The sequence below is a fragment of the Ceratotherium simum genome, chromosome 6, assembly GCF_057802395.1.
Source record: "Ceratotherium simum simum isolate JZ-2026a chromosome 6, ASM5780239v1, whole genome shotgun sequence".
NCBI classification, from domain to species: domain Eukaryota; kingdom Metazoa; phylum Chordata; class Mammalia; order Perissodactyla; family Rhinocerotidae; genus Ceratotherium; species Ceratotherium simum.
In genome coordinates this window covers 332,845-404,933 of record NC_141905.1, presented here as the reverse complement: position 1 = coordinate 404,933, position 72,089 = coordinate 332,845, and the positions used below count along the sequence as shown (strand labels likewise).

General features: G+C 45.3%; 1 protein-coding gene across 8 annotated transcripts; it reads right to left on the bottom strand.

Annotated features, from left to right (window-relative positions):
• Positions 1-29,304: 29,304 nt before the first annotated feature.
• Positions 29,305-50,833, bottom strand: PRXL2A (peroxiredoxin like 2A). 8 transcript variants are annotated; one of them, XM_087431768.1, is made up of 7 exons: positions 50,773-50,833; positions 48,465-48,574; positions 39,867-40,053; positions 37,703-37,794; positions 34,375-34,515; positions 33,262-33,426; positions 29,305-30,061 (listed from the first exon to the last, which is right to left on the bottom strand). In XM_087431768.1, exons 3-7 carry the CDS (start codon positions 40,042-40,044, stop codon positions 29,948-29,950), a joined length of 690 nt encoding a protein of 229 aa, XP_087287894.1. In that variant the 5' UTR covers positions 40,045-40,053; positions 48,465-48,574; positions 50,773-50,833; the 3' UTR covers positions 29,305-29,947. The 8 variants fall into 8 exon arrangements, with proteins under 8 accessions (XP_087287894.1, XP_087287899.1, XP_087287896.1 ...); XM_087431773.1 differs by having other exon boundaries at positions 39,867-40,029; positions 50,773-50,831; XM_087431770.1 differs by lacking the exon at positions 50,773-50,833 and adding an exon at positions 50,209-50,362.
• Between the last annotated feature and the right edge of the window lie 21,256 nt (positions 50,834-72,089).

Below are 72,089 nucleotides of genomic sequence, written 5' to 3'. Positions count from 1 at the left end.
CATCCCTGTGGTCAGTGGAGCAGCACCCACGCCAAAGAAGGGGTGGCTTGTGCTTGACCAGCATCATAAATCCTGGCAGAATTTTATATGCCTCGTATTCCTTAGGCCCTAAGCAGTCACTGAAAGGCTTTAGGCAGAATAGTAACATTGTTATACATTTGTCCTTCTGGAAGACCCTTAAGGCTGCAGTAGCAAGAGTGGATTGGAGGGAGCAAGATTGGGGTAAAGAACAGTTAGGAAGGAAACTTGTAATGGTTCAGGAAGGAGATGATAAGGAAAAGGAAAGAGGTGAACGGATTCAAGACACATTTAGGACATAGAATCAAGGGGTGAGTAATTGGATGGGAAGATGAGAAATAAAGAGACGTCATATTCTGGCTGCACAGACAGTGATGCTATTCACTGAGACAAGGAATCCGAGTGACCCTGTGTGTGCGTATGTTTGGTGAGAGGTGACAACATGGACCTCCTTCCATTTGAAGTGTCCCTGGACAGAGGAGAGAGGCTCAATTTGTTGTCTGGAGTTCAGGACAGACATCTAAGCAGAAGATATAAATTTGGGAGTTGTATTAATTAGAGATAGTGTTCAACTCCTGTAACAGCCATCCAACTACGTTGCTTTAACCAAATGGGTTTTGTTGCTGTAGTTATTGAAAAACTCTGACATAATGAAAAGTCAAAAGGTAAGCAGAGCAAGGCTGGTCAGCAGCTCCACAGTGTCATTCAGACCCCGGGTCCACTCAGGAGGCCTGCTCCAGCTCTTCTTACTGGGAAGCTTTCATCCCCGGAGTCAGCTTGTGGTCATACAGTGGTTGCTCCAGCTCCAGCTTCCCACCTGCATTCCAGACAGACAGAAGCAAGAGCAAAAAGGATGAAGGAGCAGCACCTGTACAGCCACGCATCACTTAACGACAGGGATACGTCTGAGAAATACGGCATTAGGCAATCTTGTCATTGTGCAAACCTCACAGAGTGTACTTACACAAATCTAGATGGTATAGCCTACTACACACCCAGGCTACATGGTACTCATCTTATGGAACCACTGCCGTATATGCAGTCCGTCATTGACTGAATTGTTGTTATGTGGCACATGACTGTATTAGAAAGCAAAACTTTCCCCCAAATCCCCACAGACTGGCTGCTTATGCCTCATTGGCCAAGTCTGGTCACATGGAAAGCCTTAGCTCCAAGGGAGGCTGTGAAATGTAATTTTAAAAAATTAGGTCTCCAAGCCTATTTGAGAGAAAGAAGAGGAGAATGGATATTGAGAAAGCAGCACATGGATGATAATTAAAACCATGGGAGTAGAGGAAATGATCCTGGGATTGGGAGATGAGAAGGAAGAGGACCAAGGACAGAATCTTAATGAACACAAAATTGGAGAAGATCAGGAAGAGAAAGAGGAGAGGGACCGAGGAGACTGAGAAAGAGCGGCCAGTGAGGAAGGAGCAAAGCCAGAAGGGTGGTGTGTGTGGAAGTCCAGGGAAACGAATGCTTCAGGAAGGAAGGAGTGATCCCTGGTTTTCAGTGCTGCAGAGAGTGTCAGCAAGACTAGGCTGAAGAGTGACCATTGGCGTTGGCAGCTTCAGAGAGCTGTTTCAGTGGAATAGTTGGGTCAAAGCAGTTAACAATGTTCCAAAGAGTAAATGAAGATGAGAGAGAGGTTGTTAACTGGAAGATGATGAGGGGTTAAGGGAGAGAATTTTATTTTTAAGAAAGGAGAGACTTGAATATGTTTAAACGATAAAGGGAAGAGGCAGTAGAAAAGGAGAGATTGAAGAGTCTGGAGGAAAAGAGAGATGACGCTTGCTGAAGAACGTGGGAAGGATTGGGGTTCAGAACAAGAGGGCAGCCGAAGACTGGAGGACAGATGGGCCTCCATGGAGACAAGAGGAAGGAGGAAAAGCTGAGAGTGAAGATGTTTGTGGATTTTGTGGGGGTTCCTGAGTGAAGGCTTCCATTTTTTCTGGAAATAGAAGGAATGGTCACCTGCTGAAGGTAAGTGGGAGTTGGTGGGACCCAAGGATTTCAGAGAAACTTAGGAGACAGTGAAGGAAGCTTCTGAGGAGGACCAAGCAGAAGGGTTTGGGGAAGGATTGAGAGCTTAGCCGAGAATGGACACTCCAAGTCAGAGTAACATCTCAGATTACACAGCCTTCTTCATCAGTACGCAGCAGCTGGGGCATGTACAGGCCAGAGAGCACAAACAGTACAATTGACTGAGGTTTGGAGTTTTGCCAGGAAGGCACGATAAAAAAACAATGGTGCAGAGGATTCAAGAATATTGGAAATAAAGCACTTGAGGTGTTATATCATGAGTCTTGGCCAGTAGGGGAGAGAAGTGACAGCTGGAGAGGCTAGTAGATGGGGAGAAAGTAGAAGAGGGGGGTGGGGGCTGGAAGACCCTCAATGACTTTAGAAGACAGGTATGGTTGCACACGGCTGTTGTCAGACAGAGGGATGTATCCATGAAAGTGGATGTTCGAGATGGAATGAAGGAATCAATGGCCCAAGAGGCCAGTGTGAGGATGAGTAACCATATGAATGTATGGCAGGACTCGGGATGCAGGCGCTGACAATGAGCCAGGTGCCATCTCTGGTAGACCTTTCACTCCAAGCTCAGTTTTGCATTGATTCTGCCTTTCTTGAAAAAGAGGTCAGGGAGCCCTGGGGACAGGTGAACAGAAAAGAAATTGATTCCTTGGCCTGTCACCCAATGCCTGCCCTATTTGTTCCCGAACAATCTATTTTAAAGAATCTGCAAACTTCCAAGGGCCTCTTGCTCTTTGCATCTGCAGCCTCAGCCATGAGACCTCTGCCCTCAGAAGGTGTCTTCTACAAGACTGTAAAGATTTGTGATGGGGCCTGTGTGTGAGCATAAGACACAGTGGAGCACACTTTAATGATGGAGGCTAAGGCTGTGTTAACAGGTGATGGTGGCAAGGAGTCCCCTCATCCCTCACCTCAGCTGTCACATCCGTGAACTGAAGGTGGGAGAGAGAGGAAGGTTGTTCAGTCAGTGACCTCCCAGGGCCCTTGCTTCCCTGACTGTCTCGAGTCTACCATACTGTAGTTACTCCAGATGGGAGAAGATGATTTTGCCAAGGAAGGAAACCCCAGATGTGGCCAGACAAAGCATCAGAAAGAGGGAGCAGATCAGAGAGGTTGAGAGCGAGGACCCATGAGTCAGAATGCCTGGGCTAAACCCCAGGTCTGCCCCTAAAAGCCGTGTCCACTCAGGGAACTATGGGTTACACACAAATGTGAAAGTCACTTGACAGTGTGAAGAGTGTTTCTTCTGGAATGATCTCACGTGACCTAGCCCTCACAAACTCTGCATTGGTGAAATAGATGTGGAAAGGGGGCTCAGAGAGAGGGAGTCCCTCAGCCCATAAGTGACTAAAAGACCAGAACTGTCGGCTTTATGTCCAGACCTGAGTCCCCGTTTGTCTCAATCTCCCACCCAAGACTGTGCCCCGGGAGAGTCAGGAACACAGAAATTTGGGGGTCTGCTAAGTCCCTGGGACCTCTGTGCTTAGGTCCTGCCAAGAAGGACCCTGATAGGACCCCCCAGGGAGGGAGGAGAGCAGAGCTCAGGTGGGTGCTGCAGGCATCACCAAGGCCTCTCCCTGTCCTCACAGTTCTGTGGCTTTTAGCTGGTCTCCTGGGAGAGCCTGGCCATCCCTGGGGAGCTTTCCCGGGCAGCTGCTGCAGCGTGCGCACACTGCCACCTAGGGGCAGTTGGCTGAACTCTGAGCTCATGGAGCCACCGCTGTGTGTGCTGGGGGAGGGGAGGAGGCTTTCTGCCCTTGTCTGACCCAGCGGCTCTCTCCTTCTTCATGGAGCACTGTTCTCTTGGCTCTCCTCTCCTATTTGCCCACTCAGGAAGGACCGCATATGGCAAACCCTACTCCTCTCACAGACTATCCTCCCTATAAGTGTTGCCGCTCTTCCCGGACTCCACACTTAAGCCCCTCTTCACCCCCCTCATCTCCACAGGCTCTCTGAGGCCTCAGCCGCTCCTGCTTCCTTAGATGTTGTCTGTGCACTGGCCATGGAATGTGTTTATCACCAGACTTAGTCTCTCTCGAGCTCCAGCCCCAGTCTAGAATGAAAATCTGATCCCATCATTCCCTCCCCCAAACCCTTAGATGTTCATTTCACAGACAGTTCTACAGAGGCTGACCAGGCCTGGTCATTGCAGCCACATCTCTGACCACAGGCCTCCCTCACATCCGGTGACCAGGCTGTCGCCTCTAGTGTGGTGGTGGCCACACAGACTGCCCTTCAGGACCAGGTGTTGAATTTGATAGCTCAGGAGGGATTGCCCTGGCAGAAGGAAGCTACCTTGCCCAAGGGCCCAAAGCCCCCTTTCCTCATTTCCCAACAACTGATGAATGATATCAGCTCCAGTCTCCCTGTGGGGTCAGTTGAGGCCTCCCTTGGAATGGCCTCATGGTTCAGTTTCTCCCCCGACTCCTGCTTCCCTCAGTTCTTTTTTTTAAATTTTATTTATTTCTTTCTTTTTCCCCAAAGTCCCAGTAGATAGTTGTATGTCATAGTTGCACATCCTTCTAGTTGCTGTATGTGGGACGCGGCCTCAGCATGGCCGGAGAAGCGGTGCGTCGGTGCGCGCCCGGGATCCGAACCCGGGCCGCCAGCAGTGGGGCGCGCGCACTTAACCGCTAAGCCACGGGGCCGGCCCTGCTTCCCTCAGTTCTTGTACACAAATCTCCAGATCAGCTCCTGTCTCCTGGGCACATGGCGTCACCTCGGCTTAGAACATCATTCCCTTTGCCTGTGTGAGGACACGCAGGGAAGTAAAAAACCACCCAGCCTACCCTCTCAGCCAGGCTCTTCTGGAGAACAGGCCTGGAGGTGTCCCCACGTCACTGGCTCCCAGAGCGCCATTCATACTCCAAGACTGGTGTCTCACTGTTTCCACTACTCCATCTGCTTCTGGCCACCTGGGCCCCAGCTTCCCCTTAGGGCTCCCGCCTGGCTTCTGCCCACTGCCTCCTCTGTGGGTCTCTGGCTTTTGCCCCCTGCCCTCTCTGAGAGGCACATCTAGGCGCCCCAAGAGTGAGCTGCTGATGGCTGTGGTCAGCTGTCACCATCCACATTCCTTCTTGGGCAGGACTTTTGTGCAGGCCTTGCAGGTGCCTGACCAGCCCACGAGGTCCTGACTTAGAGTCCCGGACCCAGCCCTGGTCCAGGCACTGTGCCTGGGATGGAGAGTTTGTGGTACAGAGCTCTGGTGAGGGGCCTTCAACAAGAGGTGTAGCATGACCTGCTCTCTGAGGGCCCCAGGAGAGGGCAGTGATGCGTGGGATGCAGACACATGATCTGTATTGTGCCTGCTGACTACAGATAATAAGGAAACAAATTTAGATCCACACATTAGCATTTGTGAGCGGTTTTAGTATGAGTAGGCAGATCTGTTTTGTGATGATTATATTCTTCTTTGTCGATTTTTAAAGGTGTTTGAAACATCTATGAGACTGAATTAGGGCCGGCCTCGTGGCTTAGCGGTTAAGTGCGCACGCTCCGCTACTGGCAGCCTGGGTTTGGATCCCGGGCGCCCACCGACGCACCGCTTCTCTGGCCATGCTGAGGCCGTGTCCCACATACAGTAACTAGAAGGATGTGCAACTATGACATACAACTATCTACTGGGGCTTTGGGGGAAAAAAAAAATAAAGGAGGAGGATTGGCAATAGATGTTAGCTCAGAGCTGGTCTTCCTCAGCAAAAAGAGGAGGATTAGAATGGATGTTAGCTCAGGGCTGATCTTCCTCAAAACAAAACAAAACAAAACAAAACTATGACGAGACTGAATTATTAGAACTGGGAAGAGTATAATTGATTACATTTAATGTTTAAATGTTCAGGGAAATCTACTTTGTTAAAATTATGAAAATTCAATTTATTAATTATAGAAATAGTATGTGAATATTTAGAGAAATGTTAACTGTTTCAGTTTTCGTACCCTACATGTTGAACAAGGTGTGGAACTGGATAAGTTTCTCTGTGCGCACAGAGCCCCTGGGGCACTGAAGAGCAGCTGTGGGGAGCCCCGTGGGATGCTGGGAGCCAGTGGAGGGAGCAGGACCTGTGCTGTCTGTGCACCGGGGGTGGGAGGGCGTCTGTCCTGTGCTCTGCCCCTTGGCCCATCTGGGGCCCCTGGGAGGGGCTGCCCCAGTGCCCTAGGGTGAGGGTTTCACAGGAGGTGGGCCCCAGCCCTCACCCCACACAGGCCCGAAGTTTGCCCCAGGTTCTCTTGAGTCACAAAGGCTAGGGAAGAGATGAGAGCCAGATAAGGGCTGCTGTGGCCTCTGTCTGGCAGAGCTTCAAAGGCTTCCTGCTTCAAAGGGCAAGTAGCCCCGCCCACTGCAGGAGCTAGCTGTGTCTCCAGGCCCAGCTCCCCAGCCACTCCTCCCTGTGTGATGAGCAGTGCTGGGCATGGGCCTGGCAGCAGAATCATCCTTATCTCCCCCTAACCAAGCCTGGCACAGTCACGAAGGGCACAGGAAGCCCCAGGGCCAGCTAGGTCCACTGGCTCAGGAAGAGCGGCTCTCTCAGGCGCTCGTCTGAATTTGCATTCCTCTCCAGGTCTCTGCCCATGCAGGCCCATGGGGCTTCCCTGGCTCCTCAAACGATTTGGGTTTCCTACAGTTTGATGTGGCCTGAGTTTCACACCACTGACAGGGTGAGGGTGAGGGCACAGAAAACGTCTGGTCAGTGAACTAGCTGTGGAGGTTTACTAAGCACATAGGGTGGTGCTATTTTTATTACTTTGTTAAAAATGTTTAATTGGTCAATACGTTCACATGGAACAAATTATAAAGTTCAAAAGGGCATTAAAAGGGACATTGTCCTCCCACTATGTCCACAGACACCAGTGTCCTGTTCCTAGCAGCAAGTACTGTTACTAATTTTTCATGTATTTTCCTATCAATTTGTTGTGGTAGACACTGCTGGTTGAACCCTCAAATCCATTCTGTGTTCTCTTTTTAGGAATAGAATCACCAAAGTTTAGCAGGGTATAAAGCTGTCCATGAGAAAGACTACATTTCCCAGCCACCTTTGCAGTTAAGTACAGCCCTGAGCCCTGGCCAGTAAGATGTGAGCAAAAGTGATGTGTGCTTCTTCCAGGCTATACTCTAAAGGAAAGAAGTACATTTACCATTTGACAAAATTCAACATCTTTTCAATAAAAACTCTCAACAAGTTAGGTATAGAAGGACTATTTCTCAACATAATAAAGGCCATGTATTGACAAGCCCACAGCTAACATCATACTCAATGGTGAAAAGTTAAAAGCCTTTCCTCTAAGATCAGGAACAAGACAAGTGTGCCCACTCTTGCCATTTCTATTCAACATAGTACTGGAAGTCCTACCCAGAGCAATTAGTCAAGAAAAAGAAATAAAAGGCATCCAAATCAGAAAGGAAGAGGTAAAATTATCTCTCTTTGCAGATGACATGATATAGAAAACCCTAAAGATTCTACCAAAAAAACTGCTAGAACTAATAAATGAATTCAATAAAGTGGCAGGGTACAAAATCAACATATAGAAATCAGTTGCATTTCTCTACACTAACAACGAAATATCTGAAAGACAAAGCAATCCTATGAACCAACTAAGGTAACAGACGTCTATATTCCATCCAACAACAGCAGAGTACACATTCTTCTCAAGTGCCTAAGAAACATTTTCCAGTATAGACCGTACGTTAGGCAATCTAATAAGTATTAAAAAATTTAAAAGAATTGAAATCATACAAAGTATGTTCTCTGACCATAATGGAATGAAATTAGAAATCATTAACAGAAGGAAATCTGAGGAATTCACAATTATGTGGACATTAAACAGCATACTCCTAAATAACCAAGAGGTCAAAGAAGAAATCACAGGGGAAATCAGAAAATATTTTGAGATGAATGAAAACAAAGCATGGCATACCAAAACTTATGCAACCAACACAGCGCTTAGATGGAAATTTATATGTGTAAACACCTATATTAAAAAAGAAAGATCTCAGATCAATAACCTAACCTTACACCTTAAGATACCAGAAAAAGAAGAGCAAACTAAACTGAACACAAACAGAAGGAAAGAAATAATAAAGATGAGTGATAAAATGAATGAAATAGAGAGTAGAAAAAATATAGAGAGGAAATTAAAAAAAACAAAAGTCGATTCTGTGAAAAGATCCACAAAATTGACAAATCTGTAGATAGACCAGCCAAAAAAAAAATACTCAAATTATTAAAATTATGAAAAAAGAAGGGCCATTATTATGAACTTTTCAGAAATAAAAAGGATTATAACAGAAAACAAGAAAGCAATTCCATTTACAGTAGCATCAAAAAATGATAAAATACTTGGGAATAAACTTAACCAAGGAGGTGAAAGATCTGTACACTGAAAACCATAAGACATTGATGAAAGAGACTGAAGAAGACAGAAATAAGTGGAAAGATATCCCATGTTCTTGGGTTGGAAGAATTAATATTGTGAAAATGTCAATGGTACTCAAAGAAATCTACAGATTCAATGCAATCCCTATCAAAGTTCCAATGGCATTTTTCACAGATATAGAAAAAACTATCCTAAAATTTGTATGGAACCACAAAAGATCCTGAATAGCCAAAGAAATCCTGTGAAAGAAGAACCAAGCTGGAGGCATCACACCTCCTGATTTCAAGCTATATTACAAAGCTATAGGAATCTAAATAGTATGCTACTGGCATAAAAATATGCACATAGACCAGTGGAAGAGAATAGAGTGCAAATGACATGATTGTCTATGTGTTATTTTTTTTTAAATAGATATTCTTTATCAAGTTGAGGAACTTCCCCTCTAATCCTCTTTAGTGAGAGTTTTTATCAGGACTGGGTTTTGGATTTTGTCAAATGCTGCTTCTGCATTTATTGATATTGTTGATCTTAAACAAATAGCCAGTTATCTCTCCAGCAAAAATGGGCTTATTTGGGATCAACAAAGAATTGCCATTTGGGATCTGCAACCATGGTGAGCTGCATGCAAGTTCACAGCAACAAGGAGAGGAGAAACTCTTTTATCAGGAGAAGAAAAAGTTGGGAGGGCTATTGTAAATAAAGAGTCCATTGGAGGAACTGAGAGTTCGAAGTATAGTGGCTTTTCATCGGCTGGGTTGGGACAGTCTCTCACTGGCTGAGCTCTTGCCTGGCAAGAAGAGGAAGTCTTTCTTCTTACTGTTGGGCTCTGCCATCATCGTAGGACATGAGAGCTCCCTCTTCTGGCTTCCCAACTCCATTTTAAATGGTTTCTGTTTATTAATTTTCACAATATGATCATGTGACTTTTTTTCTTCAGCCTGTTGATGTGATGGATTACATAAATTTATTTTTGAATGTTAAATCAGCCTTACATACCTGGATAAATCCCACTTGGTTGTGATCTATAATTATTTTTATACATTGTTGGATTTGATTTGCTAATATTTTATTGAGGATTTTTTTCATTCTTGCATCTATGGTCACAAAAGATATTTGTCTGTAGTTTTCTTTTCTTGTCATGTCTTTATCTGGTTTTGGTATTAGGGTTATGCTGGCCTTGTAGAATGAGTTAGGAAGTATTCATTTTGCTTCTGTCTTCTGAAAGAGATTGTGGAGAATTGGTATAATTTCTTCCCCAAATGTTTTGTAGAATTAACCAGCTTTCTGTTTTGGATGGTTATTAATTATTGATTCAATTTCTCAAATAGATATAGGCCTCTTCAAATTGTCTAATTCTTCTTGTGTGAGTTTTTGCAGATTATATCTTTCATGGAAATGATCAGTTTTATCTAGATTATCAAATTTGTGGGTATAGAGTTGTTCATAGTATTTCCTTATTATCCTTTTAATGTCCATGGGATCTGTGGTGATGTTCCTTCTTTCATTTCTAATGTTAGTAGTCTGTGTGCTCTCTCTTATTTTCTAAGTTAGTCTGGCTAGAGGCTTATGAGTTTTATTGATCTTTTCCAAGAATCAGCTTTTGGTTTAGTTGATTTTCACTATTGGTTTCCTGTTTTCAATTTCTTTGATTTCTGCTCTAATTTTCATTTCTTTTCTTTTGCTCACTTTGGATTTAATTTGCTCTTTTTCTTCTAGTTTCCTAAGGTAGAAGCTTAGGTTATTGATTTTAGATCTTTCTTCTTCTCTAATATATGCATTCAATGCTATAAATTTCCCTCTAAATGCTGCTTTCACTGTATCCTGTAAATTTTTAAGTTATATTTTCATTTTCATTTAGTTAAAAATATTTTTTAATTTTTCTTGAGATTTCTTGTTTGACACGTGTTATTCAGAAGTGTGTAGTTTAATCTCCAAGTGTTTTGGGATTTCCAGCTGTCTTTGTGTTACTGATTTCTAGTTTAATTCCATAGTGGTCTGAGAGCAGACATTGTATGATTTCTATTATTTTAAACTTGTGAAGTTGTGTTTAACAGCCCAGACTGTGGTATGTCTTGGTGAATGCTCCCTGTGAGCTTGAGGAGAATGTGTATTCTCCTGCTGTTGGATGAAGCAGTCTATAGATGTCCATTATATCCAGTTGACTGATGATTGTTGTTGAGTTCAACTGTGTCTTTACTGGTTTTCTGCCTGCTGGATCTGTCCATTTCTTTTTTTTTTTTTTTAAAGATTTTATTTATTTTATTTTTTCCCCCAAAGCCCCAGTGGATAGTTGTATGTCGTAGCTGCACATCCTTCTAGTTGCTGTATGCGGGACTCGGCCTCAGGATGAACGGAGAAGTGGTGCCTCGATGCGCACCCGGGATCCAAACCCGGGCCACCAGCATCGCAGCGCGCGCACTTAACCACCAAGCCACAGGGCCGGCCCTGGATCTGTCCATTTCTGATAGACGAGTTTTGAAGTCTCCAACTATAATAGTGGATTCATCTGTTTCTCCTTGTGGTTCTATCAGTGTTTGCCTCATGTATTTTGATACTCTGTTGTTAGGTACACATTAGGATTGTTTTGTCTTCTTGGAGAATCAACCCCTTTATCATTATGTAAAGCCCCTCTTTATCCCTCGTAACTTTCCTTGCTCTGAAGTCTGCTCTGTCTGAAAGTAATGCATATAGCTACTTCTGTTTTCTTTGGACTAGTGTTAGCATTGTATATCTTTCTCCATCTATTCATTTTTTTTTTAAGATTTTATTTATTTATTTTCCCCCAAAGCCCCAGTAGATAGTTGTATGTCATAGCTGCACATCCTTCTAGTTGCTGTATGTGGGACGCAGCCTCAGCATGGCCGGAGAAGCAGCGTGTTGGTGCGCGCCCGGGATCCGAACCCGGGCCGCCAGCAGCGGAGCGCGCGCACTTAACCGCTAAGCCACAGGGCCGGCCCCTATCCATTCATTTTTAATGTATATGTGTCTTCATATTTAAAATGGGTTTCTTGTAGATAACATATAGCTAGGTCTTGTTTTTTGATCCATTGTGACAATCTTTTTTATTGGTGTATTTTGAACACTGACATTTAAAATGATTATTGATATAGTTGGATTAATATCTACTATATCTATTACTGTTTTCTATTTGTTGCCTTTTTTGTTCCTATTTTTGTCATTCACTTTTTTTCTGTCTTATGACTTTGAGCATTTTATATGATTCCATTTTCTCTCCTTTCTTAGTATATCAGTTATCCTTCTTTTTGTTTTACTTTTTTAAGTGGTTGCCCTAGAGTTTGCAGTACAGCCATGCATCGCTTAACTAGGGGAATACATTCTGAGAAATGCATTGTTAGGTGATTTCATCATTATGCTAACATCATAAAGTATACTTACACAAACCTAGATGGTATATCCTACTATATACCTAGGCTATATAGTACTAATCTTATGGGACCACTGTCATATATATGGTCTGTTGTTGACCGAAATGTCATTATGCCGTTCTTGACTATATACATTTGCAACTAATCCAAGTCCACTTTCAAATAACACTGTACACTTCATGGGCAGTGTCAGTACCTTATAGTAACAAAATAATCCTAATTCCTCCCTCCCATTCATTGCTGTCATTCACTTCACTTATATATAAGCATACATAAGCAAATATATAAGCATACGTAATTGAATACAAACAGTCCTTGACTTAACGATGGTTCGACTTATGAGTTTTTGACTTTATGATGGTGCAAAAGTGATGTGCACTCAGTAGAAACTGTACTTTGAATTCTGAATTTTGATCTTTTCCTGGGCCAGCCATATGTGGTGTGACACTCTCCTATTCCTGGGCAGCAATAGTGAGCCGTGGCTCCTGGTCAGCTACACGATCACGACAGTAAACAACTGATACACTTACGACCATTTTGTACCCATAAAACATTCCGTTTTTCACTTTCAGTACGGTATTCAATAAACTACATGAGATATTCAAACTTTACTATAAAATAAGCTTTATGTTAGATGATTTTGCCCAACTGTAGGCTAATGTAAGTGTTCTGAGCATGTTGAAGGTGGGCTAGGCTACGCTATGATGTTCAGTAGGTTAGGTGTATTAAATGCATTTTTGACTTATGATATTTTCAACTTATAATGGGTTTATTGGGATGTAACCCCATCATAAGTTGAGGAAGATCTGTATATTGTTACTAGTATTATTTTGAACTAACTTATCTGTTAGATCAATTAAGAAAAGGTAAAATAAAAACTTTTATTTTACCTTTTCTTATTCCTTCTCTGACACTCTTCCTTCATTTATGTAGGTCTGAGCTTCTGATCTATATAATTTTCTTTCTCTCTGAAGAACTTCCTTTAACACTTCTTGCCCAGAAGATATACTGGCAACAAAGCCCCTCAATTTATGTTTGCCTGAGAATTTTTTTTAAATTTTTATTTATTTAATTTTTTCCCCCAAAGCCCCCGTAGATAGTTGTATGTCATAGCTGCACATCCTTCTAGTTGCTGTATGTGGGACACGGCCTCAGCATGGCCAGAGAAGCGGTGCATCGGTGTGTGCCTGGGATCCGAACCCGGGCCGCCAGCAGTGGAGCGCGTGCACTTAACCGCCAAGCCACGGGGCCGGCCCTGAGAAAGTCTTTATTTCTCCTTCATTTTTGAAGGATAACCTCACAGGACACAGAATTCTAGGTTGGTGTTTTCTTTTTTTCCCCCCAACACTTTAAAAATTACATTCTGCTCCCTTCTCACTTGCATGGTTTCTCAGGAGGAGTCAGATCCAATTCTTATCTTTGTTCCTCTATAGGTAAGATGTTTATCCTCTGATTTTTCAAGATTTTTATTTATTTTTGATTTTCTGTAATTTTAATATGATACTAAGTGTATTTTTTTTTTTTTGGTATTTATCCTGCTTGGTGTTTTTCTGAGTTTCCTGGTTCTGTGATTTGGTGTCTGACATTAATTTGGGGGAAATTCTTTTTTTTTTCAAATTGAGGTCATAATAGTTTATAACATTGTGAAATTTCAATTGTACATTATTATTTGTCAGTCACCATATAAATACGCCCCTTCACCCCTTGTGCCTGCCCCCCACCCCCTTTCCCCTCTGGTAACCACTAAACTGTTCTCTTTGTCCATGTGTTAGTTTATCTTCCACATATGAGTGAAATTATAGAGTGTTTGTCTTTCTCTGTCTGGCTTATTTTTCTTAACATAGTACCCTCCAGGTCCATCCAAGTTGTTGCAAATGGTATGATTTTGTCTTTTTTTATGGCTGAGTAGTTTTCCACTGTATGTATACAATGTCATCTTTATCCAATCATCAGTTAAAGGGCACTTGGGTTGCTTCCACGTCTTGGCTATAGTGAATAATGCTGCAATGAACATAGTGGTGCATAGATCTCTTTGGATCATTGATTTCAAGTTCTTTGGATAAATACCCAGTAGTGGGATAGCTGGGTCATATGGTATCTCTATTTTTAATTTTTTGAGAAATCTCCATACTGTTTTCTATAGTGGCTGCACCAGTTTGTATTCAATTTGGGTGAAATTCTTAGCCATTATAGCTTCAAATATTTCTTTTGCTTCTCTCTTCTCCTTCTGGTATTCCCATTGTGCATATGTTACACTTAAGTTTTAGTTCTTCCACAGTTCTTGGATATTTTGTCATATTATTTTCAGTCTTTTTTCTTTGCTTTTCAGTTTTGGAAATTTCTATTGAGATATTCTCAAGCTCAGAGATTCTTTCCTCAGCTGTGTGCAGTCTACTAGTAAGCTCATCACAGGAATTTTTCATTTCTGTTACAGTGTTTTTTTCATCTCTACCATTTTTTTTATTCTTTCTTAGAACTTCCACTCTCTGCCTACATCATCTATCTGTTCTTGCATGCTGTCTACTTTATCTATTAGAGCCTTTTGGCATATTAATCATAGTTGTTTTAATTAATTAATTAATTATTTTTCCCCCAAAGCCCCAGTAGATAGTTGTATGTCATAGCTGCACAGCCTTCTAGTTGCTGTATGTGGGATGCAGCCTCAGCATGGTCGGAGAAGCGGTGTGTCGGTGCACGCCCGGGATCCGAACCCGGGCCGCCAGCAGCGGAGCACATGCACTTAACTGCTAAGCCATGGGGCCGGCCCTAATCATAGTTGTTTTAAATTCCCGATCTGATAATTCCAACTTCCCTGCCATATATAAGTCTGGTTCTGATGCTTACTTTGTCTCTTCAAACTATAATTTTTGCCTTTTAGTATGCCTTGTAATTTTTTCTCTATTGCTAGACATGATGTATTAGGTAAAATAAATTGCTCTTAGTAGTCCTTTAGTTATACTGTGGTAAAATTTAGTAATGTGTGTGTGGGTGAGAAGTGATCTATAGTCTTATGATTAAGTCTCATTTTTTAAGTGAGCCTGTGTCTCTGGACTGTGAACTTCACAAGTGCTTCTTAGTACACCCCAACCCTCCCCCTTAGTTGGAACAGGATGGCTAGAACCTGCTAGAGTTGGGTATTCCCCTTCCTAAGTCAGTTAGGCTCTGATAAAACCCCATCGGGTTAGGCTCTGGTTAAACAGTTTCTCCTGAGGGCACACCTTGTTAAGAACAAAATGCTCTGGCATATTTCAAAATGGTCGCTTTTCCCCTCCCCCTGCCAGAAGCATGAGGGATTTTTCTCCAATATTTACTGTGAGAATGTAGTCAAGCCTCTGGAGGTAAAACTCACAAAAGTGTGGGGACCCTCCCCACTTAGTTTCCGTGGAATTTTTGGCTCTCAGACTTGTCCACACTGAGCCTCCAGCAATTCATCAATTACAGCTTAGGTATCCATATCCCACCACTGGTACCCACAGAGGTTCTGCAAATGGATCTCTGCTTCAGAAAGTTGTGGTTCTCTGTACTTACTGTTGGCCTCTCCAATTTTGGGGGCAGCAGTTTGCCCTGTTACCTCACTTCTCTAATGCATCTCAGAAGAGTTGTTGATTTTTCAGTTTGTCCAGTTTTTCACTTGTTGTTAGGCTAGGGTGTTAACTTCCAAGATCCTTACATGCAGGACTGGGAACTGGAGTTCTCATTGTCAACCTTCTATTGATTTATAGGAGCTGGTATTGGGAAAACAGTCCTTTGCGGTATGAGTTGCAAATGTTTTTTACCCATTGTTTGTTGGCCTTTTGACTTTGCTTATGTTTGTTTTCCATCCAAACTGTATTATTTATTGAGGGCCAGGCTCTGTGCTGGGTGCTGAGGAAACTAGGATGAAAAAGGCCAAGATGTCCCTGCTTTCCTGAAATGTCCACTCCATTGATCCAGAGGAGGCTGGATTCAGTAACAAGACCAGATGTGAAGAGAGATCTGGACTCCAGGTTTAGTCCTGATGAAGGAACTATAGGGCCTGTGGCTACCAAATCTAGAACAGCCGCTACATTGTTCAGATGGAGAAATGGGCCCAGAGAAGGAAGAGACGAGTCCAAGGTTTCATGGCAACTTGGTGGCCCAGCTCTGGAGGCTTAGTTCAGAGCTCTTTTCTCTCTATCAAAAAGCTGCTCCTGACCAGCCTTGGGTCTTGTAACCTCATCTCCCCAGAACTCTGTCCCCCCCCCATAAAGTGAGGGGGTAGGATCAAGATTTTAACTAAGTCTGTGCTGGAGGAGCATTTGGAGTAGGAAGGGATATGAGCACATGTTGCTGGATGAAGCAAGTGTAGTTAGAGGCATCATCTGCTGGGAAGAAAGCTCTGCAGGGAGCTGTCCTATGGACAGACCCGGAGAGGCATCTGCAGGACTTGGCCTCTCCCACTGGACACCCCTTGACCACTCCCATTCTAATTATGGCTGGACCAGCCTTGAGTACTTCTGTAGCGAGAAATTTCTCTCATCAGCTCTTTGGTTACTTTGAAATAATAAACGCAGGATAAATGCTTATTTCTTTTTCTTTATTTTCTTTTTTTTTTCCCGAAAGCCCCAGTAGATAGTTGTATGTCATAGTTGCACATCCTTCTAGTTGCTGTATATGGGACGTGGCCTCAGCATGGCTGGAGAGGTGGTGCGTCAGTGAGCTCCCGGGATCCGAACCTGGGCCGCCAGTAGTGGAGTGCGTGCACTTAACCGCTAAGCCATGGGGCCAGCCCGTTTTCTTTATTTTCCAGATTTTAAAATAAGTTGATTTCTTAGCATCATCTACAGATTCTCTTTTTCTTCAAAGGATCATTATGAACTCATGGATTTAAACATATCTGATTTATTTTAATTCATTGCAATTATTATCATTAATGCTCTAATTGTCCCAACTTTAGCAAGAGAGACCCTTTTCAAGGTAGATCCACAGGCTTTTCTTTCTACAAGACTTCAGTGGTCTTTGGGAGCTTGCTTGATATCTGGTATGACATGATGTTCCAGGTTCATATTTTACATTTTCTATCCTAAGCCTGTAATCAGCCATTTCTCCAAGGAGTTCTTTGAGTATTGGAAGACCATAGTCTGGGCCCAAGTGCCTCTTGGGAGAGGTTCTTCATGTTTCTTGGCTGCACAACATGCAAATTAGGGCATGGGTGTCTCTTGCCTAACTCCAAAAAAGATACTCTGTCCAAGGCTTAGATATAAAAAGGGAAAATTCCTTGTGCTTCTCTAAGATTTCATAGTTGTTTATCAATTTAAGGCATTGGTTTTCCACTTTGCCTCCATATTAGAATCCCTTGGGGAGCTTTTTTTTTTTTTTTTTAAAGATTTTATTTATTTATTTTCCCCCCAAAGCCCCAGTAGACAGTTGCATGTCATAGCTGCACATCCTTCTAGTTGCTGTATGTGGGACTCGGCCTCAGGATGGACGGAGAAGCGGTGCCTCGGTGCGCGCCCGGGATCCGAACCCGGGCCACCAGCATCCGAGCGCGCACACTCAACCACCAAGCCACAGGGCCGGCCCTCCCTTGGGGAGCTTTAAAAAATACTGATGCCTGGATCCATCCCCAGAGATTCTGGTTTAACTGGACTAGGATCTGTCCTGGGCAATATGATTTTTTAAAGTGTGAAGCAACCAGATGGTTGTCAACCCTGGCTGCACATTTTTTATCATTCCATGTGTGTTTTCACACTTTACTACGTATGTGTGGAGATCCAAATAATACTTTGTGCATGTCTTAAAAATTTATGTAAGCTGTACCCTGCTGAGTGTACCATTTGGAAGCTTGTTTTTTGACCCTAGCTTGTTTTGATACATCTGAGTTAACGCTTTACCTCTGGTTCATTCACTCTAACTGTTGTAGCACATTAAAATCTTCCCTCTACCCCATCATTTTCTGCTCCTCTTTGCTGCAAAATTCATGTGCAGCTCAGGCCAAAAATAGAATCATCCTTGACTCCTCTTTCTCTTATATCCCGCATCCAATTGTTCAGGAAATCCTCTTAGCTCTGCCTTCAAATATCATCTGACAATTTCTCACCAACTTGACTGCTACCACCTGGTTCCAGCCGCCATTATCTCTTGCCTGGATTATTGCAATAGCATCCTAAGTGGTCTCCCTGGTGGAGCCTTTGTTTGACCCTCTACAACCTATTGTCTCAAAGTAGTCAGAATAATAATGTCAATCAGATCACGTCCCTCCTCTTCTCAAGTCTCCAATGGATTCACATCTCTCTCAGTAAAATTCAAAAGTTCTTACCATGGCCTGCCAGAACTACATGGTGTGCACGTCTCCATCTCACCACCTTCCGGTCTCATCGCCTACCTCTGCCCCTCACTCATGCTGCTCTAGCCACACTTGCTTTCTTCTTGTCCTTTGAACATAACAATCCCATCCCCAGCTCTGGGCCTTTGTACTTGCTATTTCCTCTGGAATATTATTCCTGGAATGTTATTCCTCCAATATGCATAAGATCTACTTCCTTACTTCTTTCAGGTGTCTGCCCAAGTGTCATTTTATGAAAGAGGCCCTCCCTGGCCAGCTTGTCTAGAGCAGCACACACAACCCCTCACTCCCTGTGCTCTTACTGAAGTGTGGGAAGCAGTGACTCCTGCTCTGAACTACTTTGTTGGGTTGGCCCAGACTGACATTATATAACACAGAAAGGTGACCCGGTATACCTAGAAAGGAGCAGGTCCTTGAAAGGATCCCCCCAAAACCCACGGATCATCCTTTAAAGTAATTAAGAAATAAACAAACCCAAAAACAAACCCTGCTCCCTTAAACCTAGAAAGGATTTGAGGAGTTAAACCAGAACAAGACAACTTTGCCTTTCCCTTCCCTCCGAAATATAAACTCACAAATATGCACGTGCCAACTTGCCCCATGGGACATGAGCAACCAAGAATGGAGGGAAGGTCGCCAGGGCTGAGGAAAACTGTTCAGTCTGGACCCTCTGGTTTCATCTACCCTCTATGCTCACAACCCCTACAGCCTCTTCCCCACAGCTCACCTTCCCTTCCCCTCCCCCAACCCCTCATCACTCCAGGGCATCTCTGGCTCTGGAAAAAGAGAGATAAAGTAGCAATAGGCACTGCTTCTCTCCCTCAATAAAATAGTTTTATTTGGGGTCTGGCCCAGTGGTGTAGTGGTTAAGTTTGCGTGTTCCACTTTGGCAGCCTGGGGTTCACGGGTTCGGATCCCAGGCATGGACATACTCACTGTTTATCAAGCCGTGCTGTGGCAGGCGTCCCACATATAAAGTAGAGGAAGATGGGCACGGATGTTAGCCCAGGGCCAATCTTCCTCAGCAAAAAGAGGATTGGCAACAGATGTTAGCTCAGGGCTAATCTTTCTCACCAAAAAAAAAAAAAAAAAAAAAAGTTTAATTTAATTTTAAAATAGTCATCAATGTGAAAAGGGAATGGCTTTTGAGAAATTAGTGTATTGGGGAAGAGGACATAGAATCAGATAAGCAAAACAGACCAGACCCCTCCCTGTTCTCCCAATCCTACTATTTACTTTCCTTCTGGCTACCCCTTGGTTCAGGGGCTTGATCCTGCCTGAAGTGACCTCTTTACCCTGTCCTCCTATCCAAATCTTCTCCACCTTGAAGGTTCAGTTCTGGCCCAGGTTCCCCTTACATTCACATCCGCACCATCCCTGACCCTTGCCACCTGCTGACCAAGGAAAAATCACTACAATTTAAATAGCACATTTTTTTTTGGTGAGGAAGATTTGCCCTGAGGTAACATCTGTGGCCAGTCTTACTCTACTTTGTATGTAGGTCAGCACCACAGCATGGCTGACGAGTGGTGTAGGTCCACGCCCGGGATCTGAACACGCAAACCCAGGCCGCTGAAGCAGAGTGTGCCGAACTCAACCACTATGCCATGGGGCCAGCCCCCTAAAATAGCAGATATTTATTTGGGCAATTAGAATTGCAACTGAGGAGACAGATTCAGGTAGAAACCCAAAACATGCTCTGATTACTGGAGAGGGGCTTAGGGTTTTTATGGGAAAAAGAGAGGATGAGATGAGTTGTATTAAAGAATAGTTTATTGGTGTTAGATGAGGTGATGCTAGTATTGTACTTCATAGATTGCCTTGAGATTTGGTCATCAGGCAAAAAGCTAGACTTGTGTTTCATTGATTCGTTAGTGATTCAGTCATCAGCAAAGTCCATTTTTATCAGTCCTAAGAAACAGGATATTCTTGTCCTTATTGACTTCTTGGAATGTTGGCAGTTTGATCCAGTTTGGAAGGTAAAGAAAATAAGATGTGCAAGTCAATTCCTCTGAAATGGCTGCTTTGGCTCCATTTTAATATGGCTCTACTCATGTCATCTTTCACATCTCCCCCTTTTGATCAAGACCTTTCTCTGAAAGCCTTGCTGATCAAACACTGGAAAGCATTATTGATTGACTATTGGAAACCATTGCTGATCGGCCATCAAAGCTTCTCTGGTCCCTTGTTACCAGGAAGGCTTATTCCACAGTGTGGGTGATGAGTGGTGTAGCTCTGTGTCCAGGATCTGAACCCATGAATCCCAGGCTGCCAATGCAGGGTACGTGAACTTCACCACTAAACAACTGGGCTAGCCCCTCTTAGGAGATTTTAAGGCACGTTTGAGCAACAAGAGTGCCAGAGCAGAGGAAGGCTCTGCCTTCAAGTTCTTTTAAGGGTAAACATCTTCTGCAGTTCCTTGAAGTTTCCCATGTGAAGATTCATAAGCCTTAGTAATCATTTCAAAGCAACGAGTGACTGTTATCGGAGTGGTGTTTTTATAACATCGAGCTATGCAGAGGAGACAAGGTTTTATAACAATGAGAATTCCTATAACAGCAAACAAAATGCTAAGTCCAAATTGGAGAATAGACCTGAAAAAGGAGGCGATGCCTGAGGGCAGCCAGCTAAAGAGATCGAAGAAATACAGAATGTCAGTGGGCACTGCATTTAACCATTCAGCTTTCACCCGAAATCTGTCTACTTCTGTCTCTACCTTGCCAGAGGGGTTTACTCAGGTAAAACAAGACGTATTTACAACAGTTACAAATGTTACCTCTTAAATCCCTGGAGGCTTGATTGGTTAGGTGAGAAGTTCTAGACATTTAGCACAATGAATTAGGGGAAGAATGGTGGAGAGATTGGTAATTAAGTGTACTAAAGGATCTCTAGATTCATGTACAAAATGAGGCTTCTGATGACAAACCCAATAATCAGAAAGATTTCCCCCTTTTGTAATAGATTGGGAGACATGGAGGGAGCAAATAAGGTAAGAAGCAACAGCAAGCAAAAGGTATACAAGCCTGGTTTAGCCATCTTCAGAAAGCTGTCTGGGGCCGGCCCCGTGGCTTGGTGGTTAAGTGAGCGCGCTCCACTGCTGGCGACCCGGGTTCGGATCCCGGGCTCGCACCGACGCGCTGCTTCTCCGGCCATGCTGAGGCCGCGTCCCACATACAGCAACTAGAAGGATGTGCAGCTATGACACACAACTATCTACTGGGGCTTTGGGGGGAAAAAAAAAAAAAAAAAAAAAAAAAAAAAAGAAAGCTGTCTGCCTCAGATGTGGGTTGCTTCTCTTCTTAGTCAGTTGGATTGGGAGGTCTCCAACATTTGTACAGGACCGATGTCAGGTGGAGCCTTCTTTAGCTGTGAGAGGTATCTCCAAGGTTCAGTGCCTCTAGTTCGGCAGCAGTGTCAGCGGTCAGGAGCACTTGGCAAGGTCCTTTCCAATGGGGCTCGAGGGCTGTCTTCCTCTCATGCCACTTCCAGAATATCCAGTCACCATGCTCTAGACTGTGACCAACAGGATCCTTTGAATTGGAAGCCAGGAAAGCCTCTTTAACCTGTTGATGACAGGCTTGAATATAAGACATTAGAGACTTACAGTAGCTGGTCATATTAGCATAAGACAAGGGACCAGCAGAAGGTTGTATACCAAAGGACACTGATCTGCTGGTGATCATCCCACACAGGGTCAGTTCATGTTTTCCAGAGAGGGCACTGCAACCAGTCAGTGAGACCAAAGGCAATATCTTAGGCCAAGGGAGTCCAGTCTATAGGTATACAACAAACTTCAATGACCATTAACAGGACTAGAATCCAGCATCTACAAAGGTACAACATAATTTTTCTCTCCACAATTACCCTCATTTTTTTTAACCAAAGATAATCACAGTAAAACTAACTTGTTTATATTAAAAACTTGGCCTGATTAAATGAAAATAAGAATACTCACTGAGAGTTTCTGAATTCTGGAGGGATCAGCTAGGGAGAAAAAGTAAATGTTTCATCTTCGTTCACAAAGGTATATTTTACCAAATTGTTGATAGCTTAAGAGAAAATATTTCCTTAAATCTGTAAAAATAAAACATTAGAGCATCCTCCTCAGTTCATGTAGTCCCATATAATTAATATTTGTGCTTGATATATTGTCAGCAATTTTATGAAGCCATCAGTTTCTCTGTTGGAATTCTGTAATTTCTTACCTAGTTCAGTTTTATGATCTGAAAGTTTATCAGAAACCTGTATTCAAGAGTAAGTTCAGAGTCCTTTCCATGAATCTCTCTGAAGATGAAACATATTTGTAAAAGCATCAGAGTAAAACAATAATGGTCTGTAAATGACAAAACACTTAAAGTGGCATGGTTAAATGTGTGATTAAAATGCAATTGACAAGGAAATTTGGTTATTTCTGTGACATATAACATTTAAAAATAGTGACTAGAATTATAATATTTTACCAGGACATATCAGAATTTTATGAATTTTATATAATTTTTACAACACTCATTTTAATAACATTCACTCAAGCAATATAACCTAACAAGGTTTATCATCATTTATTTGACAATGCTTCCCATGTAATTTAACAAACCAAATAAGCCTAATTAGTTAATATCTCCCTTTTTATAGAAAGAAAGAACAAATTCTTTGAGAAGTCCTAGAGTCCCTCTGGAAATTCTCAAAGTTACTTTCAGGTCAAAAGAAAGACTTTATTTAGGATGTGAATTCTGGGGAAGTTTGTCAAAAATATCAAAAGATTTTAAAACACTTGGTCACATAGGATCACAGGTCACTGTGAAACAATGCTTAGTTATCCATTTAACCAAAGTGACAACAGAAGATGTTAAAAGAAAACATAGAGAGTTAAACAGTTAAAAAAAAAAAACCCTTAGCTCTCTTAATAGAGAGGCCTCAGCTTTTTGAACATGGAAATTATTTTGACAAAACATAGAATTTCTGCCTTTTAAGTAGACTTACTCAAAGGTAAACAAAAACACTTCATAATCTCTTTATCAAGGGCAGACTAAAAGTCCAAGAAAATTATTCTTTTAAGAGAGAGAGAAAACCAAATTCTAATTTTGTACCAACTTACTTTTGATATTAAAACTCATTTACTTAATTAAATTCATTTCAATCTTAGTCAACTTGGCCATGCACAAAACTCTTTTTTCAGGGTTCCTCTTCCATAAACCTTCTATAACTTTCTTTTTTACATTCAGAATTTGTCCCACGCCTTCTCTCCTTCATAGCCTCTCCTTAGGACAAAAATTACTTTCCTCTTTCCCATAACCAGTTTTACTTTAGGACAAATTTGCTTTCTTAACAAAATAAACAAACAAAAATATTTCCATTCCTTGTAGCTTCTTTACTGAAAACATACATCTCTCTTTCCTTGTATACAGAGATGTTTCCCTTATTCTTTTACATAAGCATTCTGTGCATTGGCAGAGTTATAAACACTACCTAGAAACATGTCCTTTCTCACAGAAAATTTCTCAGCAAGGCACAAAACACGTTTATTAATAAACCCAAATATTTTTTAGTTTCTCTGTAATAAGAAGCCAAAGGTAGATAAACCTATGTTTAGTAATTAATGTCTAATATTTTATCTTATGTAGAAATGATCCAGATACTCAATAAATTTCTATCATTTAACTTAATTTAGTAAAACTCTAAGGTTTCAAGTTACCAAAAGATTTTGGAAGATTTTTTTTCAAGTACATATACCATAACACATAATTATTTTTAAAAAGTTCACCTAAAAAGCTTTTAATCTTACTTACATCTATTTAGTTCCCAATAATTATATTTAGATTACTTACAAAAACTTCATCAGATGTTAGACAAAGTTAGCCATCAATTTTTTTGCTGTCAAATTTTGTAACAGAGATAACATAAATTTGACTTTTAATAAACATAAGTAGAACAAAAGTTTTATATCACGTTAACTTGAAAAACATGAGTTAGTTTCAATCATATTTAGAAATATTTTATATAAGCACTTACTTTAAGCCAATTAAATAGAGCTCTTTTACAAATTATACCACCCAAAGGTGGAAAAATATCACATATATATATATAACATACATCCATAAACGTACATAGATAGAGAGATGCAAGCAGAGACCTTAAATAGTTTTTGTTTTAAAATTTTAGCCATGAGATGGGTATGATAATGCAATACTCAGTAGTTTATAAAAGAACAGTTGGGTCCAAACTGTGTTTCTGGCAGATAGAATAAAGTAAGGATATCTGCTTAGATAGCTAAAGCTTTTTTTTTTTTTTTTTTTTTTTTAAACTAATAATTGTGGAGAAAACACTTAAGATGCTAGATTTTGGACAAGGTTGCTTCTATATCCATTTCTCTCTAGAGCTGCATTTCCAGTTTTGCAAAGATAAGATAAAAGGACAGTTGCTCTCAATTCCTGGGAAATTGGGTTGTAACTTAAATGACATCATAGGTTGATCAACCTGTCCAACTACATCACCCCTAATTTGCTTCTTTCCCTCTGGGTACATAGTTTTATTTTAACTTAGGGAGGAGTGCCTATATACATAAAACAATCCTATCAGGCTCTGAATATCAGCTTTCAGTTTGGCCAAATTTCTGATCATAAGTTACTAAATCCTTTCAAATATCTTGTCAGGTTTTAGCCAGGACAAACAGTAAATATTTCTATCAGTATTAACTCCATTAATTTTTAATTTTAGTTTCCGCTTGACTGTTTAAGGGAATAATGTAGCAGTTTCCCAGAAAATCTCTGAGTCTTATTAACTTTGGGAGGGGCTCATAGGAGGCCCTCCTTCAAAGGTAGATATGGTGTGTCTGTGAAGCCATTAACGTAACAGACTTTTGTTTGTCTTTCTTTTACGTACCTCTTATATCTTAATTTTTCATTAGCTTTTTGCAATGAAACTTTCTTTTTTTTTTTTTTTTAAGATTTTTTTTTTTTTTAATTTTTCCCCCCAAAGCCCCAGTGGATAGTTGTGTGTCGTAGCTGCACATCCTTCTAGTTGCTGTATGTGGGACTCGGCCTCAGGATGAACGGAGAAGTGGTGCCTCGATGCGCACCCGGGATCCGAACCCGGGCCACCAGCATCGCAGCGCGTGCACTTAACCACCAAGCCACAGGGCCGGCCCTGGCCCCTGCAATGAAACTTTCAATAAGGCTATTTGGGAATTTTGAAGACTGTGCTTTTAAGTGCACTTCTTAAATGATTTTATCTAATTGGAACATTCCTGCTAATGGCCAATGTAATTCCTGTGAGGTCTGGCAGCAGTCTGGCAGGACCTTAGCTGCAAATGGAGTTTTAACCCCAATTTCTGCCTAGCCATATCTGGCTACAAATGCGGTGCTACCCACATTTCTGCTCAACCATATTTTGGCCCCCAACCTCACTGTTACCAAGCCAAGCTCTCACAATACAAAACAAGCTTAGTAAGGTCTTGCTGGGGTTTTTTGGGTAAATATTTATGGCTTCTGGACCATAGTTTTTAAGCAGTATGCCAAAAGGTGGCACACTTGACTCTTTAGAAATTAAAGATTGCATTTAATTTGTATGGTCCATGGTTCTCAAATCTAGTGTGTGGAAAGACAAGTTTTGGAAGCTGAAAGGAGCCCCAAAGTGGCCACTGTAATTTTACATCATCTTTAGTATTATCTGTCCACTGGGACACAAATTTACAAGAGGAAGGACCATAGTTCTTAAATATAAAATGAGCTGGAGTTCTCAAGGGAGGTTGATCATTTATGGTTGTTCTAGATCAATTGTTCCCCATAATTTAGAGAGGGCTGTTCTTGGATGACCAAGGCAGGAGGCTATGTGTTTTGGGTCAGGTATGCGCTGCTTATGAGGACCACCTCCCAAAGTGTCACCAATGGGCTGTTGGTCTCTCTCTTATGTGTCTCAGAAAATCTTGGACACTAAGCCATGTCAGGTTGCTCAAGGTACTAGGATGACCAGTCCTTTATGTGTACCTCCTGGACAAGCTTACGGAGGTACTTCTGACCGAGGAACAGGGGATGTCCTTCTGTTGGGAGGCCCTGTGAGACTGCTGCATGTCACGGACAGAGTCCTCACACTTCTGCTAGGTTTCTAGTCACCTGGAAACACCCCGAAAGGGGTTGGAAGGAGCAATGTCTCTTACCTTCGGAGTCAGAGGACCCTCATTTAGATGACAGGAGAAGCTAAGGGGTCTGCGTTTGTTATCAAGAACAGCTGAATTTCAAATTGTAAGAGAATGTGGCCACTTTAATAAAATGGAAAACTACTAGAGCCACAATAACATTCACCGAAGGAAGTCCTTAAACTCAAATCCTCTGCCTAGTTAAGGCGAGGATGGAATCCTTTCCTCCAAAGGAGTGAGGACAGAACTGTTTAGTCCACCCAAATAAAATCTGGTCTTAACCTCAACTAACGAAATAGGAGGTTCAGATCCAGAAGAACTTACTGTGGGAACTCTGAGGCTCACCGGTGGAAACACTAGAGAACAAGGGTCCCGTGGAGGTATGGTGCTGGGGGTCCGGGGTCAGCTGCTCTGGATTCTGCTGACTATGCCAAGAAATGTTGGCTGAGGAAAAATCACTACAATTGAAACAGCAGATATTTATTTGGGCAATTAGAATTGCAATTTGGGAAACAGATTCGGGTAGAAACCCGAAATATGTTCCAATTACAGGAGAGGGGCTTAGAGTTTTTATGGGAAAAAAAGAGGATGAGGTGAGTTGCATTAAAGAGTTCACTGGTGTTAGAAAGGTCAGATTGTTTGTACTTCATCAACTGGCTTGAGATTCGGTCATCAGGCAAAAGATTAGACTTGTACTTCATTGATTGGTTAGTGATTCGGTCATCAACAAAGTCCAGTTTTTACTTGACACTGAGTTCTCTTCAGATGGTTCTCAACTTTGGTTACATATTGGAATCACCCAGGAGCTTTAAGAAATATTGTTGCCTAGGTCCCATCCCAGAGATACTGGTTTAATGGGCCTCGGGGTGTGGATTGGGCATCAGAATTTTTTTAAACCTCTCCCAAGTGGTTCTACTGTGAATCCAAATTGAGACCATCAGCTTTGCAGCAAGGTTCTTTCTTACATTGTCTTGATAATTTGCATTATTATTGATTCTCAATTTGTTAATCAAATAAAGAAAAGAGAACCTGTTAATGCTTGTCAAAGTCTGCTGAAGCTTCAAGTCCAAAGCCCACAGATACTAATGTCTTTGATTTGTAGGGTTTTTTAGATTCTTGCTTCTCGAAGTGTGAGCCATGGACCAGTAGAACATCAAGATCACCAGGCACTGGTTAGAAACGCAGAAACTCCAGCCCCCCCCAGTCTTGAGAACTGTAACACTTTTCAGCACAAACAATTTTGTCCACCGGCCACGCTAGGAGACCTGAATAAACACTAGCAGTTTCTAGCAGCTCAAGGCTGTTTCCCCGGGACAACCCAACCCCCCTTGAGACCCTGCCTGGGAAACCTCCAGGCTGCCAAAAGAACTTACCGTTTGTTCCAGCCAAACACCTGACCATAGGCCTCTGACCTCCCTTTTCTTAGAGTATTTACTTAAAAAAACTTGTGATTGTAAATCCTTTTTCTGTCCTTTTGAGATGTATATGTATCTCTGAAACCCAGGAGTATCTTTCTCAAGGACCTGGGGGCCATCCCTTTGAAATGTAACCATCAGGACAAACAGGGCTCTATCTTCCAGTTTCTGTGAGAGGGTAGAAGCCTAACCTGACAAGTTAGCCAGTTAGCAGACACAGAGAACCTAATTACATCCACCAATGCCCTCAACCCGCTCTTTGTCATTTTCCACTTCTCTGACTGCTCAAGCCCCCACTTGTCCCCCCTCCCTACTCCTTCATCTCCCTTTAAAGTTCCAGTCACCTCTGCACAGAGCCCAGTTGAGCTCAGTTCCATACTGAGGCCTCGCCCATACTGCTGTAGTTACTGAATAAAATCTGTCTTTACTGCCTTTAACTAGTGTCTGGCTTGTCTTTAACCACCTCCATTTTAACAAGATCCTTAGGTGATGAGCGTGTAGACTAAAGTTTGAGAAGTGTCATTTTATAATGTTTATCATTCCCTCAACGACTTCTAATGAACAGCCCTGAACGGTAGACAGGAATTATTATGCCCATTTCACCAGAGAGAGCTGAGGGTCAGAGCTTTGCTCCAAGTCACACTGTTAAACTAGAACTTGAACCCCCCTCATGACTCAATCTGGTGCTCTTCCCATAATGCCATGCTAATGACAGAGAGAAGACCACTCTGCACATGAGGACCAGGAACAAGACAGTTGGTGAAGGAGATCACAATAACACATCCATTGCTGCAATGTCCTCGCAGGCTCTGCTCTTCTTTAATTGCAAGAAAATCATTTCAGAATAAGTGTCTTCTAGGCACCAAAGAATGTTCATCTGAGTTATGCTGAGTAGCCGAGTGCCTGAGATCACAGCTACTGAGGGATGAGTCACTACACTGACCCTGTCCAAGTACTGAAGAGCGTTACCTCCAAGTCTGCAGAAGCCCAGCCCTTCTCGGGCCTTGCACACACCATGCAGCTGCCATCACGTGAAGTCAGACCCAGTCCCATCCTAGTCCTGGACCAGCCACGCCTACTCACTCCGCACGCTCAGTGCTGACACTCCTACTTTCCCAGCTTTACCTCCAACCTGTCTCCATTCTTGCTTTCCTGGATAAACGCTGACATCCCTCCTGCTGGCTGGTCTGCTCCCCTGTCCCCTCTTTGGGCTCCCATCCCCGCCTGCCTACTCCTGGGCAAGTCCTGGGCTGACTTGCTGCCTTGAGCACACTCCCTAGGGCAGGGCTCCCTGTGAGTTCTTGCTCACCTCATACTTATTCACATGACAAAATTTCAAACATAATAATTAATGAATTAAATTATATTACATCCTCTCTGTCCCTTTTCCTGCTTCCCAAATTAGGCTAAAAGACCATCAGTAGGAAAGCAGCTACCAATTTTAAATACCAAAGTCATTCCTTTAGGAAAGACAGCAAAATCACTAACATGAAATGACAGGATGCATTTCTCTGGTCATTTGCAAACCTCTTAGATCATTAGAACTAGAGGAACTCCCCCACCTCTCACCCCTTACACATGGAAAATACTGATTTTTCAGGTTCAGTGTCTTTGGCACTACTGATTTAAATTCAGCCATCATTATGGTAAATATTTTTATTGTTAGTTTTATCAGAAAAAAATTGTATTACAGAAAAATTCTGATGCATCATTTTATCAGATCCAGAGATGATCATTTCTTCTAAAAAAACAATGAGGTTTATGAGGTTAGAATGGAAGACAATCAAAAAATAGATTTCAGTTTATATTTCACCTTTATCAAGCCCTCCGGAGCACATCAATTCTTTTATGAGTATTACTTTAACATTATATAACAAGCCATTAATAGAAAACACAAACCAGAAACCTTATATCCTTAATCTTCAAGTCAATCACCAACTTTTCTTAGATTTCTGAAGACATGAAAATAAAAATCATTTCAAATAACAGCACTCAAATACGATGTTTGCAATAAGGTGCAGCAGTTAACTTTAAGCCTCATAGTTTCCAAATTTTAGCTGAAATAACTCTCATTAGTTTCTTAGATTTTATCAGTCTTGTTTGGGGGCTACTGTGCCTTATTGGGCCTAAATAGAGTACGATATTAAAATACGTTAATGATCTATACTGGGAATATGGCGTAAGTGGGTTTCTAACTCTTTAGGGACATGAGTAGAGAGAGAACACATCCCAGGAACACACGTGAGTGCCCCTGGTTATTCCTGAGCTGGAAAGTTTCACACAATCATATTTTCTCTGAGGCCGAAGTCTGTGGCTTGATCTTTCCAGCAGCTTCCAGAACAGAAACTGGGTTTACTTTGTCTCCAAATTCTTTTTCTCGGTGCTCAAGAAGAATGCCCTGAAAGGAAACAAGAGAGAACATCAGTCCTCAGCCTGAGGCACTCATTGGTGAGACAGGCCCTGAGCGGCAGCTGTCCATCAAGCCGTGCACTTGGGCAGCAGGGAACAGAGATCTGAATCGGTCCTGGCTCTGCCCTTGTGGAGCCAGTCTTCTGGGGAAGGTCGGTCCTGTGCAACATCACAGAATCTGGACTGCACAAGCAGCACTCTGGGAGCAAGAAGTCAGGATGATTAGACAGGTAGGGGTTAGGAAAGCCTTCACAGGTGATGAAGCAGGAAGGGAAACAGGCTCTCTACAGGTAAAGGGAGGCAAAGAACATTCTGGGTGAGGAGAAGAGAATGAGCTCACACAGAAAAGCCTGCAGGTGTGGAGTGGAGCCCAGAGGTCAGACTTGGGCAGGCGTTGAATGACCACCTGACAAAGGGGGCCCTCTCTTTACTTTAGTTTTCCTAAGAAACTGGAGGCCACCCACTTCTGATACGGTGAAGCAAAACGCACCAAGACACAGCACACCCCAAAGCTCCCTAACAGGGCAAGAAAGATACAATAATGTGTTTGAGATCAGCATCAACACATCCTTGTTAAAGAGTTCTTTGACCCATAGCATTTGGGAACTCATCTTAAATTAAAAAAATAAACATCTGTAAACATGTTCATTGTACTATTATTTATAAAGACTTTAAAAAAACAAGAAGTCCCACCACACTGTGGTAACCACAGGGAAGTAGATCAGGAAACTAGATTCACTTGCTCAATAAAGCAGTATGCAGACATCAAAAATACTAAGGAGGATGGGCCGGCCCCGTGGCTTAGCGGTTAAGTGCGCGCGCTCCGCTGCTGGCGGCCCGGGTTCAGATCCCGGGCGTGCACCGACGCACCGCTTCTCCGGCCATGCTGAGGCCGCGTCCCACATACAGCAACTAGAAGGATGTGCAGCTACGACATACAACTATCTACTGGGGCTTTGGGGGAAAATAAATAAATAAATAAAATCTTTAAAAAAAAAATACTAAGGAGAAATATATAATAACATGGGGAAATATTCATGATATACTGTTAAATGAAAAAAGAACATCTAGTTTAATAAGATATCCTTTTCTAAAAACAACACCAAAGGCCTCTCAGCTCGGCTCTGTTCTAATAGGTTGTCCGTGGTGGTTCAGATGACAGGATGGCTCTCTCCACCTTCTACTGTTTCATTTTCAAATTTTCCATGTTGAAAACATGCTTCTTCCTTAAAGTAAGTATGCTTTAAAGATTATTATTACAAAGGAAACCCCCACCGAGTGGCACCTGGCACAGAGGAACTGCAAAACCTCTGCTCTCAAGAAGCACGGAGCTTTCTGTGTTCCCTGAAGTGGAAGGTCCTGAAGCTCACCAGCTGGGTCAACCTTCCACCAGGAAGGGAGAAGGAAGGAGCTCCAGGGAGCACCAACAAAGTCAAACAACACACCTAGCAACAGCAGGAGCATGCCAGCCAGGCTTGGGAGCCCGTGAGCACCAGATGAGTCACTGCCAGGCAAGAGAAGGCTGGCCGCTGGGCCAGGCCCTGCCCTGGAGGCTGAGGGGAGGCCGAGGTAGGAAGGGGATGGAGTCCCAGAGTGCCGGGGTGGGAAGAGGCTGAGGGACCCTCTGAGGAGTGGCCTGCCCAAGGGCAGGGGCATCTGGAAGGGCTCTTTGGGAACCACCTCCGAAGAGAGGCTCTGGGCTGGGGAAGGGCAGAGACTCTGGGATAGGACAGATCTGAGTTCCTGAGTCTCATTTCCATTGTCTCATTCCATACACTTACTAGCAGTGTATCTTTGGCTGAGTTATTTCATAACTCGAGGCCCACTTCCTTATGTGTAGATGGGAATAGAAAGACCTAACATCCCAGACTGGTTATGAGGAAGACAAGAGATCATGTATACGAGCACCTGGAACAAGGCAGGTACTTGCTGGCAGCCATTATCACTAAGACATTTTGATATATTTACCAGCAAGTTACCACAGAGGTTTATGTTCAATCACACACCAATTCATGCTAGATTCAAATACAGACAAGCAACAGCAGATACCAAGGTTTAAAAGGAAGAGGTTAGAAATAAAGCTGAAGATTGAAGGATTTCTATTCCCACTAGCTTTTATTCCTCCCAAATTGGGAAAAGTATGCAACGATCGATGTTAGTAGTGAGATCCATCAGTGCAGGCAACCCCGTCCTTTTACAGATGATGCCAGGCATTAATGTCATGCCCAAGGTTGGTAGAGATAGGCCTAGAAGTCAGGCCACCAGTCTCCAGGTCCTGCTGCCCTCCCCTCGAGCCTGCATCCACTTGACCCCATCCCTGCTCTGCGTCCACCCGGCACTGCCCTCCCGTGGGGGGTGTCGCCACGGCTCCAGGCCGCCCAGAGTCTGACATGGAGCATCCACCCACTTGCCTCCTGGGCCCACAGAGCCCTCACTTTTCCATGCCTTCCCCAAGAGCCCCCGTGCTGAGTCTGGATCCTCATAACCAGGGCCCAAATGGCCCGTCCACTGAGAGGGCTGCTACTTCTCCAGGGGTGGCCCTGACACCAGGGAAAAGGGAAACGCACCACCTCCCCAACTTGCCACTTCCCCTAACTGGGCCTGTTTGTATTGCTTCTTTCCTCTTCAAGTTTCTCTATTGTTCATCCTTGATGACCTGGGAACACTGTGAGGGAGTAAATTCTTGACACAACAAAAACTATGCTTTCGTTTGAGCACAGAAAAGTTTTTTTTGTTTTTTTTTTTTTGTGAGGAAGATCAGCCCTGAGCTAACATCTGTCAGCAATCCTCCTCCTTTTGCTGAGGAAGACTGGCCCTGGGCTAACATCCAGAGCACAGAAAACTTGAAATTAGAAAACCTGGGTTTGGGCCCCGCGGCGCCACTGATGAGCTGTGCTCCCTGGTGTCGTCACTCACCTCCTCCGTCCCAAGTTACTCACCTGTAAAACTCTCAGGCTGTCTCATGACATTACGGTGATGAGTACGGAGACTCACGTGTGAGGTGCCAAGAGAGCACATCATGATAAATGAGAGCAGATATGATAAACGATAATTCCCCTTCCTCATATTCCCTGGCTTTCTGGAAGGAAGACTGGGAGACTCCAAGTAGGGAAAGTCACCTCCCCATTGGGGTCTCGCACTCACAGATACAGACAGCCACAGACCCACAAGCGAACACTAGGGATTCACCTGCTTTCCTGACCCCACCACAAAAACTCCCCCAAGGATGAAGCCTTCGCCTTCCAGGTTTCCAGAGAAGCCTCCGTTCCAGGCCCGGAAGAAGTTGTACCAGACACCCAGGCGGACAAATCCCATAAACATCATCTTCCGCCTCTGGGGACCGTAGAATTTTTTCTGTAGGATTAAGAAAGACAGATCCCATATGAGTAGCCTGTATGCCTGCCTTCCCCAAGGAGGAAAGGTTCCCAATAGGGCATTCGTTCTTCAAGACCCAGAGCCTGCTGGCTCGTGTCCTTCCCCCGACCCAACACACACACAGCTCCACCCAAGAGCACTCCGCCAGCTTTCCAAACTCAAGGCAGGCCCAGTCTAGGGAGACAGATTTCCACCCTGACTCCAGCCTCTTGCTACGGATACACAGGGTTCTTGTGCTTGAGAGGGCAATAACAGTCCTACATTCCGCAGAGATAAGAGTAGAGGGGAAAGAAATATGGCTGCAACGAATTAAGGGACAGGGGCTGAGAGGGGAACCCAGTGGGGTTTCAGGTACAGTCATCCCTCAATATCTGTGGGGGACTGAACTGGTTCCAGGACCCCAGAGGACACCAAAATCTGTGGATGCTCAAGTCCCTTATATAAAATGGCAGAGTATTTGCATGTAACCTACACACACCTCCCGTATACTTTAAATCATCTCTAGATTACTTACAATACCTAATACAATGTAAATGCTATGTAAATAGTTGTTATACTGTATCGTTTAGGGAATAATGACAAGAAAAAAGTTGTATGTTTTCAGTACAGATGCAACCATCACAGCCTTTCCATGCTCAGTTGGCTGAATCTGTGGATTGGAACCCGTGGATGCGGAGGGCTGACTGCATTTCCTAGGCTCCTGTTCCCAGGTCACAAATCAGGAAAGGCTCAAGCGATCACTGAGAAAAGAGCTCGTAAGTGTTCAATCATGCTCTGCTCAGAGGGCTGGGAAAACTCCTGCAAGTTCGGGCAGCTGAAAGGGAGGCCAGCCTCCAGCTCCAGGCAAGACACACCCTGGGCCACCGAACCCTCCACACCTGCAAGCAGTCCCCACCAGTCTGGCCCACAGGCTCACAGCACATGCACCTTCTCATCCAGGAAGATTTCTCCTTTGAAATAAGGCTGGAAGTCCTTCACTTCAGTCCCGATCTGCTCCTTCACTACTGCATAGAGGGGGACACCCAACTCGTCCAGCTTGGGCTTCAGGGAGGACAGGCCCGCAGCCTCCTGCAGAAGACAGGAAAGTTCAGGAGCATGAACTCTTATGGCTCTGCAGCCAACAACACCCTCTTTCCTACAGGCCCACAGCGTGGCTGGCACTGTTTGCAGAAGAACAAAGGCAACAAAATACCAGAAACAGCTACAGCCTGTGTATCCCAGCACAAGACTGTCTTAGCTGGGTACTAGGTCTCAGGGTAGGATGTTAGCCCAGGTTCTTGTCTTCTCCACAGTGGGAAGGAGAGGCTAGACTCCTCTTATGGGTGTCCTACCCATGGCCTGGGGAGCACCCAATAACTATGAGATTGCACCCAAGCATGGTCTCCACTCCTAGCCACGACGCTTCTCTCTCAGTTCATCTCCCAGCCCCTCCCCTGCACTAGACCAAACCTGCACGGGGCCTCTCAGACAAGCTCCACCCAGGGCACGTGAACAGCGACTTCCACACCTTTGCTCGATTGGCTCCCCTGACTGCAGTTACCCTTTCTTCTTTCTCTAGCTCAAATCCTACCCTCTAGAAAGGGATCCCTGATCTAAAAAGTTCTCCCTGGCTAGTCCAGCCTGGAGTAAAGCCCTGATTCTCTGGCACATCCAATCCTTCCTGCTTGGGGACTTTTCCGATACTGACTGTGTGTTACCACTAAGTTGAGCATTGTCACTTAAGTTCCCAAATGTGTCTCAAAGTTAGAAACCATGTCTTCCATTTCTGGTATCCCTCAGTGCCCAGCACACAGCTGGACATAGAGAAGGCACTAGACACTAGGTGGAAGGATCTGAAGGAGAAGGTGGACAATGGGGAGAATGCAGCTGAGCTGACATGTACAGACACCCTTGACTCTCATGAACTGTGTGCTGGATGCATAAATAAAACCTCAGGTGTCATGGTAAAGCTTTGATGTTAAGAACAAATTCCTTTTTCACATTTGGTGTCAGAATTAAAGAAATAGCAAGAAATCCTTTCAAATGCAGCCCATTCATGTCCAACACAAATACGTTGCTTTATGATGGCAACTACATTTAATTTTCCATTTATTTTCCAGAATAACAACAACAACAACAAAAAGCAGAATTCATGACAACGCATTTATGAGGTGCTTCAGTGAGGGCAAACTTTGCTGTAGAGCAGAGAGGACTACAGGCCTGATGTGGTCAAACACGACCCGTGTGAGACGAAAGGCCCCACTTGCTCCTCCTGCACTCTGTACTCTGGGCGTGTCGCTGTACAGAGCCGTGAAGCGGAAACTTGAGTCACACATCTCCCCCATGGTGACTCGAAGTAACTCTGATTGCCGTCCAATCATCCTTCTAGAAACATAAGTTTCCACAAAACGCTCTGCCAGGACAGAGACCAGAGCACAGGAAAACAGGCTGTAATCACCGCAGTCGCTCTTGGAGACTTTTGGGTTTAACTGGACTTGAGAAATCAAGTCACAACAGGCTTCCACATTGGCATTTGGAGGCGTCACAGATTTGGAATCAAAATCCCTGAGTTTAAATTTCATCTCTGGCAGTAGGCAGAATAATACCCTCTAAGGACACCCACCTCCTAATCCCAGAAACCCACAGATATGTTTTGTTAGATGGCAAGGGGGAGTTAAGGCAGCAGATGAAATCTAGGCTGCTAATCAGCTGATCCTAAAGAAGATTACCCTGTATCATCTGGGTGGTCCCAATGTACAATCACAAGGGTCCTTAAGTGTGGAAGAGAAAAGCAGAAGAGTCAACGTCAGGGTGATGAGATGTGAGCAAGACTTGATTGGCCATTGCTGGCTTTAAAAATGGAGGACGGGGCCACGAGCCAAGGAATGCAGATGGCCTTTAGACGCTGGAAAAGACATGGAAATTATCTATCCCTACAGACTGCAGAAGGACTGCAGCCCTGCTAACACCTTGATATTAGCCCAGTGAGACCCATTTCAGAATTTTGACCTCCAGAACTGTAAGATAATAAATTTGTGTTGTTTAAAACTACTGTGTGATAATTTGTTAAGCAACATTAGGAAATTCATGTCCTTCCCCACAGCAGCGTGACTTTGTCACAACTTCCGTACTTCGGTTTCCTCCTCTGTCAAACAAGAACAACAACAAGATGTATTTTCCAGGGATGTGGTGGGGAACCAACGGGATACCAGGCATGAGCACGCCCTGAATGTGAAGGACAGCAGGGCATCACATAATGTAAGTGGACTCTTGTCCAGCCCAACCACACGAGCAGGTGAGGGACCTGCACGGCTGAAAGGAACTGCCTCAGGGTGACGGAGGACGACAACAACTTGGACAGGGCCAAGACCACCAGTTGAGAAGAAAGTTGTCTCACGAGCAGGAACATGATCATCCCCAGTTCTCCCCCAGGCAAGGCAGTGCTCTCAGAGTCTGGGTCTTCTGCCACCGACCAACTGTATGACCACAGATAGGTCACCAAACCGCTCTTGTCCTCGGTTTACCTATCAGTAAGGTGACAAGGCTGGACCCTGCCTTCCCTTGACAAGCTTCCTCACCTTCTGAACAGATGACGATGGCCTCCCTTTGAGGAGCCAACCTGGAGACTGCCCGGTGAGTGAGCCCCAAGGTGCACCAAACTCTCACGCCAACTGCACCCAAACCATCGGCATGACTAGAGTCCCACCGGGCTCCAGATCCAGTGCCGAGAGCACACAGTGGGCCACAGAGTGACCACACATAGACGTGCCGCTGTCAGCCACCCAGCAGGGACTCCAGGCAGGTTCCCCAAGAAGAGGCAGACAGGCAGGCCCATCCTAAAAGTGCGGCCCTTTGCCTCCTCATGTGCTGCGGCTGCACCATCGGCGAGGGCTGACCCCGCCTTCCAGTAACGAACCAGATGCCTCGCCTCAATGCACAAATCCCAGTGTTGAGCATCAGGACAGGAATTGGACCTGGTCCCCAACCTTGATTAAGGAAGGAAGACGGTCCAGGACACAGATAGTACCACAAGGGTGAGAGGCCTTGGGAGTACCAAAGGAAAGTCAAGTATGTTGCTAACCCCAGGATGTGGTGAATTGTTAAATGAACAGAAACAGAGAAGAAGTCAAAAGAAATACCTAAAGCAAATAAAAGAGGATGGGCTGTGTGGATCAATGGTTGCAGTGGGCCTCCCGGTCCTTGGTCCTGGCTGGAAATGCACTGGTCCCCATTTGCTAGGACCCTTCTCTCTGAACAGAGCTTCAAATGCACTCACCTCTCGACAGAGGAAACAGCCTGGCCTCCGCACAGCCATAATCACAGCTCCATTTTTTTCCCAGAGCTCCTTTGCTTTGAAAGTCCTTGGTTCTGTGGGGAAGAAAAGCAAATTCAGTATCGTTTCCTCCCAGGCCAGCCCAGCCCAGCCCAGCCCAACCGCTAAGCAGCTCAGAAATGGCACCAGGCCTAGCCGAGGTCCTGGACAGGCATTTCACACGTGGGAAAAGCAAACAGGAAACCCAGACAGGGGATATCCGTCCTGCAGAGGGAAATTAACAGCGTAAGGGTCCTGCTGTCTCCCTAAAGGCCTCACCCCCATCAAATCGATTTGCAAACTTGGAAAATCCCAAACTGGAACATTTCTGGAAAAATGGCAAATTCCTTTGCTGGTATTGATGGGCCTTGTAACAATCCTGTAGGGCAGATACATGGCCAAAACCTGAAAGAGATCTTGCACTTTGGCCAGGAAAACGCCAACTCTTTAAAAAGTATTCAAAGGACTTAAGTCAACAGAAATTGAAAAAAAAAATTTTTTAACCGAAATATGTTAACTGCAATATTATCTATAGGGGACGGTAGAAGATGCCCAACAAGGAAATGCTCTGGGGTAGTCCAGTACTGTAGTTCAAGCCAGCTCCATGGTCAGACTGAGTCTGCGTCAAGCTGTGTGACCTGGGCATGCCAGGTCTCCTTTTGGAACCTGAGTTTCCTCGTTTGTAAAGGCCGATGTCTGGCAGCTCCACTCTGGGCTGCAGGGAGTATGAAACGATGGATATGAAGTGCTCCCCACAGCGTTTGGTAACATAGAGTCAGGGATGGCTCAGTCAGTATGAACCCTGATTACGTTAGCATTCCTCAGAGGAATCCACGTCCCTGTGGGATGTTATGTGATGAAAAGAGGGGAGGTCTGTAAACAAATGAGGTTGGGAAACCTTGGGTTGAATGCAGCTAAACAGGTCCCTCTGTCTGCAGGGCTTCTGAGTCCCTCACTGGGGTGACTGACGTCCTAAATCTGCAGTCACAGTCCCTGCCTTCCCTTGACAAGCTTCCTCACCTTCTGAACAGATGACGATGGCCTCCCTTTGAGGAGCCAACCTGGAGACCGCCCAGTGAGCCCCAAGGTGCACCAAACTCTCACGCCAACTGCACCCAAACCATCAGCATGACTGGAGTCCCACTGGGCTCCAGATCCAGTGCCGAGAGCACGCAGTGGGCCACAGAGCGACCACACACAGATGTGCTGCTGTCAGCCACCCAGCAGGGACTCCAGGCGGGCTCCCCAAGAAGAGGCAGACAGGCAGGCCCATCCTAAAAGTGCAGCCCTGTGCCTCCTCATGTGCTGTGGCTGCACCATGGGCGAGGGCTGACCCCGCCTTCCAGTAATGAACCAGACGCCTCATCTCAATGTGCAAATCCCGGTGCTGAGCGTCAGGACAGGAATTGGAGACACAGTGTTTCCAAAACTTATTTGACTTGGGAGCTCCTTTTTTTGAAGATCCAGGGTGCTCAGAATTCCTCAGAACACACTCTGGAAGGTTTAGTTTAGTAAATGGTGGTATAACATTACTAAATATTATGGAGCAATTATCGTTATAGTCAGAGAGACAACAACAGAAAGTGAAAAATGCTTTCGATAAGAAAAAGCTAAAATGTAAAATATCATTTATACCAAGATCACAGCTACATATTACTATGTGTACACAAGGAAAGGAATGTGCAAAAATAAAAATGATTAAAGGGCAATGGAATTATAGTAATTTAAGAAGTGTTATTACATTTTTCTTAACATTGTTATATTGTCTTTTCAATTAAAAAAAGAGATGGGCCGGCCCGGTGGCGTAAGCGGTTAAGTGCGCACGCTCCGCTGTGGCGGCCCAGGGTTCGCCGGTTCGGATCCGGGGCACCCACCGACGCACCGCTTGTCAGGCCATGTTGTGGCGGCGTCCCACATAAAGTAGAGGAAGATGGGCACTGATGTTAGCTCAGGGCCAGTCTTCCTCAGCAAAAAAGAAGAGGATTGGCATTGGATGTTAGCTCAGGGCTGGTCTTCCTCACAAAAAAAAAAAAAAAAAGAGAGAGCACCATTTTAAAAAGAAAAAAATAAGTAAGCCTGTGCCCTGGCGCCTTGGAAAAGCACTGGGACCAGTGGGGTCACTGCTCACCCTTCTCCAGTGTCTTCAGGTCTACATCCTCCAGATACTCCAGCGCTGCTTCCTGGGACTCAGGCAGGAACACGTCTGTGTTGGCCAGGAGCAGAGCCAAGGCAGCAGCCCCCAGAGCCCCCGCGCCAACGGACCACATCCCCACGGTGAAGAAACTTGGATCCTGCAGGAAAGACATTTCTGGAGACTAAGAGGAAAGAAGAAGACATTATTGCTTCCACGAGATAGCTGGAATCTGATCTCTGGGAAAGGCTCTGGCTGGGCAGCCAGGAGGCCAGAGGCAAGGGGAGGGGAGCGGTGTCGAAGACAGGACCGTGTTAAACACTTGCCCACTGCCACTATAAGAGGTCGGGGACACAACAGACACAGGGAGGCTTGGCCCCAGAGCTCAGCAGTGAGTTGGGTGTGCTCACAGGGAAATGACAGCCCCCCCCGGACGCTTCTCCTGCTGTTCCCTCTCCCACGCCCAAGGCTGCGGGCCCCCCAGCTCTGAGGCACTCTTCCATGCTGCATCCCCTGGTGGCAGGCTCAGTCCCCTCCCATGATGCCTGCTTCCCTTCACGGTCCAGGTGTCTCAGCTACCATCTCCCTGGGGAGGGGGCAGCTTTCTCTTCCGTGACCAGAGGATACTCAGAACACCAGTCCCATTGTTCTGTTACCCTATCCTTCCTCATTAGTCTGTGAATCCCTCAGGAACAGAGACTGCGTCCTGCTCATCCAGCCCCAGCTGGCGCCCAGCAGGGCCTCCTCACTCATGGTAGGCAGGCAATCTTGGTACACTGCTCCCCAGTGAGAATAGCTTTATTTTTCATTCATTACACAAGTAAACCAGGCTCATGGTGAAAACAAAACAAACAAAAAAACAAAAAAGAAGCAATACATAAAACTAGAGTCAACAAGAAAGCAAATCTCTCGTAAATATCTACCAGCTATTAAATCACAAAGTTTAACAGAGCTGGCCACTACTAAACACCAGGGTCTAACCTTACATCTGTTTCCTGTGAACAGAACTAGAAGAATGCCTGTCAAATGAGTGGGAGTAGAGACTGGGAGAGCAGGCAATACGGCAGAAAGAGCACGGTGCTGGGAGTCTGCTGCAGAGGGGCTGGGCAAGAGCCGTCTGTAACCGATAGGGGGCTCGGCAATCGAAACGGAGTTCCAGGCAGGTCCTACAGACCCAGCCTTGCTCCCAGCTGGTGCCCAGGGGCCTCACTAGCCTTCCTCTGGTTGAGAAGCCTTGTGCTCCTGGGTGCGAGCTCCTGGAAGCAGCCCACCCCGTAACAGCCGCAGGAACCCCGCGCAGCCTTCCTTCTCCTGATAACCACTTACAGCACCCGTCTTTCCACTTGGCCCTCACCATCCTACGATCTGACTTATATTGGGCCTTCTTCCCTAAGTAGCAGCCTGATTCCATGTGCTGAGTTCACTGGGTATAGACCTGGGGTGTGTGTGTGTGTGTGTGTGTGTGCGTGTGTGTGTGTGTGTGTCCCACCTACCCTCATCCCACCTCAGCACGACATACCTCCCCCTTGCAGGACTTGGCTGGGGAGAGGATTTCTCCAAGGGACTAAGCAGAGGCCTGGACATCTGCATGTCACTGCCAAGGGAGGGGCTGTGAGGGACCCACTGCCATAAGGTGGGGTTGGGAGGAACCTGGTGGTGATGACTTTGGGAAGAGAAGGGGAGGCCAGATTAGTGTTTCAGCCAGCCTGGGAAATTCAGATTTGAGTTAAGAAATAAAAGGGAACTTCCAGGCGCGGGTAGGGGGTAGGACGACCAAATGCAGACCGCATTTAAGAAAAAGGAATTTGGCATCTGTATACTAGGCAAGGAGAAAGAAGGGAGGTCACTGCGTGTGTTGGGGGAGGGGGTTACTATGGTATCTCTGACGTGCTGGGAGGGAAAAGCTTCTTATAAGCTCACTACTCACAAAGTGTCTCACGGATGGGCAGCACTGGTCTCATGCAGAAATGCAGAATCTCAAGCCTGACCTCAGAACTAAGCAATCATAAACTGCGTTTTAATCAGATCGGCAGGCAATGTAAACACACATTAAAGTTTGAGAAGCATTGTCTTAGAGGAAAGATCTCAGGATTTTGTGCTTGGTTGGTCATAAGCCACAGAAGCAGGCTGCCGTGGAGAGCTGGGCACGTCCCCTCCCTCACTGTGGGAGAGCAGCAATGGCGAGAGGCAGACCTGAACACCTGTCCACGCCTCTGCCTGGAATGTCCTACCTCGCTCATTCTACTCAAGACTCAGACACCTCTTCCAGAAGTCTTCCTGGACGCTCTGCCTTCCCCCACTCCCACCCCCAAGAGATGTTCATGCACCCTCACCTTGGTACTGTGCCTAGTGTGTACCCATTATCCTTCTGATGTGCTGGACACACTGACGTGGACCTATCTGCCAGTTCTCGCCCCTGACTCTGTTTGTCAGTTTATCTCTGAATCTCCCGTGCCCAGCACACTGGTTACACGGTGGGCTCTCCGTAATGTGAATGATGAAGGTGACGACTTCTGGAGGACCACAGTGCTTGGGCCAAGCAGGAAAGAACCTTCCACAGGCCAGCTTCCAACTCTTTTACGTGGCCAAGTGACACATTACTGGATTAAAGTTCACAGAACAATTAGGAGGAAAACCACAGCTCTCACCTACCTGCTGTAAACAGGAGACTCCCCAGAGCCTGGAAGTATTTCTGTACCTTTACACATTCCCAAAGCGTCCCTGGATTTCAGATGTGTGTATGATTCAGGAGCACATGGCGTGGCCTCTGATCACAGGTTTGATATCATTTCTGCGCCAGTACACAAAGGCCAGCTTATGTCCACCCTACAAATGGACCTGCTTCAGCTCCTGGGACACACGAGTGCACGTGTGTCCAGGGGGTCCCTGTGGAGTACAGTCAGCTCCACATCCTCTCAACACAGCACCGCTGTTCTTGGAGGCAAAGAGACTCCATCTCCCCACTGCCTGTCAACAGTCGTTCAGTGTGTTTGCTCGTGATATAAGGGAGCCAGACTCAACTAGACTCAACATTTATTTCCAAACATTTATTCAGCACTGACCTGTTCAATAAATGGGAACTTGGGAGGACATAAAACTAAATGATACATAATGCTCAAGGAGATACAGGCCTAGTACACAGACAACAGAAATTCAAGTGGAAAGGTGAGGCAGCTTGGCCAAGGTATGAACATGGGGCTATGGTGGTGCAGGGATGCGAGCCAGTTATATCTGGTCTAGGCAGCCATAGAAGTATCCAGAAGGAAGTGTCTTTGGAGCCGGCGTAGGACTTGGGGGCAGGATGGAGGAGCTAGGCCAGGCCTGGGCTGAATAGGCCAGCTGGGGGTGGAAGTCAGTGCTGAAGGCACTCCGAGAATGCAAACGTCCACATCCCAAACGCCCCCCACTCTCTACCTCAAGTTCAAGAGCTGGAGTACAAGACGTGGGCTTCAAACCCCCAGGTGCACCGTTTACCACCCCACCACACCTCTGGCTGTGACCCAGAAAGTGTGAGCAGAGTCATCCCCTTGGGGAGCCTGGACCTCGTCCTCACACCCTGCAGCACGAGGATGTGATACAATATTAGCACTGGAGGTGAGAGTCAGGCCTCTCCGTGAACACACGCTCCCCCTGGGCCTCTAGCATCTGGCTCTTCTGCTGCTGGGAAGGAGTGAAAACTGACTTCTGGAAACACCTACAGAGTGTGCAGGCCCAGCCCCTCAGCCAAGCTTTCCCGAGCTACAAAGCAATTCCCATCCTGGCCCTTCTTGGAGCATGTGCCACACTGCAACTTGCTGCGCAGTGAGAGCTGACTCTGAATCCTCAATCACAGCCATTCCCACCCACAAAACAGGGGAGGGGGAGAGGGAGCCTTCACAGCTGAGCGGAACGACGCATTTTCACATGGCCTCTAAGGCTACTAACTGGAGGGAGAGGGAAGCCAGTAAACCAGCATTTAGTTAGTGTCACGCCACACACTTGGCCTAATTTCTTTCACTCACCAGTCTCATTATGCAGATATTATCCTGTTTTATCGCTGACAACACTGGAATTCAGAGAAGTTCAGTACCTTCTCCAGGGTCACAGAGCCAGCATCAGTACTACAACCTGGACCCAAATTCCCTAGGACTCCGAGGCCTGTAGTCTTTCTACTGTCACACCTTGCCTCCCCAGGCATCCATTTGTGAGTTTCTGGAGGTCAAGTGGTATGATCCCTTTTGTCTTAAAGAGAATTAAAAAAGGCCAACTTATTTTTTCAGTCATCAAATATAGTCAAACCATGTTTATTCTAAAGGAAATTGACCATATGACAGTTGTCCCTTCTTTTTCTTCCCCTTTCTGTCTCCCTTCCATTCAGGAAAGGGTCAGTTTCTCTGAAAGACAATAGCAAGGCTGTTTACAGAACGGCCAGCCCCACCTGACATGGCTACAGCACTCAGTTCCCCACTGTGGGACGGATCTGACCCAGTCCTCTGCCTCAGAAGAGGGTGAAGCGTGATGAGACCACAAACACACGACAGCTGTGGCAGCTCAGAGTGGCAGCTCTGGTCCGGGAAGAGCATGGGGGTGGGGGGAGACCCAGCTGGGCTCCCTAGGCCATGCTCGGTGGATCCCTCCCCCAGCCTCGCTTCCCTCAACCTCAAAATGAGGCGCATGGACAAGGTGAATGCTAAGGCTCCTAAAGCACGCCAGCGACATCAGGTATCCGAACAGCTCACTTGGGAGTCTGCACACTCTCGCTTCCTCATCATTTCAATTTCCAGGGTTTCTTCCCTGGAAGAAACTGGAGCTCCACGAGACACCTCCCATCCCCCACACATGGCCCCTCATCCCCACCCTGCGGCAGCTCAAACCTGGGAAGAGGCACTCACCATCCAGAGCGTCCACACTCCTGCTCCTGCTGACAACGAGGCTGGCCCAGAGGGAGCGGAGGGAATCAGAAGGCAGGGGCGGGCTGGAGGTGGGGCTCTGGAGCCCCGCCCACGGCCCCACACTCTCACTCCATAGGCAGCACCAGGCCACCCAGAAACCCTGGGGCTCCTTCAGCTGCCAATAGTCAATCTCCAGAAGACATCAAAATGGAGAGCTGCCAAGGCCCCCTAGCCCTTCAAAGAGCTGAGCAAAGTTTGAGTCATCTGCAGTCATGCAGATTATAACATTTATCCAGTGCCAACAGACTCCCTCTTGCTATCCTGTGCAGACTAATGAAGCGAAGCCCTTAACACAGCTCACGTGTCACACTCAAATTAAAGGAAGATGGCCTTCTCTCTGCGGCTGCTTGTGCAGCCTGCTCCCTTGTCCCATTCTTCACCCCACACGCAGGAAGTCAGCTGCCATCACTGAGGCCCCCACCTGCTGTCTACCCTTTACCTCCCCATGCCTTCTCTCCTTTTCCTGCCACATCAGTGGCTCCTCTCAACCACACTCCCTTCCTGGGCAACCTCATCTACTTCCAGTGCTTCACTCACCAGCTTGGTGTTGACATCCAGGTTCCCATTGCTCTTCCTGACTCAGAGTTCCACTGGAGGGTTCTGTAGGTGATCTCTCTCGCACCTTGTCCAAAACTGACCTACACTCAAGTCAGTTTCTCTTTGGAGTTCCCAAGCTCAGTGAACAATACAGCACCCAGCCAACTGCTCGAGCCAGAAACTGTGTCACATTTTTCTTTACTTTACTATGTTCTCCCTGACTGCCCACATCCCATCAGTCAGGAAGTTCTGTCCATCCTATGAAATATGTTTGTTACCCATCCTCCTCTCAACCTCACTGCTGCTGTCCACACCCAGGCCCCTATTACTTTGCATCTGCCCTGTTTCAGCAACCCCAGGACTGAGCCTGGCTTGGCTCTAGTCGGGTCCTCCACGGCTTATTCCCCACGCTGTCGCCTGAACGACTGTAACACACCCCGACCCGATCACATCCTCCCTTTGCTTTCAGACTTTCACTAACAATGAACTCCTCAGCACGTCGACAGGGCCCTTCACAGCTTAGCTCCGTCCACCATTCTGGCCTCGTTCCCTGCTGCTTCACCACCCTCGCTGGACCCTCCACCTGCAAGGCCTGTGACATGTTTGGTTGGGCCTCCGCACTGTTGCTCGTGTTGTTTCCTCTACCCAGGATGCCCGCCCCACCCATGCCAACTAGGTCAAGTCCCAGCACAAATAACATTTTCTCTCCAAAGCTTTTTCTGAAGGCCCCGACAGTTGACTGCTCCCTCACCTCTAATTATATAGCATGCAAGCATGTGCAAACACACACATACCTTTGCACCCTGCACAAGCAAATGGACTTAGTGTATTTTAGTTATTTACATGTCTGTCTACACAATATGGTGGAGCAATCTGAGGGCAGAGGCTGTCGTCTCATTCATCCCTGCATTTCTAGCACTTAATGTAACTGTGGGCCCTCCAGGACCAGTTCAACTGATCTCATCGTATCAACAGAGTAATTAAGAATGGTTTTTCAGGAAGAGACCCCTTGTCCAGTTCAGCCAGTTGAGACCACCAACCCATCAACTGGGCCTGCACAAAGGCTTGACAAGTGACTTTTTGATGTCAAGGAGCTAAGAACTCTACCCTCAGATCATGGTAATGCCGCCATTTTGTGAATACGCTTCCTATGAAGAGGCATGAAGCTTGACTACGCTTGCGTAGATCATCAGTTACCTCTCTTCTCCTTATCTCCAATCATGTATTCCCACACTTCAGACCACCTTGCCTCCAACCCCATAAATATCCCTGAGTCCCCATTTTCGGGGAGGCGGCCCTGAAATTCATTTCCCACCTCCTCGCTTGGCCACCTTGTGATTAAGTCCTTTCTCTTTGCAAACTCGTCGTCTTGGTGACTGGCACGACGGTGCGGCAGGCAAAACGAACCTGGTTCAGTAACATTAACACAAATCTTGGTAATCAGTAGGCTAATGTCTAATGTTTAATGAAAGGATCTGAATTCTACTCTGTAAACTCCACAGTGAGGCAGAGTTGGAACTAATTTGTAGCCACTCAATTTCAGCTCAGTGCAGAAAGTAACTGTGGACTGGTCTGGCTGGCCTGACCTTAAAGAAAACACTCACACCTGGGGCTCAGGTGGCCTCAGGTTGGGTCCTAGCTCCACTGCTCCCTGGCAGGGCAATCTGACATAAGCTATGAAGATACTCTGGGCCTGGGTCTCCTCATCTGTACAGAAAGAGGAAGGAACTAGAAAATCTATGAGGTTGTCTCAGTTCTGACATCGAAAGACACTGAAGTACCACGTGATTGCAACTCTGGGGTTCTGAGCTCCAGAAAGCCATGGGGGCATCTGCCACCACTGCTCTCCTGCTGGGTGTGCACATCTCACTCCCTGCTTCCCTAGCCCAAATTCCTGCCTGTTCAAGAAGCTGCCTCTGGTAGGAACTGATAAAGTCTTAATAAAACAAAATATCAGCACTAGGTGGGTTAATTCATGCCTGAAACAAGTAGAGACAGCATCATATTCTAAACAGTGAGGGTACACCTGCCCAGCCCAGCCCCACCCAGGGAATCCTCCCTCCTCAAAATGAGCTGGCTGGAGGCAGAGACAGGGAGGAAGGAAGAAATGGGTGCTGAGGGAGACAAAGGAAACTAAGAGTGCACATGGGCTTCCTTGCCTCTGACCCTCAGTGAACCCAGCTGGAAAGGATGCTTCATCTCCCTTCTCTGCTCTCTGTTCCCTCTCCCTCCCTCAGAGCTCTAGTTTAGTCCATCCTTCACTGAGTAAACGAGGAAACTAAGGCCCAGAGAAGGGGCCAGCTAGTCCAAGGTCACATGGGGGGGCTGGTCAGTGCCTGGCTGTGACTCAGGTCTGAGTGTCCCAACTCCCAGTCCATGGCTATTTATTCTGCATTGAACACTTCTGCAGAGGCTGGAACAGTGTGGGGGTCAGGGCTCAGGAAGGGGGCCCACAGGTGCCGAAGTCTGCTCCCTGGCCTGAAGAAGGCTGAGAGCAAAACTGTCCCTGGGCCGGCCCCGTGGCTTAGCAGTTAAGTGTGTGCGCTCCGCTACTGGTGGCCTGGGTTCGGATCCCAGGTGCGCACCGACGCACCGCTTCTCCAGCCATGCTGAGGCCACGTCCCACATACAGCAACTAGAAGGATGTGCAACTATGACATACAACTATCTACTCGGGCTTTGGGGAAAAAAAAAAGGAGGAGGATTGGCAATAGATGTTAGCTTAGAGCCGGTCTTCCTCAGCAAAAAGAGGAGGATTAGCATGGATGTTAGCTCAGGGCTGATCTTCCTCACAAAAAAAAAAAAAAAAAAAAAACCGCTCCTGAACAGGGCCTTGGAACTCCAGTGGCTGGAGAGCACCAGCCTTTCCCAGCCCAGAGCTTTGCAAGCAGTTTATAATCCAAAGCCAAACGTTTTCTTAAGGTCACATTGCCCATCCTCAGCTGAGAAGCCACTCTGTACCTCTCCTCCCCACAGTAACAAGGTCTTGCCAATTCTGGGTGATAAAGAAACAGGCTTGAAAATGCCAGTTTAGCAGCCTGGTGACACAGACACCCAGGACCCCTCGAGCTCCCACCCACCCTCGTCCTCAAGGACCATGTAGCGGCCATCTGCAGTGAGCTCTCACCTCCCTGCCTCAGTCTCTGACTTCCTGCTCTGCTCCTCGGGGAGACTGTCCACCTGGCTCCGGTCCCGCCGTCCTCTTAGGTGCCAAACTCACAAAGTTCTGAACAGATGCTGAAAGCAGAACAACAGGACATAATCAGCTACAGGGAAACCTGGAGACACTGCCAAGGGTGAGGAATGTGGGGCTGGGAGAGGTCCTTTCCTCTGATCTGTTATCAAGAAGCTACACAGCACCCCCAAATATCTGGCCGTTCTGCCCCTCACCAGCACAGCCTCCTATCTGGGCTCAGAACACCTACCTTATCAAGTTACACAGGTGTGCATGGGAAGGCAAGGGCGATACCACAAAGGACACTGGGCTTCAGGACAAAAATCCTGTGTTCTCGTTCTTTGACTCCGAGAGGTCACCTCATCCCTCCGAACCTCAGTGTCTCCTTCTTAAAAACAAGGGCACTTTGAAGGGTTGTCAGGAAGAATATATGAGAAGAGCAATGCGAAATGCAGTAAAGCACTACAGAATTGTAAGGACGCATTATCTTTCTCTTCCCTGGGGGGCTCACTCATTCTCAATGAGGGCAGGACATCTGACGAACAGACACGAAACACTGAACTTCTCCAACTGTGTCACCGCAGGCCTGCCTCCTGGGTGGTTCTAGGTCTGCAGGGAACCCTGGCTTGTCTCAGGCCCCTCTGGCCTAACTGCCCACTCCACGATGCATAATCCATGCTGCCCCTTCTGCAGCCAGCCAACACTGCCTTCTGCACCAGCAGTACCAGAGAAGGCAAAAGGCACTGCCCAGCTGTAACCTTCCTGTGTCAGAGGCCACTGAGCCCAGAGGTGAGGCTGGTTCCTCAAAGTGCCTCCAGACAGTTCTTGCCACACAAGCCTCAGACTTGGCGTGTCTCTCTGCTCGACATTTCACAAAGAGGCAAGTACCCAGCTGGCAGGAGAGCTGCCTTATTTCTGGGATACTGACAGAGACTGGGGCTTCGAGCCCCAGAACTCCAGTCCTCACCGAACTTTCCGGGCACCATTTAAGTGACATAAGCAGATAAAACAATCATCATAAACATCTTCTGAACCCCTCAGGAACAATGCATCAGATCTCAACTCAGTAGCATGCCCTTATAAAGGCGGGTGATTGGGAGGGGCCACACCAAGAATAATTAAAATCGAATTCAAATTACTACAAGCTGTAAGAATCTGGACATGGCACTGTTTTTGTGTCAGTAAAACAAGAATGATTCCGGAATTACCTTATACGGAGCTGTAAGAATCAAAGGATTAAATGTACAGGTGGTGCTTTGTAAGCTACCTTACAAAGGGTGACATAGACGTGAAGTATAATTCTTATTCATTTCTGTATTAGTCAACGACCGCCCCTAAACTGTGTGTTTGTACACGAAATGGGGGTTCTGATGACAGGGTGTATTCCATGGGGTCAGGGTCTGCGGAGCAGGGGCATCCAAGACTATACAAGCTGGCTCCCAGACAAGCTTTTCAAATAAATCCTAAGCAATTATTTTCTTTTTTTAATCATCTGCCAAGCTCAAAGGAAAATATATTAAAATAAAAAAAGAAAAACTAAATTGAGGTCTAGGTAATTGAGCTGTGGAAACAGCGTGGTGTGGTAAGGAAGAGAGGCCTGCGTCAGTGGGATTCCCTGCCCGGCGTCTGGACTCCCCGTGAGTTGCTCCCCCAGCCCTCGTCTGGGGGGCCTTAGCCATCTTCCCACCTCCTTCACCTCCGGCCTCTGCAACGACCTCGAGCACAGACTGTCTGATCGCTGCCTTGTTGGTCTTTTCCTTCCCAGACTTCCGCTCAGTGTTTTACAATGTACAGCTGGGCTCTTGCCAATTTTGTCCCGAGCCTGTACCCTTCGTGGGAACAGAGGCGAACAGGTGCCTCTGAGATTCCGCGGCCCCATAAAACACACGACCCTCTGCCGGCACAGGGCCGAGAACGGGACCCTCCACCCGCTCCCCCGCACCCGTCCCCCCGGCGCCCCCCGGCCCCGCGCACGGACGCCAGGGCAGGGTCCTCGGTCCCGGTGGACGAGGCCACCGGCCTCCCCAGCGCCGGGGTGTTGGGGCGGGGAGGCCGTCAGACCAGCGCGAGCCCGCCCGGGCCTGCGACCCCACGCCGGGTTTTCCCGCGGACCGCGCCGGGCCGGGGGGCGGGGCGGCGTCCTGAGGGCGGGGCCGCCAGGGCCGCAGGTGCAGGTGCAGCCGGCTCCGGCCCCGCGCGAGGGCCGGACCCACGCGCAGGCCTCCGGGCCGCCCGCGGCTGCCCCGCCTCAGCGCCTCACCTGCCCAGGCGGCCGTCACGCGCCTCGCCCCGCCCGCCGCCTCCTCTCACGCCGACGCCCGGGGCTGCCGGGCCGGACCCTCCCGCCGCGCCTGCGCCGTGCCCGCTCCGCCCCGCGGGAGGAGGCCGGCCTGTGCGCCCGCGGCTCTCGGGCCGGCCGGGGGCCCGTCCTCGCCGCTCTGGCTGCGGTCGGCCTTCGCGAGTCGTGGCTCTAGACTGCTGACTCATTCAGGGGGCGCTCCCTGCAGCACAGGGAGGCTCTGGATGCCCTAAGTGGATCTGGAAGCACCTGTCCTGTGGCCGAAGGCGGTCACTTTTCAGCCCTCAGCGAGTTTTTGAGCAGTTTTCCTGATGGCTTTGTTTTATTTCGCGTAGAGAGGGGGAATCTTTAGGACCGACGCATTCCGATGAGTGTCTCTTCAAGCTTTAGGAACAAATTCAGAATTGCCAGTCTCTGACGCCATCCCCCATTCTCTTTCACCCCAAAATGCTGGCCACTGGACAAAGGGTGGTAAGTGGCGGCCGGAGCGCTGCTCCTGGAATGTTGCCTCACTTCACAGATTCAGAGTAAAGCTGGGTCTCGTTTGACCCACACTCATTCATCCATTCATTAGTCGTTCATTTACTCATATATTAAGTGTCCACACTTTTATAAAAATAGGCGATTGGGAGAACAGCTTTTCAGAGGTAGGAAGAACTGATTCACAATACAACACTTAAAATTATCACTGGGACACAGTCTGATCAGTCACAGGGCAGCGTGCAATGAAGCAGCAAAGCGGGGCAGACATGCCCAATGGTCAGTGGTGGCCTCTGCCTGTAGTGCCCTTCCCCCACCCCCCTGGGAATGGCCTAGTGGTGGAAGTCCAAAGGCTTCCCTGATTCACCTTCCTGACCTCCCGCTCAGACTCCAGTCTCCTTGTAAATTTATGGACCTGGACAGGAGGTCTCTGCGTCACCCGACTGTGAGTTCCTTTGCTTCCCCTCTGGGTCTACGGAGCCTGGCGCAGGGCCAGTGCAGAGATGTCCTTGGGAAGTGTTGTGAAAGAGAGCGTGGATCAAGATTGGGGGTGAGAGGATCAGTTTGGTGATCATGCAGGCTTCTTGCAGGAGTAGGTATTGATTCAAAGGCCCCAACATATTTGGTATAATTTGGTGCCATGTGGGTGTAGTCATAGGAAGGCAGTTTACTCCCAGAGGAGCTTTCTTACCCCAGCCTCATTGGTCGTTCCTCTGAGAAGGGGAGGGGGACAAGGTTCATTCTCTCCATCCTGAAATAGGATGTTTGGTCAACAGTGAGGAATGTTGCAGAGGAAAAAGGCCACTTAGAACAAAACAGGCAGCCATTTCCTTTGGGTATGTGTCCCCAGAGACTGACCGTTAATGACAGAACCATTCAGGGGTCAGGGGTAGCAGAATCCTCGGGTGGGAGGCTCCCTGAGGATTCAACTGTGGTATAATTACCAAATGCAAAAAGCCATGATTATGTTTACACTTCTGTAACATTCCAAAGCTCTGGACTTCAGAAGCCAGGCTAGATCTGATAGCTAATTAACAACCTCCTCACACTCCCAATGTGTCCAAGGAGGCACAGGCTGAACTCATTAAAAAGCAGTCATTAGCCCAGAGGAGTAAGTTATGGGCAAGTAGGCACAGGAAAACTCACTCACAAAGCTCAAGGATTAAAAACAAAAACACCAATCTGCCAAGTTTTAAACAGAAAAGTCATTCTAGTGTTGTAAAGACCACAGAATAACCTAGATTTTGAATTTAAGGGGGTAGAAATTAAGGTTGACTAGGAGCCTTGTGACAACTTAGACAACTTGCATATGTCACCCACTTGACAGGAGCTGGGAAACTTTTGTGTCCTTCGCAAATCTCATAGGGCAGGCAGAAAACATGGCTGGCAGGAGGCAGGTGTGGGTAAGACGTGGGATTCTTTCATGTCACAGCCACATCTAGATAACAGCTTCATCTGCTCCCTCAGCCGTGATCCATGCCAGCTTACAAACATGATCTTTTAAGCTGATGGTCTTGCAGTGTCTGGGTTCAGTGGGAACAGTTAAAGAAACAGCTAGCAATGAACTGAAAATCAACTAAAAGTGGGCGCCTGACATCGTCGTCTCAGGCCTAGATTCCCATCTTATACGTATGAGAAAGTCAGATCAAGATGCAGAAATATGTGTGTGGCACAGAAATAGATGTGCACAGATTAGCTCCAAGTATCTTCCTGCTTGCCAATATCCCTGAATTCCACTCTTTCTTATTTTCCAAAAGTGTGTAAAGAGGCTTTACTTCCGCAGTGTGCCTCAGAGCAAAGCCTTTAGGATCTTCTTTCTGGAGCCCTCAATAGACAGGACCAGTGGTTCACCATTTGCATCAATGACTGACTGGGGGCTGGATGGCGGGGTTGTTCTGTCCCCAAGTTGGAGAGGGGGGCTGCCTCGAGCATCCTCGCTTGCTCTATCCATTAATATTTACTGAGCCTTGTTCGGTTGGGAAGCTTTGATTTCTAAGTAAGAGAAAACCCAACTCAAACTGCCTTGAGGTGATCTTGTGGTTCAATAATGTCATCAACGGGTGGGGACTAGGCAGTAGAGAGTCTAGCCCAGCAGCTTGACTCTGCCGTCCCTGTCCCTGTGGACACACAGTGTGCGTACCTGCGTGTGTGCAGATGGGACACCCATGCTGCCAGGCCTCTGTACCCACCCACAGCTCCACCTGCAGGCCTGTGTGGGACCCCCCAGGGAACACTCATATACAACATGTGCACCCCCAGGGGGACACAGTGAGACCACACTTGTTCTGTCATTGTTCTGGACACACTGACACATACCGTGTAGAAAGAGCTTGACACGTGGATGGAGGATGATAGGAGCACCCACAAGAAAAGTGACACCTTCAGAGAATCACACACAGCCACCCTCAGACATACAGCCAACCCAAGTGTACAACTACACCAGTCACACAGACACAACTACCACAGACTGGTACACAGCTTCACTCAGGTCACCACACACAGACAGATGCACACAGCCAACCCAGGCACATGTACAACCCAGGCACACATACATAGCCACCACACTGACATAACAGACGTTCAGCTACTACAAGCAGGCAGACACACATACACACAGCCTCCTCAGACTTATACACATGGGCATACAGACAAACAGACACACACACAACCACCATACACAGCCACCCCAGGCAGACATGCACACCCATCACCATAGGTGGAGACACACACGTGCACACACACACACCAGTCACTCCCACTAGACAGACACACACATACAACAACGACAAAAAATAATGTCATCAGCGATCCAGGTTCTTTTGCTTCTCTGCTCTGTTATCTGTGTGTTGGCTGGTTCTTCTTGTGGTCACAGGACACTCTGACTGGTCTAAATCTGAGTTAGTTCCCATCTCATACATGATTGTGTGCACACTTAAAAGGGAAAATAGAAGTGAAATAAACACGTTAAGACGTCTTCACATCCAAAGTCCCACTGTATCGTTGGACTCAGAGTCACTGACGTCTGCCTCTGTCACACAGTATTATCCTTTGGCTGTTAGGAACACTGGTGATGCAGCATTTCCTGAGGAGTGCTGCACTATTGCCTTCTGCCCAAAATCAGCAGGGAGTTTTCACAAATAAATGTTTGACATCTTAATGATAGCCCTTCAAAACACATGAACTGATGACACCAATCTCTCATTGCTTTGGAATTTCTTTTATCTATTTCAACAGATTTGGCAAATTTTCCATTGCATTACAATTCTTTTGCATGTATCTTAGTAGCAAAACATAATAGACTTTATTTGTGTGTGTGCATTGGGGCGAGGGATAGCTTTCTTTCTTAGTTCTATAAACCTCTTGATTGTTGCTTTGCAAGAAAATAGGAAAATGAAGTCATTCTTCTGATGACAAAATGCCCTTTACTAGTATCGAATTTATGTTCCATTACTGTTTCCATGAATTTCTGCATTCACAATAACTTTTCATTTCAGTGCCAAATCATAATATAATGTTTCAGAAGATTTTTATAGAGAAATTAAACTCAACTCATGGAGTATAAACAATGTGTACTTATAACTGAATGCAACTTTAATACAGAATTCAAATTTTATAGGGAAACACAAATGTCTGAAAGTAGTTATGAAAGTTACATGAACGAAAACTGAGGCAAAATTTACCTTACCAAATATCAAAATATACCATAAAATCATTGTGATTCAAATTAATATGATATTTTCTAAAAACTCTGCTTTATCTATAGTTACATCCCATTTCTTAATCCTGGTATCAATTTCCTTCTCACTTTTTTTGCTTGAATTAAAAAATTGGTATAGCCAGATAGTAATAATGTGATCTAGGGTGGAGGCTTTGAGCCATACCAACAATGGGATTTAGGATGAGGAGACTGAGATCGGCCACATGGGCAGCCAACAAGGTTTTTGTGATTGAGTCCCAACAAAGACTCTGGACACCAAGGCCTGGGTGAGCTTCTCTGGTTGCCAATGCTCTGTGCATGTTGTCACACATTGCTGCTGGAAAAGTGACACTGTTACTGACTCCACAATTAGACGACAACCAGAAGCTCTGAGTTTGCTTCTTTCTTGGACTCTGCCCTATGCATTTCTTTCCTTGGCTGATTTTTTTGTGTGTGTGTGAGGAAGATCAGCCCTGAGCTAACATCCGTGCCAATCCTCTTTTTGCTGAGGAAGAAGACTGGCCCTGAGCTAACATCTATCGCCAATCCTCCTCCCTTTTTTTTTTTTTCCCCTTTTTCTCCCCAAAGCCCCAGTAGATAGTTGTATGTCATAGTTACACATCCTTCTAGTTGCTGTACGTGGAACGCCACCTCAGCATGGCAGGACAAACGGTGCGTCAGTGCGTGCCCAGATCCGAACCGGGGCCACCAGTAGCTGAGCGCGAGCGCTAAACCGCTAAGTCACGGGGCCGGCCCCTTCCCTTGGCTGATTTTAATCTGTATCCTGTCCCTATGATAAACTGTAACCCTGAGATAACAGCTTTCAGGGAGTTTTATGGGTTCCTGTAGTGAATTATCAAACCTAAGGGTGGTCTCGGGGATCTGAACTTGCATTGGGTGTCAGAAGTGAGAGTAGTCTTGTGGACTGTGCTTGCTCAGACTCCTCACTGTCCTTAGGACATCTTTAGGGGCATCTGGGTTATGCGAGCATAGTAAACCAGTTAAGAACTTTTCTATTGATTCAGTTTATTAAATTATATTTTTCTAAAACATTGTCCATTTCAACTAAGTTTCAAGATGTATTTATTTAAAGTTGTTCCCTAATGATTTTCTAAAAACTCTGCTTGATCTATAGTTATATCCCATTTCTCAATCCTAATATCAATTTCCTTTTCACTTTTTTTGCTTGAATTAAAAAAATTTTTTTGTCAGCTTTAATAAAGTATAATTTTTGGTTAATTTATAGCTGAGGTAAAAGCCACCAATTTTAAGTGTTCAACTGGCAAAGCTGTGACAAATGTATACAGTCATGTACCACCACCACCATAGTTATCATATAGAACATTTCTGTTACCCCAAATAGTTCTCTCATGCCCCTTTGTGGTCAATTCCTTCCCCAGGCCCCTAACCCCGGGAAACCATTGATCTGCTTTCTATCACTATAGTTTTGTTTTTTGTAGAATGTCATATAAAAGGAATGATGCAGTGTGTAGTATTTTGTGTCTGGCATCTTTCACTTAGAATAATGCTTTTGAGATTTACGCATGTGTGCGTCAGTCCTTTTTATTGCTGAGAAGTATTCCGGTGTATAGATATGCCAAAATTTATCCATTTACCAGTTGATGTATATATTTGGATTGTTTGTGGTTTTTTAGCAGCTATGAATAAAGCTGCTGGGAACATTTGTATACACCTTCGTTTGGACATGTGTTATCATTTCTCTTGGATCAATATCTAGGAGTGGTCATATGATGAGTGTATGTTTAACTTTATAAGACACTCTCCAACTGTTTTCCAAAGTGACTGTCATTTTCATTCCCCCAGTAAGAGTTTCAAGTGCTCCACACCCTCATCAATGTTTGATATTGTCAGTCACCCCCTGTGGTTTCCTCCACTGACAGCACACTTGCCATGAGACCCTGGATGCCCCTCTTGGTGCTTTACTGCATATGGTCCAGTGTCTACAAAGATCCTGCAGCAATCCAGGGACAGAGAGGGCTCAGACCCTCCACCATGTTGGGTACCCCTAATCCCATCTCTTCTGGTAGTCTTAGAAACCTCAACATTCCCATGAACCTAGCTTCTCTAGCTTCTTCTTTCTCCCAGGCATTGGCTTGTTTCTCCTTCCTAAGGGGATGCTCCTGTGCTTTCAGCTGGCTGGAAACAGAAAACGTTTACTCTTCACTCTCTGTTCCCGAGAGCTAAACTCTTCAGATTCCCTGTGTCTGATGAACAGATGTGCCTCTATCCCTGTCTCTCTCCCAGTTCTGGTCCTGTCTCTCTGTGTCTCTGTCTGGCCACATGTAGGTCTATGTCAACACAGGCTGATGTCGCATGTGCATAGGACAAGGCCTAGGAGGAAACCCTGCACACTGATACCGATGGTTACATTTTTGGGAGGAGGAAGTGCAAGTGTAAAAGATGAGAGGGAGATTTGCTTTTCAATGTGTAGACTCATGTTGTCATTCTTTTTTTTTTTTGGTGAGGAAGATCAGCCCTGAGCTAGCATCTATGCCAATCCTCCTCTTTTTGCTGAGGAAGACTGGCCCTGAGCTAACATCCATGCCCATCTTCCTCTACTTTACATGGGACGCTGCCACAGCATGGCCTGACAAGCAGTGAGTTGGTGCGCGCCCGGGACCGAACCGGCCAACCCCGGGCCGCTGCAGTGGAGTGCGCGCACTTAACTGCTATGACACGGGGCCAGCCCCCTATGTTGGCATTTTTAAAGCAATGTAATTAAAAAGAAAATAGCTACAATGTTAAAAAATAAAAGCATGCCCCAGGGCCGACCCGGTGGCGCAAGCAGTTAAGTGCCCGCGCTCCGCTGCGGCGGCCCGGGGTTGGCCGGTTCGGATCCCAGGCGCGCACCCGCCGCACTGCTTGTCAAGCCATGCTGTGGCAGCGTCCCATATAAAGTAGAGGAAGATGAGCACGGGTGTTAGCCCAGGGCCAGTCTTCCTCAGCAAAAAGAGGAGGATTGGCATTGGATGTTAGCTCAGGGCTCGTCTTCCTCACAAAAAAAAAAAAAAGCATCCCCACCCTCCACACCTTGGGCACAACCCTCTGCTCTGGGAGATCTCTGTAGTTCTTCCCACCTCTGCCTATCTCTCATTTAATTATTAATTATTATTTTAAAAATCATCTGCACTGTGGGGCCGGCCCAGTGGCATAGTGGTTAAGTGCACATGCTCTGCTTTCGTGGCCCGGGGTTGGCCGGTTCGGATCCCGGGCGCGCACCGCCGCACTGCTTGTCAAGCCATACTGTGGCGCTGTCCCATATAAAGTAGAGGAAGATGAACACGGATGTTAGCCCAGGGCCAGTCTTCCTCAGCAAAATAGAGGAGGATCGGCATCAGATGTTAGCTCAGGGCTAATCTTCCTCACACACACACAAAAAATCATCTGCACTTTCATTGAGGCTGGAGAGACACTCAGAGCTCCCAGGCAAAAAGCAATCTGCCTAGGGAGACAGGCTGCTCCATCCCTGTCTTGGGAGAGCATTAGAGGCTCCCAAGAGACTCACAGCTCCATTATAAAAGTGTTTAGAGGGAGGAGCATCCTAGAGAGAGTCTGGGTGTGCCTAACACCATCTAGATGGCTGTGTCTTTTCCTAGTGTCCCGTTCAGTATAGCCTGTGTCCCAGACAGAATAGCTGGGACATTGGCTGGGACAATGAAAAGCATGGTCTCCCAAACCACAGATAACATGCTTTGAACAATGACATGCAGCCATCAGCCAGTCCTTCTGAGAGAAAACAAAAGGCCCCTCCCCACCTCAAGTCACATTGCAGTATGTTCTCTGGCTGATATCTCGAAGTATCAACAGCTTCCCTTTGTTGACACACTGTCAGGACATGCAGGGACCTGGTTGGAGCCAGTAGATGGTGCTTCTGCATCCCAATGATGTTGATGGGCTTCAGGTCAGTGGCTGGGGTGGCCAGGGCTACTGCAGGAAGGAGCTGAGAGGTGGGCATCCTCCACACTCACCTCAGCCTCACTCAAGGAAGCACCAGCTCAAAGCTGGCAAGGTCTCTGCTTTGCTGATTGAGTGCCCCTTCCCCCCAAGTTGCCACAAAAGTGGCGCCTGTGCCACCCATGAAGCAATAGCAGTCTCCATCCTTGGTCTGGGCACTTGGGCCCACAGTGAAAGTGGTGGCTCTGTCTGACACTGTGGGTACCAGGGAGACCAGGAATGGTACTAGATCCACCCAGGCTCCTGGCAGGGGTCCCTGGGGGTGCTGTGGCCCTGTTCTGGAGTAGTCACACTTTACACACTTGTGAAGAAGAGGACTTCACAAGTCTCAACCTCACATGCCCTCTGTTATTCAGGCATACTGCCATTCTTATCCATTTCCAAACATCAAGATATCTTTGCACACATGCTGTTCCCCCAGCCTAGATCACCTTTCCTTTTCTGCCTTTAAAACTCCTCCTCACCCTTCAGTGCCCAGGTCAAATACTACCTGTGAGATGCTATTCCTCACACCCTGCCTGAGTGAGTTCCCCTCTTCTGGGCTCCCGTGGTCAGAACAGAAGTTCCTCCTTCTGTTTCCACACTCCCATTTCTCTGCCTCCCCCACTGGGCTAGGATCTCAAGAGTTAGAGACTTTGCTCATCACATCCACACTCCCAAATAAAGGCGTGGCAGCTGTTATTAAGAAGAATGGCTTAGCTCTCCCCATACCACCCTGAGATAGGAATTCTGATTGTGGAAATGAACTCAGAGAGGAAAGTTTCAGTGAATCAACCAGGTTTCACTACTGTTTTCTCTAAAGAGGATTTTGTGATTAGTGAATTGTTACTTCTGCACCCCAACCAGCAGGCAAACCTATGCTAGAAAATTAATCATCTAACAAACACCTACAACCCCACTGAGTCATTGTGCTGGAGGGGCAGGTTCCAATATTTAGGAACATGCCTGCAAGCCTGATCATTGGCCTGACCTTTCAAAAGTGCTACTGAAGAGAGAAAAGCAAATCTTTCTTTCAAAAGTAAATGTATGGATTCTAAATGTTTTTCCTTGGGGGACAGTATACATGACTGAATTCAAAGGATGTTTTTTCTGCATACCTGGCATGTAATCTCCCATATTTTCCAAAAAATCAATGTATGGCTCATCTAGCAAATGATTTATATTAATAGATATCCATTATCTCTGCTGAAAGGGTTTCCTGGATAATGTTGTGACTGAAGTTCATAATTGAGCTACAGAATGCCAGGACTCTCTGCAAGGCCCAAATTTAGGACTGTTCTAGCTCCTTCTGGTAGTGCAGCTTTAGAAATTTGTTGAGTGTCAAAATCTTAGCTTTGAGTGTCCAAACTTCACAAAATGGATGTTGCCTTGTAGCATCTGAAGTTTTCATTTCAATTTGTTCACTCTGAGATGCTCCGTGTTTTTGATTTTTTAAAATAAAGCAGTAATAAAACATGCAAACAAACTCATTGATCCTAAACCTGAGAGTCAAGCAGGGTCTCAAAAAGATATTTGCACACTCACATTCATAGCAGCATTATTCACAATAGTGTAGAGGTGGAAGCAACCCAAATGTCCATCAACTGGTGATTGGATAAACAAAAGCTGGTATCTACATATACTGGAATATTATTCAGTCTTAAAATGGAAGGAAATCCTGTCACATGGTACAACATGGATAAACTTTGAGAACATTATACTAAGTGAAATAAGCCAGTCACAAAAAGGCAAATATTGTATGATTCCACTTATATGTGGTATCTAAAGTAGTCAAACTCATAGAAACAGAAAGTAAAGTAGAGCTTACCAGGGGCAGGGGAGGGGTGGACATTGGGAGTTGTTGTTTAATGGGTTTGCAGTTTCAGTTTTGCAAGATGGAAAAGTTCTAGAGATCTGTTGTGCAATGATGTTGAGTATGCTTAACGCTATTGAACTGTACACTTAACAGTTAAGAAGGTAAATTTTATGTTATGCATTTTTTACCACAATAGAAATAAAATAATAAAACAAACCCTGAAGGCTCTTCAGGGTCACTCGGTCTGTCCTACTATTTGACAGATGATACAGAGATTTGCCCAAGGTCATTATTTATTTATTCAAGGTGACCCAACTCCAGCTGGGCACAAATATATATAACTATGTGACAAGAGATTTTCACATATTGAGGTATGTGGGGTAACTATTTGGGTTCAAAACTGATTCAGCTTAAACTAAAGAAACCTGACATTTGGCCTATCAATCATACATCGTGTAACAGCTAGATCTTAGGTTAGCATGAGGGAAGCCATCTTAGGGAAAGGAAGCAGTATTGTAACTGTGATCCTGACTCGTTAGTCTCTGAGAATGCGCTCTAGACTGCACGTAGCCTAGATGATTAACCACCTCTCACTTTTGCAAAATGTGTGATCTACTAGTTCTATGACTCTTGCTTACGTATATCTCCTAGCTGTGATAAGGATAACTTTGTTCTCTGAGTCCCCCAGGAACATGATGACCTCCAGAGAGAAAAACTCTGTGTTGGTACCCATCACAAATGACAGAAGAAAGAGATAATGAGGCACCTTGAATTTCGTCACCTCGGATGATGGACATCCCAAAACCCCCTCCTTCCCTACCCATTTCCGCTATATAACTGCCTTGAGATTCTGTATGACTTTAAGACGGTTCTTTAGGACACTATCCACCACATTCCGATTGTGCTAGCCAATCATACAAATTTTCCTTTCTCAACCACCGACTTGTTTGCAATTGATTGATGCTGGATTGCGGCAGGCAGAATGGGCCCCTGTTTTGCTCGGTTACAACTGTAACAACTTTAATGTGCTTTAACCATTAAAGAATGAACTCTCTTAAGATAAGAATGCACACTTCCCCTCCTATGCCCTATTGGTAACACCCTACTGGTAACACTGGTATTAGTCCCTGTCCCAACATCAGGGTCATGTTGACCTGCTACTTTGCAGCTGAATACCTCTTTGAAACTTTGATGAATATGTGTCCAGGGTGTGCTTAATGTATATTTGTTCTAAAAAGGTATAAGACTGTACTGAAAACTATGCTTCTCCAGAATACTTTCTTCCTTTTTGGAAAAGGCCTTCCTGGGTTATAATCCTCACTTTGGTTCAAGTAAAGCTCACCTTCTCTCTCTTATCTATAGAATGGTTGTTGCTTATTTTGCATTGATGTATGGAAACAAGTCAAATGCCACCTCTGGTCCTGAAGATGACAGAAGCCCAGAGTGTTGCCAGAGAATGGTAGAGTGACCACATCCAGTATCTGGGAAGATCTTTCCTGTGCCCCGGCTCCGGAGCCACACTCCCAGCAGACACTTCCCTATCTCAAATTGGAGTTTTTCTGGCCTCCAAGTTAGGTTGTTTTTTTAGCTTGGGTCTGCATGCACCTTTCTGCTTAGGCTCAAGGAGACTCCACTGCAAGCTTGGAGGTCTCCAAAATGTTTTCACTGCAGAGCTTTAGTGTCGCTGAATGCAATACTCTTTGCTAGATATTCAAGGTCCTCTCTGACCCAGCCCTAATGTATTTTCTAATCGTGTCTCATTGGAAGCTAACATTGCATAATGACTTGAGCTTGGACTTGGGTTCAGGGTTGAATTCCAGTTTTAACAAGCTGTATCTCTATAACCTTAGATAGTCACTTATCTCACTAAAACTTTCTTAAAATGGAGATAACAGTTTTCTAATGGGTGAGGATTTGATGAGATAATGCAATCCAGACCTTAGCCCAGAACCCAGTACCTCAGAAACTAGAGCTATTGTCAATAGCACAGGTGCCCTCTGCTCCAACAGAATAGACCTATTTACCAGATCTAGACATGGTCTGTGCATTCCAACCTCTGCCTCTGTCTTACTTTACTCTTCTCTCTTCCTAGAGCATCTTCCCCAAATCTCACGAAGGCCCAGATCAGTGCCACTCCCTTCTTGAAGCCTTCATAACCCTCCCAGCAGGAAAGTATTTGCACTTGAGGTTGATCTGTGTGGCTCTGGGCTGTAATGTAGCTGTAAAGAAAATATGTTACAGATAGGTCTTGCTGAATGTGCCCTCAGGGGTGGTGGTTATGGAATGCAGGAGGCTCTAGGATCTGAGGTAGGTGCTTAGTCTTTCTCTGGGCACATTGGAAAGTCCTCTGAGCAGATCACACAGTCCTCTCTTCACAAGAGGTCTGTGAGATATCAGGAGGGTACCTTTATGACCCAGTTTGTCAGCTACTACAAGCCTTGGAGAAGAAGGATGCTTTCTTGAGGATATTGCATGGGCCTCCTGGCAGGCTGCAGGCATATTCTGATTTACCCAGTAAATGGAACCATGGGTGGTGTGGTTGGCTTCCCTTTGCACCATCTTGGGTCCATGGGCCTGACCTCTGTCCCTCCATCCCCCACCTGTGTTTAGATCCTAAGGTGCAGGCTAATTCTCCTTTCCTACATTCATAGCAACTTCTGCCTTGGATTCTCTTAGGACTTGTGCTTCCTCTCTTGGGACATTCCAGTCAGCCTTGTGTGATTATTATTTGGTGTATGATTTGCTCCTGTATTGGATTAGAAGCTCCTTTAGGGCAAAGATTATGTTGGACCAATTTCTGTATTGTGGGCAGAGCCAAGCATGGTACTCATGGTGGCTGGTGGCTCATGCTTGGTACTTAATGGTTTTGTGTTAACTGAATTGTCATAATAGTGAAGATAATAACTATCAATTGCTATATGCTCACGATCTGTCCGGCCCAGTGCTAAGTGCGTCACATACGTTTTGTCAGGTAATCCTCACGTCAGTTCTGTAAGGAAACCATTACTACCCTCCTCTTGAAAATGAGAATTGGAGGCTTAGAGAGGTTAAGTGACTTGGCCACAGTCATAGAGCAAGGAAAAGGTAGAGCTGGGGTTTTAATTCACCTCCTCATGAATGGATAGATGTGTCGACACAAAATAACCAACAACTGGGGCGGTCTGGTGGCGCAAGTGGTTAAGTGCGCACACTCTGCTGAGGTGGCCCAGGGTTGGCGGGTTCGGATCCTGGGCGCGTACCGACGCACCACTTGTCAAGCCATGCTGTGGCGGCGTCCCATATAAAGTAGAGAAAGATGGGCACAAATGTTAGCCCAGGGCCAGTCTTCCTCAGCAAAAAGAGGAGGATTGGCAGATGTTAGCTCAGGGCTGATCTTCCTCACACACACACACAAAAAATAACCAACAACTATTTTATAGATAAAAGAGATAAGGTGAGCTTTACTTGAGCCACAGTGAGGATTATAACCCAGGAAGGACTTTTCCAGAAAAGAAGAAAGTGTTGTGGAGAAGCATGGTTTTCAGTACAGTCTTATACCTTTTTAGAATAAAGAACATACATTAAGCACAGCCAGGATACATATTCATCAAAGTTTCAAAGAGGTATTCAGTTGCAAACTAGCAGGTCAACATGACCCTGATGTCGGGAGAGGGACTAATATTGGCATTACCAACAGGGTGTAGGAGGGGAAGTATGCATTCTTAGCTTAAGAGAGTGCATTCTTTAATGGTTAAAGCAAATGTATAATGTATGTTTGATAGGCCATAAGTCAGGCTTCTTTAGTTTAAGCTGAATCAGTTTTGAACCTGCATAGTTACCCCCTATACCTCAATATGTGAAAATCTCTTGTCATTTTCCCCTTTTGATCAATCATCTTTCAATAGAAAGTATTGGTGATCAAAATATTGTCCCTTGGTGCCAGGATGGTTGCTGCCTGCCCTGGGTCCATCATGTCCCTCAGTGCTAGGCTTTCATTTCATTGATTTGCCCAGTTATCCACTTTGGGGGGAAATAGTCAGATATAGTGGACAAGCATAGAGGTATATATTAACAGAGGAAGCATTTCATAGGTTACGTAAATTGTCAATTATTTTTAGATTATTGCACAAGCATTGTACATGTGCTTTCACCTAACTTCCTATGGTTACGTTGTTTATAACAATTGTAGAACAGGTCATTCAATACTTGAAACAATTAGGTTAAAAATGAGTTCTGGGGCCAGCCTGGTGGTGTAGCAGTTAAGTTCACACGCTCCACTTCGGTGGCCCAGGGTTCACAGGTTTGGGTCCTGGGTGCAGACCTACACACAGCTCATCAAGCCATGCTGAGGTGGCATCTCACATAGAGCAGCTAGAAGGATGAACAACTATGACATCCAGCTATCTACTGGGGCTTTGGGGAGGAAAAAAAAAGGAAAAAATGAGGAAGATTGGCAACAGATGTTAGCTCAGGGCCAATCTTTGCAAAAAAAAAAAACAAAATTGAGTTTTAGGCATAGTCTTTATCAGAAAAGGAAATTCGTCCAGGGTTGTAAGATTGATCGACCATCTTAAGTCACTGAGCAATCATTACTCTATCCTGCATGCCAATCTTATAACACTGAGTAAAAAAAACAGTAATTAGTTTGAATATTATGACTAATACAAGAATTCCAAGGAGTCATAGAAATAGGAATTGCAATCTTGATGGAAAAAGGGAACCGATACCAGAAGGGAGCCAACCAAACAAATCAAGACTGGGTGTAGAATCGCTTAATAAGGCTATTCCTGCTTACTGTCATTAAGGGCTTGTTGAGTAAGTTTAGTCAGGGCTTCTATATGTGACATGACATCTTCTAGCCCCAAAGAAGGAACAAATATAGCCACTAGGTGGTCATACCAGTGGAACACTGAATGAACCCATCTGGCTTTAAAGAGAGGAAGATTGGCAACAGATGTTACCTCAGGGGGAGTCCTTCCCTGCATTCACCAGAGTGTAGCATCCTAGCCATTTGGCAGTGGTCAAGACCAGAGGTTTGTTCCACATAACCACTGAGTTCCATTAGGAGCCACCCAATAAATGCCTGGCCTTCAAGACTAGTCTGTTCCAAACCAATCACTTTCTTTAAGTATGACAGTATTCTGAAAACCTCAAATAGAACAATTATAAAATGGGTGTATGGTTTAAGCATTACAAAGATTTAAATGAGGAGATATAAGGTTGGGAATACAGGCCTGGTCTGGAGTCTTAGGACAGCTGTCTACAACAGATGCCATCTTCTTCTCATCCTGGTTCGGAAGTATTTATCTTGGTCAGTCGAAGTCAGATGTCAGAAATAGGAGTTGAAATCCACTCAGGTGGAGGAGCCTTTTTTTGTGTGTGTGAGGAAGATCAGCCCTGAGCTAACATCTGCCAATCCTCCTCTTTTTGCTGAGGAAGACTGGCCCTAGGTTAACATCCATGCCCATCTTCCTCCACTTTTTATATGGGACACCGCCACAGCATGGCTTGACAAGCAGTACATCAGTGCATGCCCGGGATCCGAACCAGTGAACCCAGGCCACCGCAGCGGAGTGCGTGCACTTAGCCGCTTGCGCCACCAGGCCAGCCCCAGGCAGAGCCTTTTTTAATGAGAAATATGAATCCATGAGTCCATGCCCTTTAATTTTGCAGCACATGGATTTGTTAAAAATACTTGTTATGGTTCTTTCCAAAAGGGCTGCAGAGAGTCTTTTATTTGATGCGTCTTCCAATAAATAAAATCTCCAGATTGTAATCTATGATCGTTAACATCTTCATCTCCTGGGAGCTCTTGGTGAAAGGAATCATCTACCAACCTTTCATTTCTTTTAAACACCTCAATGAGCCCCTGAAAACAATGTAATATATCTCCCTTAAGCAAAGTTGGTTCATACATTTTCTCATCCAGTTGCATCGGCCATCCTGTTGTTTTTTCAAAAGAAGACAGTTGATGTTTACCAAAAGTTATAGATCTAAGATTGAGGAGCACTGGCAGAAGAGCTTTTGGCCATGAGAGATTAAATGCTCCTGAAAGCTTTGCCAATTGAATTTTGATTGCACCATTAGTTAAAATGTTGCATTATTGGCCAAATGTCACAAATAGATTTAACTATTTGTCTGGTGGAATGAATCACCAGGTCACTGAATTACTCAGTGGGAATTCCCCAAACAGGAATTAACCTTTCCAATAATTTACCTACTACTAAAGCTGTCGCTCTTCTGCAAGGAAAGGTCTCAACCCAGTGTGAGAATACACAGATCATTATAAGACATATATGTCGTTGAGATGGTGGCATTTGAACAAATTTCAATTGCCATACATCAAAGGGCCCCTTAGGAAGGGGAAAGTGACCTTGTGACACATGAAGTGTTTTCCTGGGATTATATTTAGGATATATAAGTATAATGAGCATATGCTTTATGAGCCACCATGGGAGAAAGTTTCCAAAAATGTTCTCCTCATAAAGTCATCTTTTCAGGTGCCTAATGGGTTAATTGAGGTATATGCTGGAGCAATGGCAATGGTGCTCCAATAGGCACTATGGTTTGTTATCAAGCCTGAACCACATCTGCATGGCGATGTCAAAAATTCCCCCTTTTTGTTGCCATATTTGTTTGTCTTCTTCCATGGCAATTTCTTGAGTCTGCAGAAGGAAATCTTTCACTGAGTTAGCAGAGTTAGCAGAGAGCAGTGGACATTCTCAAAGCTTGACAGGATATCCTGCCTGGTAATGTCCCTGCTTATCTTTTAAGTAAGATCCATCTGTAAACAAAATTAGATAATAAAATGCAGTCATGGTCATGGTCGTTTTCCTCCTGTGGTGCTGGAAGCAAGGTAGCAGAGTTAAGATAATGAGTAATGTTTACCTACACAATATAACCTAAGAAGGTTTATCATCATTAACTTGACAATGCCTCCCATGCAATTTAACATACCCAATAAACCTAATTAGTTTAGTATCTCCCTCTTTATAGGAAAAGGGAACAAATTCTTTGAGAAGTCCCAGGAAACTGTTCTTTTAAGAGAGAGAAAACCAAATCCTAATTTTGTACTGATAACAGCTCAACACAAGGTTGACATGAGGGAAGCCATATTGTAGAAAATAAACCCAATTGTAACTTTGAATGACCTCTGACTAACTAACACAGCTGGATATGCACCCTCCAGGAGATCTAACTGCTCTGTAGATTTTATGACCCCTGCTTGTGCATGTACCTCCCAGCTGTGATGAGATGATAACTTTGTTCTTTTGAGTTCCTTAGGAATGTGATGACCCCCAAACAGAGAGTATATGCCGATAGCCACCATCAATGAAAACTGAAAGATCTGGTCTATCAACTCCCAGTCTGTAACACCAGAGGGTCAACATTCCTAACCCCCTCCCCTATAATCCACCAGCCTATATAACTGTTGTAAGATTTTGTGCCCCCATAAGATGTTTTTTTTGGATATTAGTCAGCCACCTTCCCTTTTGCTAGCAAGCTGTAATAAAGAGTCCTTTCTCTCCTACCTCCTTGCCTCTTGACTATTGGCATGTCTTGTGGCAGGCAGATGACACCCCCTTGGGTGATAACAGTACCAGCTTACTTTTGATATTAGAACTCATTTACTTAATTAAATTTATTCCAATCTTAGCCAGCTTGACTATGCATAAAACTCTTTTCTCAAGGTTCCTTTTTCACAAGACTTCTATAACTTTCTTTCTACATTCAGATTTTGTCCTATGCTTTTCTTCTTGTATACAGAGATGTTTTCCTTATTTTTTTACATTAGCATCTTGTGGAGTGGCAGACCCATAAATACTTTCTAGAAACTTGTGCATCCTCAGAAAATTTCTCAGTGTGGCACAAAACATGTTTATTAATATAAACAAATATTCTTCTAGTTTCTCTGTAATAAGAAGCCAAAGGTAGACTAATCTGTGTTTTTGGTAATTAATGTCTAATATTTTGTCTTACATGTAAATGACCTAGATATTCAAGAAATTTCTATCATTTAACTTAATTTAACAAAACTCCAAGGTTTCAAGTCACCAAAATGTTTTGAAGTTATTTTAAGTACATTCACCATAACACTTAATTATTGTTAAAAATTTCACCCAAAACTTTTATCTTTTCAAATCTATTTCATTTATTTGTTTCCAATAATTATGTTTAGATTGCCTGCAAAAACTTCATGAGACGTTAGACATAATTAGCTATCATTCTAAGCTATTATTTTGCTGACCAACTTTGTAACAGAGATAACATGAGCTTACCTGACTAATAAACCCAGGTGGAATGAAGGTTGCATGTCTGCATCATATCCAATGCTGATAACTCTGAAGACGTGTTTATTTCAATCAAACCAACAAACTTAAATGAGATTTCATTTCCTGAAGATTATTTTATATCATGTTAACTTGAAAGGCATTTGGGTTAGTTTCTTTCTTTTTTTTTTTGTGAGGAAGACCAGCCCTGAGCTAACATCCGATGCCAATCCTCCTCTTTTGCTGAGGAAGACCGGCCCTGGACTAACATCCATGCCCATCTTTCTCTACTTTATTTGGGTCGCCACACAGCATGGCTTAACAAGCAGTGCGTCAGTGCACGTTGGGGATCTGAACTGGTGAACCCTGGGCCGCTGCAGTGGAGTGTGTGCACTTAACTGCTTGCGCCACCTGGCCAGCCCCCGGGTTAGTTTCTATTACGTATATATGAGCACTTACTTTAAGCCAATTAAATAGAGCTCCTTTAGAAATGATACCATCTGGAGGTAGAAAAATCACATATATAACAGGTATATAGACACACATAAACACACAGACAGATAAAACAAAGATTTTATAGCCTCTGTTTTAAAAATTTTCCTTAGATTTTTGGGCAAGGGCGCTTTCATAGCAGTCCGCATCTCCAAAAGCTTCTCCATCCCCCCTTTCTTTTCATTCTTAGGAATCCGGGGTGGTCTAGCTAATAGTTCCCAGAGAGGTCATAAGTTTTTTTTTTTAGATAAACAGGGGAGGTTAGTTACTTATCGAAGGACTAATATACCCATCTGATTACATTATCCTTAACTTGTTTCTTTCCCTCTGGGTACATAGTTTTACCTTAACTTAGAGAAGAAGGCCTAAAAAATTCCTATCAGGCATTAAATATCACCTTCCAATTTGGTCAAATTTCTGATCATAAGTTACTAAATCCTTTCAAATGTCTTGTCAGGTTTCAGCCAGGACAAACAGCAACTCTTCCTGACAGCATTAAACAGCTCCATTAATTTTTTAACTTTAGTTTCCCCTTGACTGTTTAAGGGTAGCAGTTTCTCAGGAGATCTCTGAGTCTTGTTAACCCTGGGAGTGGCTCACATTGGGTCCTCCTTCCAAGGTAGCCATGACTTAATAAGTGCACTTCTTAAATAATCTTATCTAATTGGAACGTTCCTTCTAACAGCCAATGAATAAGTTTTGGAGGCTCAAAGGAGCCTCAAAGTGGCCACTGTAATTTTAAATTATCCCAGGTTATCTTGATCCAAAGATCCAACCATTTACAGTTATCCCCATTTTGTTAGGCACTTGCAAATATTCACCCCAATCCTTAGATGACCAATCCTCATGTGCACGTCCCTGGATGAGCTGTCAATTACTTAAAGCGAACGATCACAAAGGAATTCCCTATCGGAATGCTACACATCCGGAGGATCAACCTCAGACACTCCCACTAGGTTCTCAGTCACCTGAGCATGCCTTACAGCTGGGAGGAGCTGGTGTTCCTTTTCTTCAGAGCTGAATGAGTTTTCAGTCTCTCATTTTGCTATTAAACAATTTGTTCAGACTTTATGGATGCAATTCTTTCCAATTTAAAGCCAAATTAAAAAGGTCAGCCTGGCCTGTTCACTTCAAAGTTCTCCCTAGGCTCCCCTGCCTAGGAAATTCCCCCTAGGTTTCTTTTACCTAGGAAATGTACTGGTACCTCCTTAAAACACCTAGTCTTAAGGCCTGAAACAGCTCAAGTAAAAGTCAAGACCTGCTGTCACCGACTAGTGCCCTGAGGAACTCAAGGGTGGGTTTGGAAGCATTTAACTGTTTTTCCAAGTTGTTTTTTTACATTAAGCAGACACAACCAGCAACCACCCTGAAGCTAATCAAGCCTCCCTACAAGAGCTACGCCCATGACCTTGCCTTATTTTTAATTCGAAGATGTCTTCAGGAGGAGATTAAGCCTTATTACCATAATCTGCAGTGTACCCACCTCTCCCTTTTGAACATTCATTCCCCAACCGAAATAAAAGTCCCTGCTTCCCTTTGTTGGAGGACGCCATGACTTTGGAAATGATTCCTCATGGCCTCCTATTTGCTGCAAATACACTTTACTTTGTGAGACAACTTCCACTGGTGTAGAGTCTTATTTAACTCACTAGGAAGCGAGCCCACTTGGCTCGGTATCACTACAACTTGAATAAGGAGGTCCTGGTTTCAGGAGAACTCACCCGGGCACCTGAAGGGTGCAGTGAAGCCAGAGGGGCTCAATGGGATCACATAGTACCGAGCACTGGTTCCAAATAGACTCCAGGTGACCTCTGGTGGTTTCCTCTGAAATCCTGCTGCACTATGCCAAGAAACGGTGACTCAAAATAACCAACAACCATTCTATAGATAGGAGAAATAAGGTGAGCTTTCCTAGAGCCAGAGTGAGGACTATAACCTAGGGAGGGCTTTTCCAGAAAGGAACAAAGCATTCCAGAGAAGCATCAGTCTTATACGTTTTTAGAACAAAGAACGTATATTAAACACACCCAGAATACATATTCATCAAAGTTTCAAAGAGGTATTCAGTTGCAAATTAGCAGGTCAACACGACCCTGATGTTGGGAAAGAGACTAATAGCAGCATTACCAATAGAGCGTAAGAGGGGAAGTATGCATTCTTATCTTAAGAGAGTGCATTCTTTAATGGTTAAGCAGATGTACAGTGTATGATTGATAGGCCATAAGTCAGGCTTCTTTAGTTCAAGCCGAATCGTTTTGAACCCAAATAGTTACCCCACATACCTCAATATGTGAAAATCTCTTGTCAGATGCATGGATGGCCATGTGAAACACACACACAGACACATCACTGCATTTGCAAAATTCCCACCTCACACCTGAAATCAGTCACACAAGCCTGAGGACAGGTGGCTTCCCCCAGACAAGCTGTCCCAGCATCACAATGTGGGCTGCCTGTTTGGGGGCTGTCATTGGTCTATAGCCAGGCTGATGCTGCCAAGTTTATAAGCTCCTGGACTATACATGATCTGCACTGTGGCTTCTGTCCTTTCCCTAGCGTCACCTTCATAGTTGGCCTCAGTTTACGAAGC

Coding starts and splice junctions, on each gene's coding strand:
- PRXL2A (XM_004432494.2), bottom strand. Junction 37,795..39,866: donor CCTGAAGACACTGGAGAAGG/GTGAGCAGTGAC, acceptor TCTTCCCCACAG/AACCAAGGACTTTCAAAGCA. Junction 30,062..33,261: donor TGGTGGGGTCAGGAAAGCAG/GTGAATCCCTAG, acceptor GTTTCCTTTCAG/GGCATTCTTCTTGAGCACCG.